The sequence below is a fragment of the Equus caballus genome, chromosome 1, assembly GCF_041296265.1.
Source record: "Equus caballus isolate H_3958 breed thoroughbred chromosome 1, TB-T2T, whole genome shotgun sequence".
Classification (NCBI taxonomy): domain Eukaryota; kingdom Metazoa; phylum Chordata; class Mammalia; order Perissodactyla; family Equidae; genus Equus; species Equus caballus.
The window spans coordinates 168,678,268-168,750,356 of NC_091684.1; the positions used below are offsets into that span (position 1 = coordinate 168,678,268).

The following is a 72,089-nucleotide window of genomic DNA, read 5'->3' on the forward strand; positions in this document are numbered from 1 at the left end:
TTCCCCAGGTTTGGGAAGTTCTCCACTATTACTTCTTTGAACAAGCTTTCTGCTCCATTCTCCTTCTCTTCTGCCTCTTGAATACCTATAATTCTTATGTTGCATTTCCTAATTGAGTCAGATATTTCTCAAAGACGTTCTTCATTTCTTTTTAGGCTTAGTTCTCTCTCCTCCTCTATCTGGAGCATTTCACTATGTCTATCCTTGATTATGCTGATTCACTGCTCTACGATGTCCACTCAAGCGTTCTGGGAATCCATGTTTTGTTTTATCTCATTCATTGTGTCTTTCCTCTCCAATATTTCTGATTGATTCTTTATAGTTTCAGTATCTTTTATGAAGTAGCTCCTGAACTCATTGAATTGTTTCTCTACATTCTCTTTTAACATGTTGAGTTTTTTGATGGTAGCTATTTTGAACTTCTGCCATTTAAATTATATATTTCTGTGTATTCAGGATTGATTTCTGGATACTTGTCATTTTCCTTCTGGTATGGAGATTTAATATAATTTTTGATACTGCTGGAAGTCATGGCTTTGTTCTTTCACATTATAGTATCATCGATCACCATTACCACCTATCACTACTGGGTGAAGTTCAGGTGCTGCATATTCTGCCCTCTGCATTCTACCAGGATCTCAGGTGCTGAAGCCAGGCTCTAGGTGGGTGGGGGGAGGGACCCTTTCTTCTCCTGTGTGCATTCAGGGGCTTCTCGCTCTTCTCTCAGTATCTGCTATCCTGGGGTGTTGGCTTAATGAAGTCACCCCACGATAGCTAGTCACCTCAGTAGAGGGCTTTCTTCGAGACTGCAAGGGACCTTGAGGATCTATGATTTTCCCATGAACGAGTGCCCCCTTTCCCCTTCCTTCCCACTGAGAGGCCACAAGCAATCCCCGAATAGCAGTCTTTTGGGGAGGGAACTAACCTTTCTTTTACCCCACTCCACTTCCTCTGAGAAGGGCTCCAGCATCTCCACTTTCTGACATATGGCTGCATGGGTCTCCTCAGATATCTTTTGTGTTGTGTGGATGTCCTCTGTTGGGATATGAATGTCCTTTTCCTTATATCATTTAGGGGAGAGTTCACCAGGGGAGCTCACACTCCCATGATGCTTAAGTGTTTTTTTTTTTTTTAATAATAAATGCCATTGGAAATGTAATACAGATTGCATTAACCTATAAATGGATTTGAGTAGTATGGACAATTTAACAATATTAATTCACGCAATTTATGATCATGGATATCTTTCCATTTATTTGTGTCTTTTTCAATTTCTTTCAACAATGACTTATAGTTTTCAGTGTACAGAGCTTTCATCTCCTTGGATAAATATTTTTTAAAACTTTGTCCAACTTTGCTAGTTGTATCAATGAGAGGGATTTTTTTCTTCTAAAAACAGTAACACACTTTTGACCAGAACTTGTATCTATTATATTTTAATTCTTTCTCATCAACTTTGTTTTTGAGGTATAACTCAATTTTGTGCTAACATGGAATCTACTTGACTAAATAAGACATCATATGTTACATGCTTTTCAAGTGATGATTTACCATTTACATATCTCCTGTTGACTATAATCGACACTTTCAAAACTGATGAAGATAAACCATTTCTTTTCACCCTAACTCATGAATAGTTTATTAATAATTGGCATGTCTATACATATTCAATGCTGTCTCATTTGTCACTCTATTGTATCAAATGAGCTTAAGGATATTCCTGAAGTCTACTCCATATGGAGAACACAACATCCAAACTAAAATACATTGATATGACCCATAAAAGAATACCACATATGTTTTATGAACTCTGATTGCCTACAATATATAGCATAATTATTCTTCTTTTTAATTTCACAGATATTGACTACATGTTACACATCTTTTTTAACTGTTACATTATAAGAGATAAATTAGAGAGAAAAATAAAGACTCATATCTTTGAGGATCTACCTGGGGGAAACACAAATTACTCATTATACATTGATATAATAAATAAGTACATTCTTGTGTTAGAGCTAATCAGTACAGTGGAAAAAAATCAATAGTATGGAAAAGTAAGATCACGGTGAGTATGTAGGTTCAAGAAGTTTGCAGTATTAAATTGAATGGCCAGCATAAGGAAGCTATCATTGAGAAGGTAATATTTAAACAAAGACTTTAAGGAACTGGAGGAATTACACATAAGGAAAACTAGGAGTACTATCTCCCAGATAGAACGACAACTACTGCAAAGGCCATCAGGTGCAAGCGTGACTGCCATGTTCTAGGAATAGCAAGGAAAGTAAGGCGGATAGAGTGACATAAATAAGAAATAGAGTAGTAGTCATCAATGTGCTTTTTAAAGATAGTACCAGCGGGACTATGTCAGGGAATATGTGCGTATACACACACATTATTAATAATACATATATTATTGCCTCATAATAAATAAATACAGTGACATTTTCAAAATGGGAACTTTTCCCTAAAAATATTGAAGTTTCAATATGTTTAGCCTCAGTAGGAATATTTTACCTTAAAATTAGAAGATATAATAGGATCATTTCCATTTTAAAACATGAAAGGGGGAGACGCTATGGAAGACATTTTATTCTGCATAATTCCAGATTACAAAATGAGGGCTATAATATCAAATATAGAGAAACAAACTCCATCTCAATATAAAAATGAAAATTCAACAAATAAAGCTTTCCAGAAGGCATTGTATTGTGTTGTGCGGTTGTGAGCTCCCTGTAAGTCTAAAAGCTCAAGCTTCATTCTTGAACAGAGAGGTGTTCAGTGCTGTGTTGGATCCATTGTTGGAAAGGATTACATCTGAGTTCTTTAATTTAACAATTTTTCAATATCCATCTAGTACTACTCTCTTTGGCTGTATGATACTATCTAATTAATATCATTTTACTGTCAGTACATAATTAAAGAAAACAGTTAAAATCAGACTTGAAGGAGACATAATTTTGCCCTCTTAGTGACCACATGCTAAAATGTCAGTCAAAATATTAATAGCTGTTTAACTATTTACTTGTCTACTTTATTGTTTTCTGCACATATAAATATTAGACAATATTTAATCTACGATTTAATTTATGAAATAGAATAAATATCTTTCAAAAATTGTATTCATGTAACTGAGTACACATATTAGCACAGGTAATAAAGTTATAGAAGGAAAAGAAGCAACAGCACACTTGAATCAACTTAGAAACAAGCCTGCTTTGCTTGCCAAAAATAACTGTTATAAGCACCAATCATTGTCTTTATATGAGAATATGTTCAACCCAGTGACAGATGAAAATATCAGTGTATACCAGAACCTCTGCAAATACATCACTGTGGCTGGAAACATAAAACTTTTCAAGATTCTATGGTCTAGTAAAAATAAGCCATACAACAAGTGTATTATCAGTATTTTAAAATCTTAAAATATTTTACATAGCCTTAGATAAATAATTAAATACATAATGACATTATTGACCATTAACATGGAATGAATGATCCAAGCTTTTCTGAGATGCTGAACTAAAGAGAATAAATCGTCTCAAGATAGTATAACATTCAACATCTGAGTATGCAATAGTACTTACAGAAGGCACTAATTGTGCTCTCATGAGTTATTTAGGAGATCTTCCTCAGACTCAATAGTTGACTATTCAGTCTCCTCATCGCCATCTTCATGTCTTTGCTCCTCAATGTGTAAATGGCGGGATTCAGAATGGGTGTAATCATAAAGTCCAAAATGGCAAGGAACTTATCCACTGACACTGCTGGAAATGGCCACACATAAACAAAGATGCATGGTCCAAAGAACAAAATCACCACAGTGATGTGAGCTGATAGAGTAGAAAGGTCCTTAGAAAAACAACCTGAAGAGCATTTCTGTAGGGTTACCAGAAGGAAGATATAGGAGACAAACAGTAAGAAGAAGGTACCCATGGAAATGAACCCACTGTTGGCAGTAACCATGAATTCCATTCTGTAAGTATCTGTGCAGGCAAGTTTGATAAACCATGGAAGGTCACAGTAAAAGCTATCTATCTCATTAGGACCACAAAAAGGTAAATGGACAACAAAAGCTAACTGAGTAACTGAGTGAATGAGGCCTATAGCCCAGGCACTAGACAGAAGTAAAATGCACATCCATGGGCTCATGACAGTCAGATAGTGCAGGGGTTTATATAAGGCCACATTTTGGTCCAGGGCCATGGCAATGAGAAGCACCATCTCAGGTCCACCCAAGACGTGAAGGACAAATATCTGGATGATACACCCCTGGAAGGATATGGTTCTGTGTCCGGAGTACAGGTCACAGATCATCTTAGGAACAGTTAAGGTAGAAAGGCACAAATCAATAAATGAGAGGTTGCTAAAAGGAAATACATGGGGGAATGCAAATGGTGGTCAAAGGTCACTGCAAACACAACAAGAAGATTTCCTAGAACAATTGCTGTATATAACACTGCAGAGAAGGCAAGGAGGAGATGCTGCACTGGTCTAGAGGTAGAAAGTCCCAGGAACACAAATTCAGGCAACAGAGAGTAATTTGCTTCATACATTGGCTTTGTCTGATGATACCTAAAACCGAAAACAAAATAATAACTAAAGAATTTATCAAAAATTAATATTTAAAGAAACAGATATAAGCTTTTATCAATTCTGGTTTCAAGAAGAAGAAATTTTCACTACCAGCCATAATGTGTTTTGATAAACATATGCATTAATTATGCAATCAGCTAATATACTTAAGGAGAATAACTAATACTCCTAATGAATATCTACCAAATACCTGGAACTATGTCAAGTACTGAGCTAAACCACTGATCTTGACTTTAGGAAGTTACAGGCTAATGATGTATTTAGACATTAAATACTTTTAAATACAGATACAACCCTGATAATTGGTTTGAAGGAAAAGTACAGACTGCTAGGAGAATAATGTGACTCATCACAGTGGTGATTTTCAGATTCTACTAAATAGAGAGTTACCACGGAAGAATAAATAGGGTGGTCCAGACTTTGGAAAAGACAAGTGCGAAGACTCTGAGAAGGGAAGGCCCATGGGGCAAGAGGATGAATGATGGAGATCAGGCTGGAGTAACAGGCCAGACAGGATGGAATCAGGGGCCCATGATAAGAGCTTGGCCTTATGTCCTAAGAGCAATAGACACTTATTGGGGATTTTATGCAGTAGCTTGATCATATTTGTGCTTTCAAACAGTCTCAAAAGCTTCAACATAAAGAATGGAATGAAAAGGCTGTAGTAAACTTAGATTGACCTCTCAGGAAACCACCGGGGTCGTATCACATCAGTGTAGACAGGGTGAACTATTCAACCAATGGTGTTGGCACAACACGTACAACTTGGAAAATGCAGATCTTTGCTTCTCAACGCAAACTCAGAAAAGTTTCAAATAGACAGAGAAACATTAAAAGGAGAAACAAACCAAAGGAAAGTATAGGAATATTTAAAGAAAAAAAAGATGGAAAATTCATTCTAAGCCTATCCCCTATTAACAAATCAGGGAGGAAATAATTGACAGTATCCAAAATATTAAAATCAAAACATATTATACATAAAATTATAAAAATAGTGTATATATACATATGTGCATTGATATCTTTATAAGGAAATATAAACACCGTAAACTTAAAAGTAAAAACACACTGTGGAAAATGTTTGTAAAATATCACAAAGATGATTATCATTTTTACCGAAATTAGTTCTTCCAAATACATAAAGAAAAAAGTGTGGTATACCAATTTTAAAATGAGCAAAACATGTATACACTATTTTCTTGAAACAAGAAGAAATTCTGACAGTCAATAATCATATGAAAAGTAAAACGCTCTTTAGTAATCCAAGAAGTGTAAATAAGTTTGCCTTGGGGTGCTATTTTCACCAACAAATTTCAAAGTTTTTAAAAAATTGATTATCATAGATAAGGCTGTGAGGAAATAGACACTCTCATACACTGATAATCGTAGTGAAAACTGATACATCTGTCTAGAAGGTACATTCAAAACTGATGCGAAAAGTTTAAAATTTTCCTTAACTTATGACCAAGAATTCCATCTTAAGAATATTTGCTTAGTGTAGTAACAATAGATGAACTAAAAATTAGGGTATAGAGCTACCTATTACAACAATGTTTATAAAAAGAAATATTAGAAATAACCTAAATGTTCACGATAGAGAATTAAATTATTCATTTTAATTCCAACTGGGAATGGCACTATTCTTCATATATAGAAACAAATATCAGTGCCTTGGAAATATGTGAATAATGTACATTTGAATAAAAAAGATATGGTTACAAGAAAAAAATTTATAGTAAACTCATTTTAAGACATATATCTAGGAAAAAAAATAGAAAGAATGCTTTTCTTTACTGCTTATTAATAAATTGTTTATCTCTGTATTTCTATCTAATAACTACTTTGAAGCACATGAAACAATTCTTTCTGTAGATCCAAAGAAGTTTAAGCTCCAATATTTTAGATTTCAATCTAATATATTAAATTATTTCTTTCTTATCTAATTTTCTAAACTAGTTTATCTTTAAACAATCAAACCAAATTGTGGAGGCTTATTTCACACCTGAATTGAATACCCTGGGTTTCCCACTTGCACTTCCACCACCAAGCTTTCCTCCAAGCCCACATCACTATCAATCATTCTTTCTCATGCCATCCCTCCTCCCTTTACTACCCCACATCGTGCCCGAGCTCTTGAATGGGCACAGTTCTGCTCCTCAGCAACAAAGCAGCATAAGTAGGTGGGAGAACCATCCTCTCATTATAGCCAAGAATAGACTTGTGGAAAGTTGGACCAGGCAGGGATGGAAATCTTGAGGGTTATGGATGTCGAGTGAGTATTGTAGCCAGAAGGAAACACTACAGGAATGATTCTAGGAGGGCCTCCCACAAAGGCACCGGATGGAGAATTTCACAGCCAATAACTGGTAAAAAAATACAGCAGGATGAAGCAAGGGAGAATGGGACTTAAGGGAGGTAAATGGCAGTGGATGTGACATCTAAAAGGGCCTATAATCAACTCTTTCCAAAGATTTTGAGTGTGCCATATCTTGGATTAGAAATGCGGACATGCTAGAATAAAAAAAAATGTACATTCCTTATGTTCTCATCTGTAAAAAATGAATGAAAATACTTTAAAAACAAATACAAAAGTCAGTTTAAAAAAGTACTGAAATCTTTTTTCTTAGTACTAGGAAATTTGGTTTTTTTTCTGTTTTCATTATTTCTTTATTTTCCATATGTTAAAAATTCTTTATTAATACAAAATATCTTACTGTGATACAGTTCAATACAAAGGGAACAAAACTGTTATCAAACAGAATATTATATTTGATAGAAAGGTCAATATATTAACTCCACAAGGAAGAGATTTAACTTTAAAAAGTAGAAAGGCATGCACAGGTAACTCACAACAGGAACAGCATCAACTCATACAAATGGCAAATAAACGTATTTATTGATGTCCAGTCTCATCATCATCAATGATCAGGACTTTCATTGTATTTTGTTTTACCAATAAACATAGAAGAGGCAGATAAGAGAAAGACAATTCTCAGTGTGATCAAGATTTCAATAAAAAACGTACTCATATATGCTGAAGTGATTATGAACCAACAATACTCATTAGAATGTACAAATCTAGTTGTAGACTACTATCACAAGAGCAAATAGTATGTATGTGTAGCAGATGTATTTACATACATATATATTTACAAATAGATACACATATAAGCATATAATACAATGTTGACACACGTCAATCAATGGTGAAGGTATTAATCACATTTTAGTACATATTTACAAGGAAATACTGTAAAGCTCTTAAAATCAACTGAATAGTTCTACACATACAGATCTGGAAAGATTTCAATTTTAACTGAATAACAAGAAAGTGTACACAATTAATATTATGAAATTTTGTGTTTGAATAAAAAATTCTGTAAGAATGAACACCAAATATTATAAATAGTCCTGAAAAGTAAAATTATGTGTGACTTTCATGTAACTTCCTCACTTCTATATTTCTGTACTGTTTAAATTGTCTAAAACAACCTTATAATGCTTTTGACTTAGTATGATTTTTTAAGTGCAAAATAGATTCTGAATGCACAGCCCTTCAAATTCAGATTGTGGGGATGTCAAGACCATTCAAATCAGCATTTAAAAATTGAAATAAAGTTTTATAAATGCATGAACAACTGTTTAGTCATAAACTATCACAATGGTCGCTTAGAAAATGTTCTCAGAGATTCATTGCCATGCTAAAAATCTCATTTTTCTTTGCAGTCTATTGCTAGTTTCTAAAAATATATCTGTTTAATTGATTGATACCAGAAAGATAGGGGATAGGAAAAGAAAGGAGAAGGGAGGAGGGAAGGGACAGAAACAAGGAGAGGAAAAAATTGAAAAGAAAACTAGAAGCCAGAAGGACTATCATAAAGGTTGTAAAGGAGACATCTAGGATCCTATACCAAGAGAGTATTTCTTGAGCCTTCTCTTACCTACTAACTGCTCAAAATTCCTCAGTAACTTTTCCTACCTTCCCAGCGACTCAGCATGGTGTATAAGGCTCTTGAGATCTGTCCACACCCCATCTCCCCAACCTCTCATCTTGCCTCTCTACCTCACAAACCTCATGAACCATGAGGGTGCTGCTTGTTCTTTAACGAATGCTCAGGTTTACCCATACTATTTATTCTGCACTAAAGGTATCCCAAATCTTTTTCATTTCGTTGATTCCTTCTCATTTCAAAAATTCCATCTATGAAACATCTACTCAAGGACATCTCCCTCTCTCCTCCTGTCTGGATTAGCTATTCTTCCTCTGTGTTCTCACATCATACCTGCAAACCTCTCGTAATACTTTTGTAATGGCAGTATAATTTATATTTGAGTCTCTCTGTTTCCCCTGCTAGGTCTATAAGTTTTTTGAGAACAGGGACTGTGTCTTAGTCATAAACCCAGGCCTGCATAAGAGTTGAAAGGTTGGGAGAGAAGGCGAGTGGTTAGATAGATGTGGGCATGCGTATGTACATAAATGCATGGATAATTGATGATAATACTTTCTTGGCAAAGACTTTTATTTTACATCTTATTCCTATTAAAAACTAATTCCAATACAATTTTAAACCAATTGCTACCGTAGAAACTGCCATGAACATATGGCATGTCTAAAGCTATTCATATTTAGCCAATTTCCAAGGTCCTTTCTTGTCCCTGGTGAAATATAATCTAGACCCAGAAATTTCCCTGTAAATCAAAGCACACTCCAGGCACATGCAGCAATTCATGCACCTGAAATGAAAATTCGCACTTCCCCGTGGAAAGACTGGCAGCAGTAGTGTTCAATAAGTGCTTGTTGAATTGGAAAATAGAAATGGAGATAAGAAAAAAGGAAGGAGAGAAAGAGAGATTGATTTTTAATGTTGTGCAATAGGTAGTATGCATTACCTTTATAACGAAAATAGCTGATAATTTTAGCAGGTTATTCACTTAAATTATAACATCCCCACTTACCTGACCAAAAAGAAGCACCCCATAAATCAGAATTTTCACTATTACTGGACCTTTTAAGATGTATTTCCCTCTTCAATCTATATGGTTAGAGCTTCTCACAACTGTTCCAGCTCTAACAACAACTTAACAACAGCTTTTGGTGACCACTTGATGGCTCCATGACCTGAGTCCCCAGGGCATTCATCATGGGAGCTCCACTTTTAATTCCCGTGGCATTAAGAGAAGAAAAAAATATTAGAAGTTTGGATAAAAAAGTAAATGGAAAGCAAAGGAAACTATGTCTAATAAAATATGACAGCAAAATATCTTCAAGGAAAATCAGCATCTCCAAACATTTAATGCCTATTTTAAATGAATTATCATTTAGACCAATATCCATGAAAAAGGAATAGTTATTAACAAACTCATTAGTAATCGTTATTCAAAATTCTCTTGGGAGCATATTCATGGAATATCCTTCAAAGCACTGTACCTGCTTTTTACCTCATTTTTACAATTGCAATCCTCATTCTAGGGATACTAATATTAAATACACGGAAATTAAATATGTTGGCAAAGGTCACTCTGCTAGAGTCAGATCCAATGTTCAAACACAATTACAATCTGGTTTCAGAGTCCATAGATTTAATCCCTGCTCTCTACTGCCTCCTTTATATCGTTGCTATAACATACCAATGAGAGTTCACAAGTCTATTTGGCTTTTAACTTTTTTGAGTGTTTTTACATATATTATCTCACTTATTCTTTCTAACAAAACGATGAGATGGAAATGCAATATTCTTCCCTATCAGGTGTAGGAATAAGGTTGTCACTTACATCCAGTTAATAGCATAAAACGGACTAGAATCTGTGTTCCTTCAGATTCACTTCAGTGATCTTTTTGTTCCTTAACTGAATCCAGACATACTGGTGTCTGTAATGCTGTAATGTTGCTCAGAGAAGCAATGCACACCCACAGAACACCAAATATCACACATCCTTACATCATGTAATACTATTATAAGAGCTCCATTTCACCATATTGTTCTAACAAGCTTGATTTTTGTTCATTATATTGTTATTAACTATTCTCATTTTATAAAATTTCAGACGAAGTTCTACATAACATCTAACCTGGAGAGTTTAAAATGAGCAAAAACTTAGTGTGTGAATTGTAGCATACTCTTTTACATCCAAAGTACTTGCACCTAAGGACAACTAGGATAATTATGTCCCAGTTAGAAGCACAACTAGTGCAAAGGTCATCAGGTGGAAGCATGACTAGCATGTTCTAGGAACAGCAAGAAATCCAATGTGAATAGAACAGAGTCAGTGAAGCACAGGTTAGTAGGAAATTGGTCAAAGGACTAAAGAAGGGCCAGGTCATATAGGGCCTTGTAGACATCCATGAGGACTTTGACTTTGATTGCATCTGTTATAGGTATCCTCACTCAGAATTTTTCAATTTTCACTGTACTCAGCACTTCATTGCATATGATACACAAACACACACACACACACCTTTTGTCCTTGCTATCCATTGAATGAGCAGAACAAAGACCATTAAGGCAATCATCAACGGCTCTCCTAGTACGTTTCCACATAATATTCTTTGATCCTCTGGTCTCCTCTATCATTTTTTCTCCAGTCTTCACAGTATAGTGTCTAGGAGCACAGATTCTCTGAGTCAGGCTGCCTGGGTTTGAATTCCAAGTTTACCACTTAACAGCTTTGTGATCTTGGGCAAATTATTTACACTCAGCTAAAAATAAAATAAGTTTATATGATAAAGCACATGTGAATACAAAAATACTATGGATGTTAGTTACTAGCACTCTAAAATAACTCCTGATTTCCATCTGTATGTACTTAAGGAATAGCATAGATCTTACTTGTTATGAACACTTTTCTGAGTTCCAAATCCAAATTATTCCCTCTTTTACTCTCTCACAGCACTATGTACTTCTCCGCCACAGAAGTTATCTACAGCTTTCAATTATTCATTTATTTATGTAAGAATGTGTTTGATATATAGTTCCCCCTCAGAACTCTAAGGTCGACTTAGTATTTCTAGTGCTATGACCATTGCTCTGCACATGTGAGCACATGACATAAACATTTGCTCTCCTTAGTAGCCTCAAAAATGTACATTTGGGGACCAGCCCTGTGGTCAAGTGGTTAAATTTCCTCATGCTCACCTTTGGATTCCTGGGTTCACAAGTTCGGAGCCTGGGTACAGACTTCCTTCACAGACATGCTGTGGAGGTATCCCACATATAATGTAGAGGAAGTTTGGCACAGATGTTAGCTCAGGACTAATCATCCTCAAGCAAAAAGGAAAGAGGAGGATTTGCAATGGGTGTTAACTCAGGGTGAATCTTCTTCACACACACACAAATTACATTTATATTGGCTTTTCTTCCTTCCCTGTCTCATCCCCTTTGCTCCCTCACTCCTACCTGCAGAGATCCCCTTCTCACATAAATACCTACACACAAGTTATTATTTCAAGCTCCTCTCGGGAGAATGAAACTTAAACCAGGACAGGAGCCAAGAGGTGGGAACTCCAAAGTGAAGTGTTAGTAGGAGACAATATAATGTCTTATCATGCCAGAGAGAGACACGACGGACCTATAGAAGCAACCACATTGGGCCCTTGGTTGTGTAGAATAGGCAAAGGCAGTCATTGTTATGAATACTCCAGCAAGCGATAGGCAAGAGTGCATATCTGATGTGATGTATAAACTAAATCTGGTGCACTATTATCACCATTTACAGATTATGCATTCCTTTGTTTACCCAAGCTACTTTGGTTGGATACTGTAGCTGCCCCTGACACAGGAAGGGTTAAAAATCACAGGAAAAAGCTTGCCAACAAACTGTGACCCAGAGGTGAGAAGGCCGGTTAGCCAATGACGGGTAAGACCTCCGGGGGTGGGGGGGGTGCAACCTAAGACAGGCGGCGGCCGCCCGAGGGCACAGATGGAGAAACGATATCGATATCGGAAGCAGGAGGGACCGTTGCCTAAGAGACCTTGCCTGCTCCGAGATAAAAACATACGAGCACAGCAATAACATGATAATATCAAAACTGACGCAGAGGGAGGGATCCTTGAGAAATCACTAAGAATTCTTGGCATTCACTAATTACTTCATCCAGAACACCTGTGTATGTTTAACAGATGTAAGCTATGTATATATTGAAACCCTGGTTATAATAAACTCAGAGTGGCCATCAGCCCTCTCCGCATCTATCCTGATGTGTACATTGGATTGCAACACGAACAGATACTGTCCAGAAATACACAAAAATAAATAAATAAATCAACACTAAGTAAATATAAGTAATCCCATTTTAGATACAAAAATATATGCGGCTCAGAATTTGTAACTTGACTGAGTTCCCATAGTTCACAAATGATACAGCTAAGTTTCAGACTACAGCTGCCTGTCTTCAAAGCCTGGGCTTTTTGGTCTATCCTATTCACTATCGTCTTTCATGCACCAGGCTAATAAGGTTCCCATTATTTGAAATCACATTCCTTTCCTCCTCCATCTTTGCAGAGTCTACCCATCATTCAGTCAAATTTGATGTTTTCCATGGCACTTTCACCAATCTATCCTGCCCATATCAATCCTTTACTGCTCTCAATTTTGGAGCCCTTAATTGTATACTAACTTCTGCCATTCAAAGTTTTATTTATTAGTTTTGACTTACCAACCTAATAATACATTCTTTAAGTCAAGGAATCTGTGTTATGCGTATTTATATGTAGCCATTCTTCTAAGACAGAGTCCTAGTTCAGTCTCTTCCTTGTGTAGACTGCCAGAAGATGATGCGATAGAAAATGATGAGCACCAAGCAAGTGGGATTTCACCAAAAAACTTTGCTTTGAAAACAGCAGGTTGAAGAAATCATAACCTTTTACATCCCAGGGTTCCATAACTGGCTGGAAAGAAGTTGAAGTTTGGGGTAAAACAATGCATAGCAACGCAGAAGTTCTTATCTCTTAAGGGTCTAAGAAGAAATGATTAAAACAGTACTATTAAAAATGCGGAAAGTGGAACCCATCCATTACTTCACCACTTAATTCTTCCCTGTTCATTACCCTTGTACAAAAATTTTTAGCTTGTAGATGTCTTGATCTTATTTAGAATTATATTAATCAAGCTGAGGTTTTCTATATTTCTTTCTCATTATAATTGGTTAGGAACCCCATTGCCTAGAAGCTGCAGGAGTATATATGTACAGTTTTAAAGCCATTGAGATTTTTAAGCTAGTTGGCCACATGAACTAGTCAAGACCAAAAAATAAAAATAAACAAAAAAGACAATGTTTTTCAAATATTGGTAAGGGAACAGATTCAGTTTAAGTTGCCTTAATAATTTCTGGTTTTATTTGAAACAAGCAGTTTATGTAAAAGAAAATAAAACCAAATAAAACAATGGAGTTTTAAATTTCCTTCCTATTACTTTATGGAGGCCCATCTAATGTTAGGTGGTCAGCACAGCAGAGAATTATGAGCAGTCTGATGACCAGGAACCTCAGTGCCACTAGCCTATTACTTTTCACACCATCAGTCAGGGAGAAGATCCAGACCAACATTCAAGAAATCTACCTACTGCTATATAAGGAAATTTCCTTTTGTGCAATAATTACTTGACTCCAAATTATAATTCTTATTGAGTCAGTGGTCTTAGAGTAGCTCTAACATAATCCAGCATCCTGGTTTGAGATATGAATGTTTACCTCTCTTTCCCAATAAATTACTAACAACCCCTATGATATATATATATATATATATATATATATATATATATAAATATATGTAAGCCTTCTTAAGTTGGCAACAACTCGTTTGCATACATAATTATTTAAACTTCACCTCCTTCTTCCACCTTGAACATTAATGAATAATATAAATCTCAACAGGAATCGTTCAAGTTTTGAGTCTTATTGGATTGTGCACATGTGTTTTATACCTTGGCTTATGCTGTTGTAGTTACATTGCTTGCTCCTAGCAGGAAGTTATTCCAGTTTAATCATCACCCTTATGCAATGTGGCTGGTCTACTGGCCAGGAAGCGTTCCAGTACCTCCACAGTCAGCTGTGCATGTTGCCACAAGTCTCAGAAGGATAATGTCTAATTACAATATTGTCTCAGGAGTAGCATCCTCATGTCCCGGATGAGCAGAATGATCCTTCAGTCCCACTAAGAATGAATCTTTTGAGTCAACATCAGGTGGTGGTTGATGAGTGATTAAAATCTCTGTTAAGTGAGTTTATCAATATGACCAAAAATTATTGCTCTCAACTTCTATCATGATTCCATGCTATCCTGTCCTTTGAAATCACTTCCATTTGCCTGATTGGACCCACTTCAGGCAGATGATATATGCAGTGGCATTTGCTACATAAATGCTCATCTTCCTGGGTGAGTGTCTCTGGGACTTTCAACTCTTTCAGTTTTACCTAGGGATAGGTGAAGAAGATCTAATGAGGTAACTTCTCCCTTCTCCTTCTTAAAGAATAAAACATTAACACCTGCCTCAATAGAACAGATTGACTCCTTCCTCTACTGTTGTCTCTCCTTAGTTGGTGAAGCTGAAACGCAAGATGCATTTACTCTTAGAATACATACATAGACTGTTCCAAATAGAAGGACAGTGACTATGAAGTTTAGGTAAATGCTTGGAACATGTCAGGAGTCCCTCATCACTCAAGACTAGTAAAATGTTTTTAGCAAAATTTCTCTAACAATTAGAAGAGAAGAGGAATTTGTGTGCAGTTGAGGTGAAGGTGTGTGACCATGCCCTTCTCCATATTCAGAGTTATTTTAGTGTAGTTGCCAGATTTAAATATACTTGCATTCCCCATATTGTCTAGAACATTCACACAATTCAACTTGAATAATCTATTTACTGGTTTACCCATGGATTCCATTATTTAAACATAATCAACTAAATTTTAATATAGAGATGTCTATGCTATGTCTCAAGACACAGACCGTCCTTGGCCTGACCTTCAGCCAAGTAGACCAGTGCATTCACATTACTGACCCCAATCACATGGTTAATGTCACTCCCAATAATCCTACCCTTGTACCTCATTGTCTTTCCACATTTGTTTTCTAAACTCCAAGTACCCATTCCTCAAGCGTGAAGACAACACTTTAAAAATGTCTCTTTGCTTTTGAACAAAAAAGAAGTTCTATTTTAAATAAATGTTCCCTTAATTTTTCTAAAAGCAACCATTACCATTGAACAAAAGATATTTAACCTTTAACTGATTTTAAATACATTGAAATTTAAAGTACCCTTCCATATCCTAAATATTCAAAAATAAACAAGACTTTTCCAAATATGTGGACATACGCCCATATAAGTGTATAAATGCATGGGAAGGAAACTGAAAATGTGAACTTTTTTTTCTGGTGAAGAAAGTAATAGGAAAGGGAAGAGAGAGACAGACTATCATATTTCATTCTCAAACCTCTGAAGTGTTGGAATCTTGATCAATAAATATTGAATTTGCATAATAAAATAAATGTAAATAAAATGAATATGAAAATGATATTATTTTAAATGAAATTTAAATGTAAACAAAATGAAAATAAAAGCAGTCTTCCACTATTGTTGTATTATTTAGAAATATACCATTAATGCTCAATTTTACTCAGTGTTAAACCTAGAAAATTGCTCACATAACTGCAGAAATTTTTGAGACTTTCAGATATTTCTCTACTCTCCATTAAAACCCCACAAAACCAGCAGTTAAAGTCTGGCTGTTCTGTCATAGGCACAGTTGGCATACATGAGTGACTAGCTCATCTCTTTCTGCTGCTTGTAACCTGCCCACCCACCCAAGTCATCTCACTTCTGCTGGGACTGTAAATGGCAACTTTAGTCCTGAAATAATGTTTTTTATTAAAAAATGAAAGTTAACCAAAGAAATGTTTTAAAACTTTGATTAACTTCCATAATTGGCGCTTAATAACTGTATTCACCAGGTCCATCTTTAATCTTGACAAAAGACACACTTTCAGATGATACTCTCAATTCAAAGAAACTCAGAAATTAAGAAGTCCCAAAGGAAAGTAGCATAGGTAGCTTGAAAGTTTCCTACCCCAGAGGCTACTCTCTACAGTGAATATATGCCTCATACTCTCCCATAAACACTGGTCACAAAGAAATGGATTATTTCTCTTGATGCAATATGATTTTATTTCAGTTTCTAGTTAGAATATGGGCAATGGTTTACCCATGGAAAAATATATGGTCAAATCTGGTTTCTCTCCAGTAAGAAGGTATAGTCTATACTCTGTAAATTTTTTAACTTCTCCCTTTAATTCTCTTTCTCTACCATATTTAAGACAACTTCATAATGTTTTGATTCCATTTGTCCATACATACTACTTGGGATGGTTTGGAATTGCTGCATAGCTTCCAGAAATAGCAAGAGTTTCTTCTTCCAGCTACATTTTGGACTTCTGGACTTCCTACACCTTCAAAAAGAATGCCTTCTCTTCTGTCTCACAGCTCCCTAAATGCCCTGGTTGAGGAAGTATTCATGTTCTCACAGCGCCACAACCATCAGGGTCTATAGTTAAGGGACTGTTCCAGGCACAGATGTGTAACTGTAAATAACAGAAATTTCCAAATATGGAGAAAATGGATTGTTAATGTTTTAGTTCAGGAAGAAACAACATACGGAGCGAAATCTCTCAAAAGGTATAACAGTCAATAGTTACCATGGAAACAGAATTATGCTCTTGGAAGTGAACAGAGACACAGGATGATACCACATGAGGAGAAGGACTGGAGTCAGAGACATTAGCACTCAAGTCATGCTATTTCTCAGCACTGAGACTTCTAACAGTTTAAACTGAGAGTTAAGCTCAGAATAATAAGACCTGTTTCATGGGGTTATTGTGAAGATTAAGTTAGTGTGAGTGAAAGTTTCTAACACATGGAGGTATTCAGAGAGAGACCGGAGACGCAGAGAGAGACAGAGAGAAGTAGCTTTCAAATGACCCTGAAATTAGCAGCTCAAAAAAAAAATGGAATTGTTTCATTTTCTTTTTTAAAAATTTTCCTGGGGTGGGCCCAGTGGCACAGCAGTCCAGTTCTCATGTTCTGCTTTGAGACCTGGGGTTTGCCGGTTCAGATCCTGGGTGTGGACCTATGCACCCCTTGTTGGGCCATGTTGTAGTAAGCATCCCACATAAAAACAGGAAGGTGGGCCTGGATGTTGGCTCAGGGCATGTCTTCCTCAGCTAAAAGAGGAGAATTGGAGGCAAATGTTAGCTCAGGGCTAATCTTCCTCAAAAACAAAACTATTTTTCCTAAGTTTTCATTCTCTTTGGTGAGTTCTGCATTCAGCCATTTGATTTTACAATTCCATTCTTGGAATCTGGAGACTTACTCTCCTTTCTAGACATGCTTGAAAATTCATTATAACAGTATTATTAATATGGCTATTGACATTATTTCAGTAGTAATGTTTTGTAGTTTGTAATTCAGCTAAAACAATATTAATAACTTGTAAAGCAAGTATTAGGTGAGAAAGCAGGCATAGCCTTTTCCTTCTTTGGTGTAACCTGCGGCATCTAGAGTCTATTTCCTTTTCATCTGAAGCACCCAAAAGGGATTAGAATATGCAGAAGAAAGTATTCAATAAATTCTCGTTGACCATACTAGAAAAAATTAAAAGGCTGTCCTACATTTAGTATTTTCTAATTCTGTTCTTATTTCCACCCCTGGTATCTGATAACTCCAGTGGATTTAAACAACAACATCAACAACAACTTTAATTATAGACAACAGTGAGGGTAAACCCAGACTAAATTAGAGGAAAACCTGAAACAATTAGTGCCAAGAGCAATAATAGAATTACTGTAGATACAGAGAATATTTTTCGTACATGTGTTGGCCATTTACATTTCTTTTTAAGTCAATTACCTTCTCATAGGACATGTATTCTTAGGAAGAGTTTTATTTATTTTTCTTGATTCATAGAAAGGAAATTTCTTCTCAACCAAATTAAATTCTTCTCTACACCAACATTCTTCTCAGAAGCCAATTCTAATAGAGCCTCTATTAATTGTGTTACTTCAGCAGTAAAATTAGTATGGCTGTTATCATGTGTATGAAACAGTGATTGAAAGTGTTTAGCGTAGCTCTGAGTTACATAGAAAACGAAAATAACTATATAGCTGGTTCCTGGCTTTGAACGAAGCCATGAAGGCTATGAACACCAGTCATCAAGAATTAGTAGTGGCTATTGGAGATAATTGATCCTTAATGGCAAAGCTCTCGAGATCCAGAAATTTTTAAGAAGAAGGAAGAGGAAGGAGTGGAAGAAGTGGAGAGGACGAGGAGAAAAAGAAAGCAAAAAGAAAGAGAAGGAGAAGCAAAACTTGGAGGAGAGAGAAAAATGGGTGAAAAAATTTTGTCATTTAGTAAAGATTAGTGTTAATATCTCTTTTCTTAAACTGACTATTGATTCATTTATTTATTCTTTAACAGAAAATACTAACCTTCGGTATCCGCCCGGCGGCCCAGTGGTTAAGTTCGCACGTTCCGCTTGTCGGGGGCCCGGGTTTTGCCAGTTCGGATCCCGGGTGTGGACATGGCACCGCATGGCACACCATGATACGGTAGGCGTCCCACATATAAAGTGGAGGAAGATGCGCATGGATGTTAGCTCAGGGCCAGACTGCCTCAGCAAAAAGAGGAGGACCGGCAGTAGTTAGCTCAGGGCTAATCTTCCTCAAAGAAAAAAAAAAAAAACTACCCTTCAAGAATGTGCTAAATATTGTTTCAGTTTTTCAAATTTATATATAGAAAGTATTGTTCTATCCTACAGCCCCTAAACAATAAAATGTCATTTAAAAAAGATCTTATTTTACCTTAGGACTACAGTATTGAATTGATCGTAATTTCTGATTCATAGCATACTCTCACCATGTTTCCATGTTCATTTTGTGTTTTTGTTTGTTTATTTTATAATAAAATTGTACTTATGAGAACATGATCTAATTCAGGTTCTAAACAATTGATAATAACATACAACAGCTTATGTTCTCATCCTCGTGCTGACACTTGGCCGCCCACCACTTGAGCTTACTCACATTTTACTTCTTCTCTTTTTCTACATAGTTTTATCATCCGTACAAGTTCCTGCCAAGTATTCTGTCATTTTTCTATTGATGTTCATCTTATAAAAATTATGCTGAGTGGATCCCTTTCGGACTTTTTTTCTCATCATTATTATATCCTACTAAGATACGTCTTTATCTTTTTATACAGTCACACTTTATTTTTTATGGTTCTGAATAATGTTCCATTGTCCTTTTTATGGGCATTATTGTAAATTTCTTTGTATATACATATGCAAGAACTTACCTTGTGTATGTAAATGAGGGGGAAATTACTGGGTCATAGAATGTGCGAATGTTGAACTTACAAGGTAAAGCCAAACTCTTCCCCAAGGTGATTATATTAGTATACACATCCGATAGGAATGTATAAGAAATCCTCTGATTTACACACTGTTTATTCAGAAAATCTAATTTCATGTCTTTTCTTCAGATGAACTTAGAACAAACTGGACTAAATGGAAGCAGTAAACCAGTCTATGGTGTCTGAATTTACTATTCTTGGGCTTTGCAATTCATGGGAGCTCCAGGCCTTCCTCCTGGTGATGTTTACTTTTCTTTATTTGATCACCATTTTAGGCAACATCTTCATTGTGCTCCTAATTGTCACTGACCTTCGTCTCCACTACCCTATGTACTTCCTGTTAGCTAATCTTTCTTTCATTGACTTCTTCCTTTCTTCAGTCACTACCCCTAAAATGATCACAGACTTTCTTAAGGAAAACAAGACCATCTCTTTTGGAGGCTGCATGTGTCAGATTTTCTTTGGACACTTCCTTGGAGGAGGTGAGATGGTATTGCTTGTTTCAATGGCCTACGACCGTTATGTGGCCATCTGCAAACCACTCCATTACACCAGCATCATGAACAGACAAATGTGCATTGGGTTAGTGATGACATCATGGATCATTGGCTTTGTGCACTCAATAAGCCAACTAGCTATGATTATAAAGCTGCCCTTCTGTGGACCCAGGGAATTGGATAGCTTTTTCTGTGATATTCCATTGGTGATCAAACTAGCCTGCACGGACACCTATATTCAAGAAATGTTGATAAATGCTGATAGTGGGGTACTGGCAACCATCTGCTTCATTCTGTTGCTGGTGTCTTACTCCTTCATTCTGTTTACTGTCTGCCTTCACTCTAAGGATGGGGCGTCCAAGGCCCTTTCCACCTGTACTGCCCATACCACAGTGGTGGTGTTATTCTTTGGGCCTTGCATCTTCATCTATCTGTGGCCACTAAGCATCACCTGGGTGGACAAGTTTCTTGCTGTATTTTATGCAGTCATCACACCTCTCCTAAATCCAGCCATTTACACCCTGAGAAACAAAGAGATTAAAAATGCCATTAAGAGACTACAATGTTAGCATATGCATTTCTGTGGGTATTTCAAGAGCTCATATTATCAGAATGTCCAAGGATACTGCCTAAGTTAGCCACACCTGTCCTGTTACTTGGGACTAGAAAGCATTCCCCAATTGACATATGGAAATCATGTGTATCTTCAGATATAAGCTTTGTGTAAATTCTTTTATATTCTACAATCACTTATTGATCATTGAATGCAAAAAGATTTCCAGCCTGGGAAATTTGGCCAGTCTTTATGACTAGGATTTTGATCGTGCTGAAGGATGACTTGAAATTAATACAAATGTGAACATGACTTATCCAGTGTTGCTACTTCAGTACCAAACACCACATTCTGAAATTTTCTGTTAAGCTAAGCATTTCTTTGAGCAAAGCATTTCATATAGATCTTCTCTAGTTTTTGTCAATAATTCAGTGCTTTGAATATTTCTATCTTTACTTTTACAAATGAACGAATTAATCTATCAATTAGCTAACACTCTAGCTACCTTATCTGGAGAAACAGCTATAAAGGTAATCATTAAGTATTCCCTATCATAGTCAGAAAAAAAATTGAATTATAGTTATAATCTAGAGAGAGGACTGTTCCCTCAGCGTCAAGTTTTAGCCATTTGTGAAACAGTGTAATTGTCTTTAGAAGATCCATGCTCAATACAAAGAAGGATGTACTAACAACTTTTGGAGATTTTGCTCCTTCTCTTTCTATTTATAAATGGATTGGGGGTTCATTATCTATACCAGATAAAAGCAGGGGTAAAGTGGTATGAAGGTAGGTCAGAAAGTCCAATTTTAGAATAAGCTATCCACCTAATTCACTGTGGTGTTCAGATGGCCTTCAAACAATTAGATTATGTACAAAGTTGGTGAATTGTTTCTGAATACATGTGACAAAATTTACTTAAAAATTCTTCCTACTCTATGCCTCAAAAAGGTATGCAAGCTTACAGCCTTCTATCTGAGATCCAGGGAGCCAGCTATACCTCAAATTATACATTGCTTTTCAAAAATAACACAGTTCTGCATACTTTGCAACATTCCCAATAGAGTCTGAGGCCTAAACCCTCAAAAACAATAATTCCTGCTTATCCATGTGTATGTCTACATGTATGTATGCAGACATATATAGATATGAAAATAATATATCTGTATATGCTCTAATTGTTTTACCTTTTATATCTCTGTACATCAATTAGGCTAATATCTATTGAGTTGTGTTTGAATTCACAGATATCTTCTTCTGCTGTGTCCAGTCTGTTTGTAAGCCTACTTAAATTCATAATTTCATATGTTTCTTTTTCAGTTCTAAGATATCATCTGATCCTTTCTTAGATATTCCATTTATCTGTTGATATTCTTCATTGTTTTTTCCAGTTTTTCAACTTTTTAATGACTTTTTAAAACTTATGAGTTATTTTACACTCTTCACTAATTCAATAACTGAGCTGTCTGTGTTCTGCTTGTATTAACTATTTTGTTCCTAATCATGAGTTACATGTCCCCACTTCTTTGCATGTTCCGTAATTATTTTATATATTTTACGCATTGTGTTTTAAAAGACCATATAGCTCTGACTTGGTGTGTTCCTCTAGAGACTATTTACCTTCTACTCTATGAGGCATAAATGTTCAAGTGCGTTCACCTCAATACAATCAAGCACTGAGCCTGTTTGAATCTGGACTATAGCTTCTATAAGTCTCAGTACACTCTGGTATGTGTCTGTTCTTTTTATATATCCCTTACAGGTTTTGGTTATGATTCTAATGCATCTCTTTCTGCTTAGCCTGAAATATTTCAGGTGATTGAGTTTTGCCCTCAGAATGTTTGAGATTAGAACTTAAGTCGTCTTTTCCTTTCTCCTGCTAGCTTCAAAAGTATAATAAATTCCTGAAGCAAAAATGTGGCTTTATGTTTGTCCTTTTTAATTTAATGTTCATGAGGAGAATCCATTACAAACACAAATGTTAAGCAACAAAATAATCTTGCGCAGGAAAAATATAAAATATTACTGATTGTATAATAGAGAGAATTTTGGATTACTGATAGTCAGGACATAGAGTCCTTTCATAATTTAACATGAATTTGGCTCAATCTCTTAGTTATCAAAACAAAATATAAATAAATTAGTTTCAGAATTTCTACAGATACACTCACACACACACACACTTGGGCCCCTTGTCTCGAGCAAGAGAAGAGTTATGCAAGACTAGTTACTAGAGAAAAATTGTCAGCAAACAATTTGGACAGAGTAATTGTTGCATGATAATAATACCAGCCATGATATCTAGTTAATATTTAAAGAAAATTGATTGATTGATTAAGTCATAAACATTAAGCTACAATTTCAAAAATTGGATAGCAACATATTATATATATATATATATATATATATATATATATATATAAAACATATATATAAATTTCCCTGCCCTGGCCAACTGGATAGGGCTTGAGTCCAATGGAATGGAGCCAAGCAAGGGTGAGAGTAGTAACTACAGGCCAAATATATGAAACATACTATCTCTGAGGTTCTCTCTCTTGTTTTCCCCCCTACCATATGGCAATCTCCCCTTATAACACTACCTTATCCATTTGTTGTCTACTCCACTTCTCCCACTGTGTTCTTTTTTCTTCCAGGTTTTAAATCCTCTCTCACACATATTTTTGCCTTTCATAAAATATATAAAAATATAGTTCTTTCAAAAGTTTGAGTATATAGCCTTAATATATTTAATAAATTCAATTAATTGAATTCAATTGATAAATTGAATATAGACAGTCTGGTGTCTGAGACCACGTTTTCAGCAATTCTAAGTCTGTAATCTATGCTTTTCTTCAACTTCCCATAAACATTTCCTGGAACTTTAGTTCAGTTGCCAAACAAATTTGTTAGAGAATTAAGTTAATAATTTAATATAACGTTGTAATAAATTATATATTCTGAATATTATAAGATGGTTACTTCAGAAACAACAGTCCAAAATTTTGTATAATTATTTAAGCATTAGTGTTTCTTGAAGTTGGTTGAAATGCACAAAGTAATTTGTGGTCTTGTGAGTTATTTAGGAGATCTTCCTCAAACTCAGGAGTTGAATACTCAGTCTCCTCATTGCCATCTTCATGTCCTTGTTCCTCAGTGTATAGATGATAGGATTGAGGATGGGTGTAATCATAAAGTCCAAAATGGCAAGAAATTTATCCACTGGCACTGTGGGAAATGGCCACACGTAAACGAAGATGCATGGTCCAAAGAACAAAACCACCACAGTGATATGAGCTGACAGAGTAGAAAGGGCCTTGGATAAACCCCCTGAAGAGTGATTCCATACAGTGACCAGGATAAAGATATAGGAGACAATCAATAAGAAGAAGGTGCCCGTGGAAATGAATCCGCTATTGGCAGTAACCATGAATTCCATTCTGTGAGTGTCTGTGCAGGCAAGTTTGATAAACCAAGGAAGGTCACAGTAAAAGCTATCTATCTCATTAGGACCACAAAAAGACAAATGGACAACAGAAGCTAACTGGGCCACGGAGTGAATGAGGCGAATAGCCCAGGCTCCAGAAAGAAGTAAAATGCACATCCGTGGGCTCATGACAGTCAGGTAGTGGAGGGGTTTACATATGGCCACATATCGATCCAGGGCCATAGCAACGAGCAGCACCATCTCAGACCCACCCAAGACATGAAGGACAAATATCTGGATAACACACCCCTGGAAGGATATGGTTTTGTGCCCAGAGTACAGGTCACAAATCATCTTAGGAACTGTTAGGGTAGAAAAACTCAAATCAATAAATGAGAGGTTGGCTAAAAGGAAATACATGGGGGAATGTAAATGAGGGTCAAAGATCACCATAAACACAATAAAGAGATTTCCCAGAACAATTGTGATATAAAACGCCATAGAGAAGGCAAGGAGGAGATGCTGCACTGGTCTAGAGGTAGAAAGTCCCAGGAACACAAATTCAGTCACGGGAGAGTAATTTGTTTTATTCATTGACCTTGTGTTACCTGAAAGGAACAAATCAAAATAACTATAAGGTAATACAACACAGCTATTGAGAGAAGCAGACATCATCAGTTTTCAAATTCTGATATTAAAGAAAAATCTTCACCCTCGGTCACAAAAATCCCTTGAAAATGTCATACAATAGTTCATTTATTTAAGAAATGTTCGTTGAGCAGCTGCTGCGAAGACCTTCTGTGTACTTGGCACTGTTCCACATTCTGGAATGAAACACATACCCTGTCTTTATGTAGTTTGTAGTATAGTTGTCAAGCTAGACACTAAATGATTAATCACATAACTGGATGATTATAATGGTATTAAGTTCTTTGAAGAATAAAACAAAGTGTTATGAGAATTATAAGAGCTCAATGTAGCGCCATCCACCCTGGTCTGGAAGAAGATGTTTGCGCTAAGATAGAAATGATGATTAGGAGTTAAATAAGTGAAGAAGAACAGAAAGAGTGATATACCCAGAGGAAAGTCATGGGGAACCCTCTGAAGCATAAAGAAACAGAACACATTGTAATAAACAAAGGAAGACCAGGAAGGGTCTGATCAGAGCAGAATTCTCTAGGGTGTGTAAAGAATTTAGTCTCTATCTTAGAAATGATAGAAAACCATTGAGGCAGAACAGGGAACTATCGTATTAGTGCTTTAAAAAGTTTATAATAACTGTGAAGTGAAGAATGTAATAGAGGGATTGAGAGGGGAGAAAGAGAGACAAATTAAGAGTCTATCTCAGGACCATATCAAATCAGTGTAGAAAGGGCGAATTTGTCAACAAATAGTATTGACACAACTTAACCAAACTTGGCAAAAATAATAGAATCCCTTAACTTAAAACAGTAACTAAATTGAGCTTTTTTATTTTATTTTATTTTTATTTATTTATTTATTTTTAATTTGTTCGTGAAGAAGATTAGCCCTGAGCTAACATCTGTGCCCATCTTCCTCCACTTTAGATATGGCACGCATGTCACAGCATGGCCTGATAAGAGGTGCATGGCTCTGCATCTGGCATCCAAGCCTGGGAACTCTGGGCCACCAAAGCGGAGTGCATGAACTTACCCACTATGCAACCAGAATGGTCCCTACAATGAGTTTTTAATGGCTATTTAAATAAAAATAAAAGAAACAAAATATAAAAGTAAATATGGGATTATTTTTAGATAATCCTTATGTGTGAAAAAAAATCTTTCTAAGCTATCCCCACATGTGCAAATCATGCAGAAAAAAAAATGACACTCAGATGCAAAAATTTAAATTTTTGAAATGAAAATATTTTTATATTCATTTGAAAATAGATTTTTAAGCCAAAAAAAAAATGTGGGAAAACAGTTGTTAAATATAACGATAAACCAAATTTAAAATGAAAAAGACATAAACACTTGACAAAATAAGAAATCAAAATAGTCAACATATGAAGAACAGCAAATGCACTAGTAATTACGGTAATGTAAATGAAACAATATGGAGTTGCTATTATGTTTGTAGAAAAATATCAGAGTTAAAAATATATGGATAAATTGAGTGAGGCTGTGAGGAAACAGACTCTCTCATACTCTGCAATTCAGAGTATAAATTCATACACCTTCCCCATAACCACAATTTCAAAATACATATCAAATATTTAAAAATTGCCCTATTACTAAGATTCCCATGACAAAATTTTTTTAAAGTAATAACAGCAGATAAGCTGAAATATTTAGGTATTGGGACAAGTCCTGTACAATTATTTATAAAAAGAAAAAAATGGGAAATAACCTAAATCCAAAGAATGAGGTATTTAATCATAATACAATAGTGCTGTAAATTACAGTATAATACTACATCAAACTGGGAAAGGCATTCAACCTTATATGTAGAAAAATATGAAAATGTACTGAACCTTTAATTAAAAAGAGCAGCTTACAAAAGAAAATGTTAGAAAACACATTTAAAAAACATTAAGCCTAGAAAATAGAAATAAAGAATAAGCAACAGATTGTTGATCTTTGGACATACATGTTTTATTAGGTTGAACCATATGAAATTGGTATTTCAATACATCAAAAATAGTCAGGTATCACTTTCACAGAATTCAACTAATACATTAATTTATGTTTTCTTGTAAGTTTTTCTGAACTATTTTCCCTTTTCATAACCAAAGGTTGTTCACGCTTATTCCATACCTGAATTGAATACCATGGATCCCCTACTTGTACTGCCACCACCAAGCTTTCCTCAACTTTTCCCCACACCACTGCCAATCATTCTTTCTCATGTCATCACTTCTCCCTATGCCACTCTACATCATGCCCAGGCTCCAGCTTGGGTACAACCCTGCACCATATAAGCAAGTAGGAGCACTATAGATCCACTATAGCCAAGAATAGTCTTGAGGGCTGCTGTCTAGGCAGTAATTGGCATCCTGAGGATTACGGATGTGGAGCAGGTACGGTAGCCAACACGAAACATTACAGGGGTGACGCTAGGGAGACCTGACAGAAGGGCACTGGATGGAGAATTTTATAGCTAACAGCTGGGAAAAATAGAGCATAATTGAATCAGAGAGGATGATGGGACAATCACAGCGGTGAATGACAATGGATGTCACTTACAAAGAGCTACCAGTTGTTTTTACATTTTGACCATGTAATTTGTGGATTTTAAAAGATGTCTATTCTGAAATGTAGAACATATATTCAGTATGATCACAATTTAGAAGATGAGGAAATAATTGTTTTATTTCTTTATATTTATATTTTTATTTATATTTTTTATTTATTTATATAAAGACTCAGATAATACAGTAAAAAGGAAATTACCAATACTTTTCTCTCAGTAATGAAAATAAATGGTTGATCTTGTTGCTTTTCCTTATTTTTCTTATTTTCTTTATTTTCTAAAATTCAGTATTTTAAAACTAAATATCAGTTGACTTCAACTAATACAGTACAATGGGAGAAAAAGAGGCAATAGCGTCATTAGGTAAGAATGTAAGCAATTTATGCTAAAATATGTTAGTGCACTGACTGCATAATGGGGAGTTCAAACTAAAAAGGAAAAGAAAAATACAAAAACAAGTAACCCACAGTTGAAAAACTATAAATGATTACTAAACTCCTTTAAAGATATTCAACCAATGATTAAGAAAATGCAATTTTAAAAGAAGAACTTTGTTTTGCCTTATTGTTTTCTCCTAATAGACTGGTAAAGACAAAAGAAAAGGAAAGAGGTAGAGATTAACCCCAGTGTGTTCAAAGGTGTCCTTATAATAGGAATTCTTATGCATGATTGGTGAGAGTGGGGGTTAGCAATATTTGTTAGAATTTAAATTGTCCAAATATAGACAATAACAACGGTACTTGAGGCCCCAAACCCTAAACAGAGGGTTAAATTCATGGAGGAACTATCATAACCAAAAGGAAATCCCACAGCTTACTTGCACATTGTTGATATATATATGCATATATATATTCATATATTCAGTGCACTATTATACAGTAGCAATAGCAAAGAATAACCAAAATATAAATTAATACAGGAAATTTTAATCAAGTTATAATGCAGCTATATCGTGAAATACTATGAAGCTATTAAAAACAATGGTACAGCTGTACATAACAGAGACTCAAAGTGAAAACGTCTTGCATAATAGAATCAAAAATAAGATTCTGTACGTTTGCACATAAAAACATCGTAAAGAACAAATGCCTCCCTTTTAGGAATTATTAATGTAGTAAAATATGATTGATTATACTTGACTTTAACTTCCTAAAAACTTTTTTTCTGCATTTTTGGATGACTTACGAAGAATTAACATTTATTACTAAAAAAAAAATGCTTTCTTCAAAATGCGAAAGTGAAAATTCAAGAGTCACAGCATGTTAAATGAAGAAATACAGCACAAATATTGGAAAAAATAAAACAAAACTTTACTAGTAGGTGATCAACTCTTTTCTGATCAAAAATCAAAACTATCAGTATAACAAAAATTCTCAGCAAGGATTCCATCTTGAGGTGCAACCTTTATATTTTTATGTTTTCAATACCGTCTTCTTCTGGAAAGTCTGTGTATGTTGGTGTTAATTGGTGCATTTCTTGATTGATTAAGGATGGAAATGATTTTAAACAAGAGAGGAAAAGGGAAGGAAGTGACAGAGATAGAATAAAAAACAGGAGAAAAGAGAACTAGAAGTAAGCAATTAAGAGAGGAAGAGAAAAGAGAAAAGGCAGTCTCTGTGAGAGTCATCTGATTACATCCTGCCTAAACTTCAAGGACGTTTACTCCTTCACCAAAGTTTAGACTCCTTCATATGAGCAATCTCTTCTCTATCTATCCCCAGTATCACATCTTGATTCTCCCCTACCCCAAAAATGTACTCTCCAATTTTCTCAAACTACTTGGATAACCCAATTTTTGTTTGTTAATGTTAGTTTGTCTGCTTGCTTGCTTGCTTGCTTCTCGTGACTGAACTGATAACATGCGCTCTCTGAGTTCTGCTGTTTCTCACCTGTAAGTACAATTCATACAACACTGCCTCAAAGACAGCCTCCTCTTTCTTCCAGCTGCAATTGACAGCTTATTTCTTTATACGCTCATGTCATGTTGTGCAAGCATAATTTTATGATACTACTTTATAATTGACATTTGACTATTGCGTATGTCACTTCTACCATATCAATGAGTTCCCTAAGGAGAGATAGCATCTTATTAATGAATTCTGGCCCATAGTAAGTGTTCAATAAATGTTTATCAGTGCATGGGTGGATAGATGGATAGTCTGATGATAAGAGTACCTTGGTATGTAATATTTTGTCCAACGTTTTTGATCCTATCCATAGAAGGGTTAATTACGTTGTCAATCAAAAAAGGTTTTAAGCATCTGACAGGGTGAATTAATCCCTCTCAACTTTCCTGTTACTTTATCATAAGCCTTCAACAAGTCTAAGGGAGGTTCATTCAAAGGATAATGTGAATTCAAATTGAATTTTGAAACACATATGTGTATCTTATTTTAATTAATATTACTAAAAAAGAATTGATAGAGAGTTCAGCTAGCACCATTCCCATAGAAGAATATGGAAAAGCAAGCTAGAAAAGATAGAGACCTAACAAATAGGCAGCCCTGTTGAAACACTAGCTGTGTTAAGGAGGCTAACCTCAGGGTCACTGCCTAAATCCCTGTCTTTGAGAGGTTGGGATGCACAAGCAATGGGGCTGGCTCCTGAAATTTGGTGCTGACATTCCCTCCAGGCACCCGACTACCCGGGTGAGTTTTGCTTTATTATTTATTGGCTAAATATTTGGCTAACTAAATATTTATGCCCTATTTTATTTTCTTATGAAGCATACTTCATTATGTTTCAGATTCCTCCACAGCAACTTTAATTCTTATTTGCCCATTCATCTCTGAATGCTCAGTTCAGTGAACTTCCCAGACCTCCCATGCTAAAGCATTTCTCACTGCAGCTCAGAGCTACATTACTTCCTTCCAATGAATCCTTAGATTCTCATTAAATGAAGCAGGAGCTAGAAATGGCAGCAGCGATAGAAGCTATGTGCTGTTGGCAGTGTACAAGCAATGGCGTGGTGATACCCCTCACTCATCATCGACATACTAAGTGTGTTCCTTCATCTTTTAAACTCTCTCTAACCTGAACTATGGATTCACCTTCCATGTCCTTCTTTTGATACCTACAAATATCTCAACGCATGCTTGTTTTGTAAATTATTTATATCATTGGCTATTTCTACATGAGAAAATTGCCTTTCCCTATTAAAACATGAAATAGTCAAAAGTAGATAGCAAATTGTCAATATTCAGCTGTTTTACACTATTCATCACTTTTTTTCTACTTATCTTGCTTAGTTCAAAATGATCAAAATGTTTGCAAAGATATTCACAAACTCCTGTCTTTCTCTAATTCCTTGGGTGAGTCTTCCCTTTGTTATTACTCCTTTATCTTTTTAGTACCGGTTAGCAATAATTGAAACAAATATGATATTTTTCAACTCTTTACTCCCCACAAAATTTGTAACACTAACTTTGGGATGCTTGTATTAATTGGTATTGATGACATCTGACCAAATGAAACAATCTCTTGGAATACTATTTTTTAATGATGTTTTACTTATTTGCTGTCTCCCTTTCCAAAACCTTTAACTTATTGTAGAATATATTCTTAGGGATTTTTATCTGATGACTTTATTTGTATATTTGTGGAAGCATTTGTAAAGAAACTCATTTTTAAATATACCTTATCACTAAAAAGTCTGTGATCTACCCAATAAAATCCAAATATATTGCTCACACACTTGAAGAAATAGTACACGTAAGCAATAAATATTTATCATCTCTATTGTCTGTCCACTGCAAAAATAATCAAACTCTGAAAATTCTGTAGTGAATTTGCACGTTGAGTTTATGTTTTTAACCAGAGGAACCAAAGTTCCTGTTCATTCCTCCAACTAATTCTGTGAGAACAAGAAGGAATAAAGCACAATATTACAAAGGAGCACGGTGTAATCCTGGCAGTGAGGAAGCCGAATCACTGAAAGCCTCTCTCATTTCTGTTTTCTCCACCTTCACTGGTTGACTCCACTCTCCCTGCCCCGACTTGTGTCCAACAAGATTCAGTGACCCATCAGAAAATTTTTGATGCCTTCTACAAACCAACCCTTCTGTTAAAGTATGCATATTTCCCTAACAATTTTTAATTCACTACTTTGTGAACGTCAAAGGACTTTCTCTACATGTGAATAATGAAACTTCTAAGACACTGAAGTAGAATGAAGTCATCTAAAAAGTTTATTTTTGGGGCTGGCCCAGTGGCACAGCAGTTAGGTTCCCATGCTCTGCTTTAGCGACCTAGGGTTTGCCAGTTCAGAGCCTGGACATGGACATCTGCATCCTTTATCAAACCATGCTGTGGCAGGCATCCCACATATAAAGTAGAGGAAGATGGGAGCAGATGTTAGATCAGGGCCAACCTTCCTCTGCAAAAAGAGGAGAGTTGGCGGTGGATATTAGCTCAGGGCTAATCTTCCTCAAAAAAATAATAAATAAATAAATAAAAAGTATATTTCTATCAAGCGAGACTCACCGCCCATGACACATTTTTATTTCCAGAAGAGTGTTCACCAAACCTGACATGACTGGTAGAATATTATCGCTCTTCACTCCTTCCCCATTCTTACACCTGCTCATCCACAAGCATGAAACCTAGAATACCTCTAGCGTCACGTAGATTTTCCTGTAGTTTCAAGGACAATATAATACCAAGTCTGGGGTAGAAAATCCAATACAAAGTGAAACATCCTTGAATAAATACAGACAACCAGCAGAATTCACCTGAGCCAAAAGTACGAGATGTGGAAGGAAATAAAACAGGTGTAGTCTTGAGTTTTCAAAGACTTTCAAGGCACACTGCAAAGCAGTCCACCTAATAATCAACTGTCCAAGTTGTTCTAATTCCTTCTGGAAAATGCTATGATCCAGACCCAAAAAAATCTTCCCATAAATCAGGGTATAATCCGGACATATAGAACAACCCATGTAACCTGAAACAAAAATTTTAATTTTACCCTACTAGAAGTTATCACTCAGGAGGTAGTCAATAAACATTGAATTGTAAAAGAGAGAGAAAAACCTTGTAATTCTGAAATTTCAGCAAACTATCAACTTTAATTTTATCTTGTGCACCTACCTGAAGAAAAAAATGAAGAAAAAACAGATCTCAGAAAGCAATCTTCAGATAATGCCTGTATTGTTTTAAAATCTCTCCATTTTGATGCTCTGTGGTTATTAGTGGGACATAGCTATGGTAAGTTAGAGCTGCTCCAGCACAAACATCAGCTCTCAGTGACTACTTGATACTTTCGTGACCTAATAGTCTTCGGTCCATTTATCTCGGGAATTCTGCCTTGGAATCCCTCTGGCCTGAAGAAAAACAGAATATTAGAAGTTTGGTACACAGTAAAGTTAAATTAAAGGAAAACGAAGAAAGATTTATGCAACCAACTACACCTGAGGGATTCTGTAAAGGAGAATCAATATTTCTAGGCAGTAAAGTTACCTCCTAAACGAATATTGGTGAACAGGGAAGAGCTATTACCACATTAAATAAGCCTAGCTTAAAATCCTGTTGTGAAGCATATTCTCAATAAAAAAACTTCAGTGAGAAACTCTGCACCTGCGTTCCCATTTTAATGAAGTTAAGTCTCAGGTAAAATAAATAACTCGACCAATGTCGCCCTACTGATTGTGGAGCCAAGACTCAAATCCAGATCTGTCTGATAGCAGAGACAACGTAATTAACCACTATAGTGTACTGTCTGTCTTTTATGTCATTGTTGTAGCACATTAACAGAGGTTCACAGGTTTATGTAGCTTTTAAATTTAATAATCAATATGACAGATATCTCATGCCACATTTACAGCAAGGTTGTGAGATAAACAAGCAATATTCTTTTGACTTAATAGATGAAAAATGAGAGCTCACAGATATGATTCACTTAAGGTTGGTAGCAGGACAGAGGCGAGAACTCATATAATCCTGGGATTCTGTCCAAATGTCAGACATACTAAATGCTTGGAGTGCTGCTCAGAAAAGAAAACCAAAGAAATACAAAATTCAGTCTCACACACCTTAATCACAGACATTCCAAGCTATGATAAAAATTCCTTTTAAACACATGGTTTCATTTGAAATAAATATGCAAACTTAATTGTTGTTAATGAAATTACCATCAATCATTTCCTGTTTACTAAATATTATGCCCGGTTCTTCATGAAGCCTAATCTGGGGAGCTTAAATGTAGCTGGGAAATTTTGTGAGCTAGTTGCTTAAAAATCTCAGGGTACAAAGAGGATATAAAGTTGTATGATTTTTAAATCATGCTTATCCAAAGTAAAGGGCCATTAGTTAATTAATCAATTAATAATAGAAATTAGTCCCTCAAAGATGAGTGTGATCTGTCTAAAAAAATTAATCGTAATTAAATTGTGGTGAGTGAAAGAACAGAGCGCGCATATATCAGCTTTCAAGAAACTGTTATGGTTAGAGAGTGAGCTTTCTATCTCTGGAAGAATGAAAGCAAACTCAATAATCTTCTAAGAGAACTGCCAGAGCGTATGTTTATGTTCGATAATTTCTTAAGTATTTTCATACAGAATAGTTTATGAGTCATTACTATAACTTCTTTGGAGGTAATTTGGACTACACATTAAATGGTAAAACAGCAGTTGGAAAGTAAAATAATTTATTCATTATCCATTATTATTGAGCTAAAAAACACATTTCAACAGTCACTGATTTAAATATACTTTAATTGCCAGATTAAATGAACTAGAACATATTTCTAATTCACCCATTCAATCTCACGAGCAAAAGAAGTGGAAAATCTAGTCAATAAACTGATTATTTGATTTCCATGATATTAAACAGATATTTTGACTGAGTGAATCAGTTGGTATTGGATTGTGGAAGCAGCCCTAAACATGGGACTCCATGCAGGCCTGTGCCTTTCAGAGCGAGAAATGTCACAGGGATGATTAATACCAAGCGTGATCAATGTGGGAGTGGGCAACACGTGCTCATTCTTTTACTCATTAATGTTTATTGAATACTTTCTGCTTGTCAACTAGAACAAAATGTTTTTGAATCTTAAGATCTCATATGTGACTTCAGGAGACTATCGTCCATGGAGGCAAAACCTGTGCTTTTAGGAGTTGAGGCCCTGACAATTTTGGCTGCTCAAAAATCTATTGCATATTGAACTGAAAAGATGACTGAAATTTTTATTATAAAAGTGGCTTCTTTACATTAAGATGTGCAGAATCCCAAGTTAAGATGTAAATAGGTTACTTTAAAATATTTTATATATCTATCTAGTTTGTTCAATATTAACACATATATGGTAAAAGAATTTCAAGTATGAAAGAGGGTTAAATTCCTCTTTCCTTTCTCAGCTTCCCAAAAGTAATCGCTGTTAAATATTTTCTTTTGCATGTTTTGAAAAGTCTTCTGTGCATATATAGTATATCCTTCTTTAAGTACAAAAGGAATCACACTATATATACTGTGGAATTTATTTCCAGAAAATTTTCTAAGAGCTAAATCTTGCCAATTTGGGAACCAGGGAAGTGAAACATTGATCTCTAAAATTCCTACAAAATGTGATGTGAAATACTGAGTCTTTGAATGGGCCTCCAAGTTAGAGTGGATCTGTGCTAAAGGTATAAACAATTTTTAAATGTAAACACTACAGAGGAAAGATTAAAACTCAAGCAAACTGCATTCTAAGTAGCTATGCAGAAATAGAGGTAGAAGGCGTAAGTGCTAGATTGCTAATAATCTAGCTGCAAACTTTGAAAGACAGGAACATGAATTATCAAGGAAGATAAAAATAAAGTTACACATATCTTCCTACAAGGACTTCAAGTATTTTTCTGTCCCCAGATCAAAGAACCACTGCTTCACTTGGATGGGTGGTTCATACACTTCGGGACTGTCTTGAATTGGCAGAGGAGCTGTGCTTATTTGAGAATTGGCTTGTTAATATTTTTTTTTTATTGGCTAATTGGTCTGTTTAATTCTTTTTTTTTTTCCCTGTGAGAGAGATTTGCTCTGCTCTAACATCTGTTGTCAATATTCCTCTTTTTTTGCTTTAGGAAGATTAGCCCTGAGCTAACATCTATGCCCATCTTCCTCTATTTTTGTATGTGGATCACTGCCACAGCATGGCTGACACGTGGTGTATGTCCAGGGCTGGGATATGAACCCATCAACCCGGACTGCCATGGCGGAGTGCTCTAGACTTACTCACTATACTATGGAGCTGGTCCTCTCAGTTTAATTTTTTAAAAATAATTTCTAGAGTAAATTTTGGTAATATTTTCATTAAAACTGATCAATTTTATTTTGTATTTGAAGTTCACTTTTGAAAACAAATATAAAATTCTTTTTTTTTAAATTGAGGTTATGATAGTTTTCAACATTGTGAAATTTCGGTTGTACATTATTATTTGTCAGTCACCATACAGATGCACCCCTTAACCCTTTCTGCCCACCCCGTACCCCCTTCCCCTGGTAACCACTAAGCAGTTCTCTTTCTCCATTTATTTAGCTTCCACATATGAGTGAAAGCATATGATGTTTGTCTTTCTCTGTCTGGCTTATTTTGCTTAACGTAATACCCTCAAGGCCAATCCATGTTGTTGTGAATGGGATAATTTTGTCTTTTTATGGCTGAGTAGTATTCCATTGTATGTATATATATATATATATATATATATACATATATATACCATGACTTCTTTATCAGATCATGAACCTCTGTGCTTGTGGTGATTTGTTCATCCTCAATTAAAATACAGTGAAATTGTGATTTCTTTACTTAAAAATATTAGCTGGCATTTTAAAAATATTAGCTAAATATTTCACTTACCATACTTGCCTCAAAGAAATTATCTTGGAATTATTTGATTCTAATACAAATCTGATTTCTAATTACTTAATATTTCCTTTCTGTATACTATTTTCTGCCACTTTGATTGGATTTACTATATTATTCATCATGTAAATTCTAAAGTTAAAAACAATTATAATAATTTGTTCATTCTTATTTGGTTATGTTAAAAGTTTATAAGAGGTATAAAATTTTGTCTGAGCAATGTTTTAGTTACAATCTAAAGGTTCTGGTGACTATTATTATCATTATTATCATATCCAGATTACTTAAAATTTTAAATTATATTTTACTTGACTAAAAGTTGTAGAGAATATTTTCTTTTTGGTATTGATCTTATTTTATCTCTTCACTTATCATATCGATTACACTTCTTGAAAGGTTTTTAGTAGTTTCCTTAGAGTTAAAAATATACATTTTTAATTAATCTAAATTCAATTTCAAATAACACTGTACTGCTTCACATGCAGTACAGGTACCTTATAACAGAGAATTCTCAATTCCTCCCTTCTGTCCCTTTGTGACATTATTATCATTCGTTTATCGATATGTTTAACCATCCAATACATTATTACTATTAGTGCTTTAAACAGGGAGTTACCTTTTAAATCAATGAAGAATAATGAAAAACATTTTATTCTATCATTTATTTCTTCTCCAGCACCCTTCATTTCTTTACGTAGATCCAAATTTCTGCCTTATCTTATTTTCTTGCTGCCTGATGATTTTTTTTTTTTTTTTTTAACATTTATTGCAGGGTAGCTTTGCTGGCTATGGATTCCTCCATTATATGTCTGTGAACTTGTTATTTCTCCTTCACCTTTGGAGAAAGATTTCACTACATATAGAATTCTAGATCAATTCTTTTTTCCTTTCAATCCATTCCATATTTTATTCCACTCCTCTTGCTTGCATGGTCTCTAACAAGAAGCCCACTGTAATTTTTATCAAGTTCCTCTATTGTTAAGATATTCTCCCCTCACCATTGGTTTCTTTCAAGATTTTCCTTTTGTCTTTTGATTTCCTCATTGTTTGGGGGGTTTTTTTGAAAAAGATTAGCTCTGAGCTAATATCTGCTGCCAATCCTTCTCTCTCTTTTTGCTGAGGAAGATTGGCCCTGAGCTAACATCCATGCCCATCTTCCTCTACTCTATATGTGGAATGCCTGCCACAGTATGGCTTGATAAGTGATGCATAGGTTCAAGACTGGGATCTGAATTGGTGAACCTCAGGCCGCCGAAGTGGAGTATGCAAACTTAACCACTTGGCTGGCCCCTTTGCTGGTTGTATTTCATATGCCTACCTGTAGGGTTTTGTTTTGTATGTATCATTCTTGGTCTTCTCTGGGCTCCCTGGATATGGGTTCTTTCATTATTTTTTGACAATTCTCAGTCATTATTATTGCAAATATTTCTTCTGCTCTGTTCTCCTTTTCTTCTCCCTGTAGTATCTCACATACACATATACAGTACACAATGAGGAAAGGACAATCCCCTCAACAAATGGTGTTAGGAAACCTGGACCACCACATACAAAAAAATAAAAGTGGACTATTATCTTACATCATACATGAAAATTAACTCAAAATGGACTAAAGGCTTGAATGTAAGAACTGAAACCATAAAACTGCTAAGAGAAAACATAGGCAGCAAGCTCCTCGACATCACTTTTGGTGAGGAATTTTAAGATCTGACTCCAACGGCTGGACAATAAAAGCAAAAGTAAACAAATGAGACTACATGAAACTAAAAGTCTTCTGCACAGTGAGGGAAACCATCAACAAAATTAAAAGACAATCTACTGACTAATGAAGATATCAGAAAATCATATATCTGATAAGGGGTTAATATCCAAAACATATGAAGAACTCATACAACTCAAAACAAAACAACAAGCAACCTGATTAAAAAATGAACAGAGGATCCAAACAGAGATTTTTCCAAAGACATATACATGGCCAACAAGCACATGAAAAGATGCTCAACATCACTAGTCATCAGGGAAACGCAGATCAAAACTACGATGAGATATCACCTCACACTTTCAGAATGGCTATTATCAAAAAGACAAGGAATTACAGGTACTGGCAAGGATATGAAGAAAAGGGCACCTTTGAGCACTGTTTGTGTGAATCAAAATAGATGCAGCCACTATAGAAAACAGTACGGAGTTTACTCAAAACATTAAAAATAGAACTACCATATGATCCAGTAAGCCACTTTTGGGTAATTATGCAAAGAAATTAAAAAATACTAATTCAACAAGATATACGCACTTCTATGTTCTTGCAGCATTATTTACAATGGCTAAGATGTAGAAATAGTCTAAGTGTCCATTGACAGATGAATGGATAAAGATGTAGTATCTGTATGCAATGAAATATTACTCAGCAATAAAAAAGAATGGAATCTTGCCATTTGAAATGACATGGATGGACCTTGAGGATGTTATCCCAACTGAAATAAGTGAGACAGAGAAAGATGAATACTGAATGATTTCACCTATATGTGGAATCTAAAAAACAAAACAAATGAACAAAGAAAAAGAATTCATAAATACGAAGAAAAGATTTGTGGTTTCCAGAGGGGAGAGAGGACAACGAGTGGGAGAAATTGGTGAAGGGGATAAAGAGGTACAAACTTCATGGGGATGTAATGTAAAGCATGGTGAATATAGTCAATAACATTGTATTGCACATTAGAAAATTGCCAAGAGAATAAATCTTAAAAAGTTTTCATCACAAGAAAAAAACTTTGAACTCTGGATGGTGACAGCTGGTAACTAGATTTATTGTGGCGAATATTTTTCAGTGTATACAACTATCAAATTATTATGTTGTACACCTGAAACTCATATAAAGTTATATGTAAATTATATGTCAATAAAATAAATAAATACAAAAAATTTAAAAAGAAAGATAAGGAAAGAAATAAAAATTTCTACATGTTGATAGGTACAGTTTCCACTAGTAATAGGAATAGCAATGGAAGGATATACTACAGGATTGACAGTTGCTACCTCTAAGAGTGGATAACATTAGCAGAGGACAGATGAAGGAGGCCTTCAATATTTTCTCCAAACACAGTTAATGAATTGCTTGAATTTTATTAAATTCGACTCTATCCAAATAATATTTCTTTTATAAAGTAGGAAATTAAATAGAACCCTTCCATTATCTCCTGTCACGAAGAGAAATGCTTATAATACTGTTTATATTCAAACTACTAATTTTCAGGGCCCTGCTCAAGGAAGCACTGAACATATCGAGACCTAATTCCTCTGAAATCCCAGGAAACAGAGTTTCAAATAGATCCTTCAGTCATGAGCACAGTTGCAACATGCCAATGATAAGCTGGCTGTCACAGGCCCATCTACATAACGCATTTAACTTCTGCTGGGACTAGAACTGACTTCTTAGTTCACTTTATGACAAGGTGGATACAGAGCAAAAGGATGAAAGTTACATCCCCCTACCAAGCAGAATGTACACGTGTTATAAACGTCATTTTCTTACATATAATAACCTTTTTAGTTGTATTTAACTGACGTTACTTAGAAACGGGTGCATGATGCACTCAATTCAGGAAAAGGAGAAAGCTAAGGATCCCCAAGGAGCATGGCAGGGAAAGTCTTTCCAAACACTTGGCTCTATTTAAAACACAGAGATGGAAAGTTTCCAAGCCCAGAGGCTACTCCTTACAGTATATATTTACCACACTGAGGAGAATGCACTCCCTCCAGTGCTGGTCATGGCAGAAAATTTATTGGACTTCATTTCAGACTTCGGTAGAATGGAGAGTAAGCCCTCTCAGTCAATGAAGAAGGATCCGCTTTCAGAGGTGATCTCTATAGAGTAAATATATCCCAGATAACTGATTTTTGAGCTTTCGCCTTCAATGCCTTCTCCCTACTTTAAGATGGAAATATTTGCTTTTTCCTGCAGCTTTTTTTTAATATCACTTTTGGAGCTTAGAGTTCTCAATGTGTTATTTAGTTAATGTGCTTATGAGAAGTTTACGGGTTTTCTCCTAACTAATCCTGGGATTTCTGATTCCTAACAGCAGTTTCACATACTAACAAAAAAGCACTGCCTTTCTACAGTTTTAGACTTTTCCAGATGTCTAGGTTGGGGAAGATTGGTTTTCAGAGACTGTTCAAATTAACCTGATATTTTCTAATTGTTTTTGGGTTTTACTTGTTCTACCATTTGATCAAAATAGTAAATGCAGAAAACTTCAGTCATTAACATTAACAGGCCTATGTGCAAACCAATGAAGACAAGCAATGAAGTTAAAATGATTTTAATATAAATATGAACATCTTTTCCTATGTTATTGGCTTTATATTTGCTCGTGTCTGAATTACCTCTTCATGGAACAAAATGTCTATTTTAGAAATCTTTTTTATTTTCTTAGTCTTGTCAAAATCAGAAGCGATCTGTAGTAGGGAAGTATATTGGAGGCTTGAGAGTCAGACAGACTTCAGTTTATATTCTAGTTCTGTTACTTTCCATCTTATGACTTGGAAAAATCAAGCTTTTGCGTGTATAAAATGGCAATAAGCGTTGTGATTATTGAACTAGATAGCATCCGTAAAGTACTTAGCACAGCAATTGTTATGTAATAAGTGCTAGTTAGGCAACTTTTTAATCATCCAGTTTCTAGCCTGAAAAAGGTAAAGGAAAATAGAGACATGGAAAGATTAAGAGAAACTGAGGAGGAAAGCATGAGAGAAAGGAGGAAGAAAAGTAGGGAGGAAGGGAGGCCTTAACTTTCTGGCTTTTAGCGAAAAAAAATTATTTCTACAGAAATCAATATAAATAATATAGATGAATGGTTTGAGAACAAGTGAACTTAGAGTTTACATTTTCTCTCATCAAGGGCAGTCAGGAGTCAAAGGTGTTTCATTTGTCTGTCATATAAGACAGTCTCAAAAAAGAAATACTTCTTGCCCATGACAGGCAAAGTCCAGTGACTGTTTGGAGCAGATATTGGTCATTAATTCCCAGCCCTACTGATTGGTTTCATCCCTAACGGTAAGAACTATTTATAACTATTTGTCTTGAGCAATGATGATGAATCTAATAAGGAGTTAATCTCTGGGTTTCTCAATCCCTTGAAGCTGCAGAGGGTGAAATCTGAGCCTGTGCAAGAAGGTGGACCCACTCTTCAATCCTCCAGCTTCTGTTTTCTTACTATCTCCCTTATTTTGCTCCCTACGATTTATTTCTCTTTCTGTCTCCCTTTTTCCTTTAACTTGCTTTATCTGAGTGATTCACTCATGTTGCTTATATCATTCTGGTTTTATTATCATAATTAAAATTGTGTTACAAGATAAATATAAAATATTCTTCAGAATTCTAGTATTTTTGTTAAAGCACTATGTGACGTGTCTTGAATTTTTCAACCCCATTTTTTTGTGAACATTACGATCACAAAAACAAGAAGTAATGTCTATGTCTTGGCCATTCTATTCCTACTGACACAATATGAAAAGCATGTTAGCTTTATTTTTGCCAGAAGAATTCAAACACTGTTCCTGTGGTTTCCTGAAAACCATCAAAATTATTTAGCATGTACTGTATGCTATAACAGATAACACTTATTTAGCACTTATTGTATGTCCCAGAATTTTATGATGTTTTCTTGATTCAATTCATTTAGTCCTCAAAACAATCATATGAGGTATAACTCTTATAATCTGTCTTGAACAAATGAAACTGAATTACCGGGCAGTTCAGTAACTCACCTAGAACATACAGCCAGTAAACGGAGGGTATAGGGATGCAAACAGGTTGACCCCTGTGTCTGTGCCCTTAAAGACAGCATCACCCTGTGTATTGGAAATGACTCTTACATAGTATTTCTATTCCATGAATTAATTTTGATATATTTTTTAAATTAGAAAATCATTAAATATTATGTTTATGTAAATAAATATCCTTCATAACTGTAATGTCATTTTTATCATATATTAAATTCTCTAATTTTATCCCATTTTTAATGAGTTTTTGTTACAGTTATCTGTTCAACTTTACTGAAATTGATCAGTTTAATTAGAATAGGTTTACAATATATTCTTTTATAGAAAAAATATCTTTTATAGACAGCATTCTTTTTTGTCCCATAATTCCCATTTTATTTCTTTTCAAAATTTCCCTGGGCCTTGAAATGGACTTTTAGATCACTTTGTAATGTTCCAAAAGATTTCCACTGGACTTTTAATGAGCACTGCAGTTATTGCTCAAAATAGTAAAGTAAGAATTAATGTTTTTATAACTATGAATCTTCTGTTTTTCGCTCATCATCATTTCATCTTCCCTTTCAATCGGAGTTTCAAATATTTCAGGAAAGTTTGTTTTTTCAATCGAATGCATATATTGCACATTTGTTTCATTTATACATGCCATCCCTTTTTAACATATTTTAACAGGTTTATTACTAATTTCACCATACTTATTAAAATAATCTTACTAGATTTAATATTTTCCACTTAATTGTCTTAAGTTTTGGAGATGTAAATTGTATGATTTGTGAATTATTGTAGTTTTGATACCTTCCTTTCAATAGTATTACTTGATTTAACTCCTTGCCTACAGTACATGATGGAAATATAGTCTTGCAGGCTTCTTTCTTTATGTTTTTGGCTTTGATATTTCATCTATAATCAGATGTTGACTTTTGGTTCTAAAATTCCATTGCATTATCATATTAAAATATTTCTTATTTCTTCTTATTTTACTAAGAGTTTTTATAAGGGGTCAATTTTTAAATTTATTCAGTGACTATTTAGTATATGTGTTCCCTAAAATTTTTATGGAAATAACATCTGAGTCAGATATTGCTCATCTCTTCTCAGGTTTTTATGTGATATGCTGTGGGATCAAGAATTTTCTCTTGGTAGACGCGTCAAAAGCTTTAGATAGGAAAGTCACATGATCATATTTGATCTCTATATAGATAGATCTGAAGACAGACTATAGAACAGACTACACTTGGGAAGAATGGTACAGAGAGATATTCAGTATCCTTTTCAGTGGTCAAGATGGGAAAATATATAGACTTAAAGCAAATGACAAAATTATAATGAAATTGAGGAAGGAACTGAATGGAAAAATATTTGAATAAAAATTATGCAACTGGAGATGGAAGTTAAAGGACAGAGAAGAAAGTCACACAGGTGTCTACATCGGGCACCTAGAAGAATGCTAATGATGTTTATTAAGGCATTGGAGTAGATTAAAATATTATGAATTCAGCTTTGACATGTGAACTTGAAGGTGAGGGTGGGACATCCATTTGTGTACACCACATACAGCTTTGGATATATTACTCTGGAGTCCAGGGACAAAGCTACATATTCAGAATTTAACATATAGGTACTAGCAAAAATGAGTAACTTGAACAAAAAACAAATACTTAGTGCAGAACTTTAAGTCACACCAAAAATTAAGGATGAACAGAGGAAAAATGATCATTGTGTTACTGAAAGGTACAGAGAAATCAGAAACGTGGAATAATTAACAGAGGCCTATCATAGAAATGGTCTGACTGCATTCAACCAATTACAGAAAACCTGGTTTATAATGGATCAACCAAGTTAGAGTTTATTTTTCTCACATTAAAGAATAAATCTGAATGGAGTCTGTTGCTCACTTTGGCTAAGTAACTCAACTGCATTGTATTATAGGGCCTTTAGATTTTTGTGGTTGCTGCACATTTAGGCATATCTTTAGCATTAAATGCAGGAAAAAGTGCACCATTAAAAGAACCTTCGCTACATGAAGCTTCGACTTTTCATTCGGGAAAGAAAACCCTCCAGACACAACATTGGTTTATATCTCGTTGAACAGTTCTAGGTCATATGTTCCATCTTAGACTAATTCATGGCCAAGGAGAATGGGACTATAGTAGCTGGTTTAGAAAAATCATGTATCATGCTCTCAGTTTGGGATAGGGCTACTCTCTTCTAAAATTTAGAGCTTTCATCCCACGACTGAACAAATGGAATTTCTGTTGGCAAGAAGTAGAAAGAATATTAGCTTTATAAAAGCCAAGAAGCCAAGGGCAGAGGAAGTTACAGAAACAAAGGCATGGTAAAGAGTAGCATACACTGGGGCTGGCCCCGTGGCCGAGTGGTTAAGTTCGCGCGCTCCGCTGCAGGCGGCCCAGTGTTTCGTTGGTTCGAATCCTGGGCGTGGACATGGCACTGCTCATCAAACCACGCTGAGGCAGCGTCCCACATGCCACAACTAGAAGGACCCACAACGAAGAATACGCAACTATGTACCGGAGGGCTTTGGGGAGAAAAAGGAAAAAATAAAATCTTTAAAAAAAAAAAAAAAAAAAAAAGAGTAGCATACACTGCAGGGTGATCAAGGTAAATGATGACTGAAAATTAATTCTTGCACGAAATAGTTAGAATCCAGGTTTTCTTTCTATGCACTTGGTATCTTGGAAACTCAATTGTTTTGGCTTATTGCTGAACAAAAACTGAGGATTGCCAATGAAGAGTTAGGGAGAGAAAGGAAAATTAGAAGGGGACACGATTCAGAGATTTGTTTTTTTTTTAAAGAAGTTAACTATGGTAATAAGTAAAAAGAAGCAAAAAAATTGAAGAAAATTTAATTGATGGACTGTTGGGGAAGATCCAGGGTGTACTTGAAGGTGCTGGTCTTGAAGAGCATAGCGCCATGATTAGGAGCATGGATTATGGTGTCCTATAGCTCTGGATAAAAGTCCTGGCTCTGACACTTCATCACTCAAGGACTCAGTTTCTTCATTAGTAAAATGAGTCTAATAAAATAGTATTCCTATATGGAATTCTGTGAGGCTTAAATGAGATAATGTGCTTGATAGAAAGTTTTGAATGGAAGATGCATCAATAAATATCATCTGTTAACATGATATATTTATTATATTGTTATATTAATATTATAATTGCTTAATATATTTTACTTACTAACAGTCTTGTATCCCAAATTTTTATTGAATATAGAGGTCTATATGTGCACTATGATAATGTGTCATGAGTCAAACCTTATGAAATATCAGAATCTGAGCACCTGACTTCCATGGTAAATCGTACGAACAAAACAAAAGCAAAACACACATATAAGGTGAAATGCATTTAATGACTTTGGGTTGAAGATCTCTATTTGATCAGTGAAATAAGAAATTCAGCTAAGGAGAATTTGTAAGTTAGTGTCAGAACATAACTGTGAAAGTGACAGAAATGGCTTAGAGTAGTCAGATTTGAGAACACTTAGGTAAGTGGTCAGGAAAAACATGTATAAATCCTTGAAAGGGCAAAACAAAACAAAAAGGTCTAAAAATAGAATAAGAAGAAAAGTAATCCCATTTACCTTCATCTAAAATATTCCTGATGTTTTTCTCTTTTTAGGTAATCATTTTCCTGATGATCATAATGTTTCCATATTCTTTATTTTTGTTCTTAAACAATTAAATGATTTCTAATACAAAGATGTGTAACTGAAAGAACAAGCTAGAAGGATAAATAGGAAATCTACTTTCTTACCACTGATTCTAACTTTTCACCATTTTCCTTCCTCAGGTGATTTGAAAATCAGCTTTTCTGCTCAAGACTATGGATGGAATAAATGATTCCGTGGTTTCTGAGTTTGTGTTGCTGGGACTCTCTAGTTCTTGGGAAACTAAAGTTTTTCTCATGTTGCTATTCTCTTTGATCTATCTGGGGATTATCCTAGGAAATGTCTTCATTTCATTTTTGGTAATTTTTGATTCTCACTTACATTCTCCTATGTACTTTCTGCTGGCCAACCTGTCCTTCATTGATGTGGGAGTTGCTTCTACCACAGTCCCCAAGATGATTACAGACCTTCTAAATGAATACAAGATCATTTCTTTCCAAGGTTGTATGACACAGATATGCTTTATTCACATCATGGGAGGAGTGGAGATGGTGTTACTCATAGCCATGGCATTTGACAGGTACACGGCAATCTGTAAGCCTCTTCACTACTTGAACATCATGAACCGTAAAATATGTGCTTCACTTGTTATCAGTGGCTGGGTAACTGGAGTGATCCATGCTATGTCTCAGTTTGCTTTCATTATAAATTTGCCATTTTGTGGACCTAATAAAGTAGACAGCTTTTATTGTGACTTTCCTAGGATCATAAAACTTGCATGCACAGATGGAGCAAAGTTTGAGTTTATTGTTGCTGCCAACAGTGGCTTTATGAGCATGGGCACTTTCTTCCTTCTAATCCTTTCCTATATCTTCATTTTGGTCACTGTCTGGAAACGTTCTTCAGGAGACTTATCCAAGGCATTTGTCACTTTGTCAGCTCACATCACAGTGGTGGTTCTTTTTTTTGGTCCGTGCATGTTTCTCTACGTATGGCCTTTCCCCACATCATCAATTGATAAATACCTGTTCATTGCTGACTTTGCTATCACCCCTGTTTTAAATCCCATAATCTATACATTAAGGAACAAAGACATAAAGATAGCCATCAAACGATTGAGTAAACGAGGACATTATGTCAGATTTTGCTGACTCCATCTGAATTCCGAACTCTAAATGTACATTCGTCATTGTTTTGAACATCTCCACCTAGGCATTTAACACTTAGATTGAACTGGATGTATCATCTACCTCATTGAACAAAATTCTACTGCTTCTTTAGAGCATTTACTCATTACCTTTGCTACCATGGGAAAGGTGAATATACCATGTAAGCTTATTATTTTATTTATGATTTTAGCAGACAGAAGCAATATCTACTAAATAAAATTTCATGATAGAAATTGTGACATTTTGACAATAAGACAGGTTAATAAAATCACTTTTGCTTCTCCTAACCTTTGCAAATAAACTGCAAACTTACTTTGGTGAATGTGAGGAATCATCACATCAAATGGTACATATGTAGAACTAGTATCTCTACGTAATTACTTATATTCCATTCCCTCAGAAGACCCGAAGACAAAATTTGATTGCACATAGTTTATTTGGAAACATTTTTGGAAGCATCAGTAAGGGAATGAGAAGTAATACTGAGAAGGAAAGGGTGCTTATGTTTGTAAACATAACTGGAGCACAAGCCTCCTGTGGTCCTCTGGGAGACTCTATAGATTCTGTGACTTAGAATCGTTTCAACAGGAAGACAAGTGTTTGGAGTATTCCTTCATTTTTGAAGGATGCTTTAACTCCTTGGCATGCAGCCTTTCCCACAGCAAATATTGTGCATCCTTGTTTGGAAGTCAGTGATAAACAGTGAGACAGACTTTCTGGTGCTGACAATAAAGAACTATCTCCAAGAAAATTAAACTTAAAAACAGTCTCCAATATTTCTTTGTTACCTAGAGAAGCGCTAACTAAACTTTTTACTCCAATGGACACAATGATTGATAAGCGAACACAGAGAATTCTGTGGTATAAAATATTTCTCTGCTTTCAACAAGTCCCATAAACCCAGCAGTTCAAGGTGGGCCGTTCAGCAATGGGCATTGTTCTGCAAGTCAGTGAACAGCCAATGGGATCAATTTCCACAGCTGACCATCATCTGCCACTGACACAACTCATCTGACTTCCTCTGGGACAGAACTGACATCTTAATTCCAGTTAAAAAAAACCCCACAAAACTATAGCTATCGGACAAAATAAAGTAAGGAATTTCTTACACCTACAAAAAACCCTCAAGTGAATCAAAAGACATTCTAAAATTCTACTTTACTTCCATCTCTAGAGCTGTTTTAATTGAATTCACTTTGTCTCTTTGGCTTTATTTTAAGAATAGGCAAACCCTCAGACGATGCACTCAATTTGGGGAAATTCAGAAACTAAGAAGTCCCAAGGAACACAGCATCGATTATCTTGCTCTACCCACAATATGGAGCTCTAAAATTTCCCTCCCCAGAAGCTACACTCCATAGTAAATACATTCCACGCTGAGGATAACACTATCCCATAAACACCTGTCCAAACAGACAGTGTATTCTTTGATTGCATTTTAACTGTATTTCAGGTTCCAGTTAGAATTTGGAACCAGTTTTATCCACAACGAAGAATCTGATCACTGATGATGATATTTCTAAAATGTGACATATCTTATACTCTGTAATAGTTCATAGCTTCTCGCTTAATCCTCTTCCCCCTCACATTTAAACCAAAATTCTTGGTATTTCAGTATCAACTTTCCATATAACCAACTGAGATTTTCTGGAAGTTTTGAAAAGTTACAAAAACATCTAGGATTTCTTCTCAGCTAATCTTGAAACCTCTGGATTCTCTAGAGCAAAGGACCTTCCTACCCCAAAAGGAAGGATTTTTCTACAGTGTTCCAGCTCCCTTGAAATTGAGATTCGGGAAGGACTGTTCTCACTTCATGATCCACAATTCTCTGATAGCATGAGATGGTCCTGAGCAGAGATATATAATATTAATAGCAGAAATTTCTAAACAGAGAATTGGTTGCTAATGACATTGCTTTCTAACAGTTTATGTCAGGAAGAAATTGAATGAACCATATGGACAGCTCCTCCAGAATGCTGTAAAAATCAGTTATTTTCCATTGAAATAGAATTAATCATTTTCAACCTCATAGGATCAGAATGGTACCATAGATTAGACGTCAGATGACCTCGGTTGTGCACCGCAGTCATGCTGCTTCCCAGCTCTGTGACTTCTTGCAACATACACTGAGATAAAACTTCTCAACATAAGATCTGTTTAATGGAGTTGTTTATGAAGATTAGGTCAGACAATGTGAATGGAAGCTCCTGGCATGTGAAATATATACAGGAATATTCTCCTTCCCTGATTTTTCTTTTTGATATCCACACATTTTTACCCAGTCTCTAAAGAGAGTTCTGTCTTCAATATTTGAAGATAAAAATATAAACTCTTGCAATCTAAAGATCTATTTCTCTAGACGTAAATATTTTGTGCTTTTTTAAAATTAACTACAAAAATATTCCTTATCTGACTATTAATATGAATTAATTTTATAGTATTAATGCTCACTCACTTGTAAATCAACATAAAATATTAGTGACACTTTTATAGTCACTCTTTTTACAGAAAGAGGAGAAAGCAGCCCTGGGCTTTGGTATCATCCATAGCACTCAGGATATCTTTCATCTGAGGTGTCCAGTATTGAATAGGCTATGCTTTATGAAAATGTTCAATTGGTTCTTTTGACTTCACTAGAGGACATCAGGCAGTTACAATTTCTGATATTTTCTAACTCCCATCACATTTTTCCAAAATTGCCACCTGCCAGCACTGTTGAAAGCAGAAAACTTTTGCACGCTATAAGAGTGAGTGCAGACTAAATTATGGAAAACTTTTAATCAACTTGTACCCTCACTAATGATAAATATCACTATAAAACATCTTTTCATGAGGATATTTGCCATTCATTCTTCTTTTTGAAAAGAATTATTAAGATGACCTATATTATTAAATGTATAATTAATCTTATGATCCAAAAATCCCACTCTTAGATATCTACAAAAGTGAAATGAAAAAGTTAACACATTACCTCGCACACGAATGTTCATATAGATTTACTCTTAATCCCTAAAAATCAGAAACAACCCTAATGTCTAAACTGGGGAGTAGGTAAATAATCTGTAGTGCATCCATACAATGGAATGCTATTTACCAATAAAAGGGAAAAACTAACATATGCAGCAAAATGGATGAATCTCCAGTGCAGCGTGAAAAAAGCCAGACGCAAAAAGTAACATCCTGTATGAAATCATTTTCCTCATATCTTGGAAAAAGGAGAAGTACATGGACAGGAAAGAGATCGGTGATTTCCTAAAAGAGGGTTATTCCTAAAACTGCAATTGACTCTAAGTATTACAATAGAATTTGATGTGAAGTGAGACTGTAGTGTATCTTGGTGTGATGGTTACCTGAATGTATATATATAACTACAGACTGAACACTTAGCTTTTATTACTATGTGTAAATTATATCAATAAAAATGAACAAATAAATTATAAATTGTGAAAACATTAGTACAATGAAAGTAATATTTTATTGTATTATAAAGGTTTTTATTTTTTTTTTCCTTTCCTGTAGCATTTTTTCCATACCCACCTGTGGAGCTTAAAGTGCTGAATGTGTTATTTAGTTAATGTCCTTACCAGAAAGATTACGGGTTTTTTCTCCCAAATTATCCCTCGGAATTCTGGATTCCTATTAGTTTCACATATTCACAAAACGCACTGCCTTGCTACAATCTTAGAAGTTGATAGTTGCCCAGGTTGAGAAAGATTTGGTCTCATAGACCCTCCAACTTATCCTGATATTTTCTAATTCCTTTTGGATTTTACTTGTCCTACCAGTTGATAAAAGCAGCAAAAGGAGAAAAAGGCTCAGTCAAAAATTAATAGGGCAAAGTACCATACGATTTGAAGAAAAACAACGAAACTGAATTAATTTTAATGTAAACCTGAGCATCACTTCCCATTGATATTGACTATTTACATTTGTTTGTATCTGGGTTACTTCTTCATCGAACAAAATATCTTATTTCAGAAATCCTATTTTTTTTAATCTTGTCAAAGTCAACCAAATGGCTACCAGAAGCAGTTTCTATGAGGGAAGTTATATTGGAGTCTGTGGATTCAGACAGAACTCATTTTATATTCCAGTTCTGTTACTTTATAGCTTATGATTTCAGAAAATCAAGCTTTTTCATCTGCAAAATAGCGATAAGCGTGATTATTAAAATAGATAATGTATATGTGTCTACATAGGTTATGAAGTTCATGTTAAGCGTTTTCACCAAAATAATAAGAAAGTAAAATAATTAGAATTCCTGTGAGACAATTGTTACATGGACGTAATCCATAGGTTTGTTTTCATTAAAAAATATAATAAAATTTTACACTTTCTGAGCAAAATACTGAGAATGAAAAAGAGCAAAACCCAGTAGAAAACAATGTACAAAAAAGGGGAAAGCAGGCAGTTTAAAAAAAAAAAGGCAAATAATCCTTAAAATATGGTGGAAAATGCTGAATTTCACAATAAAAATCTAAAACTACATTCAGATGCCATTTCTCATCATCTGTTGAAAAATCATCGTATTAACAATTCTGTGGAAAATCAGGCAATTTTGCACCTTGCTGGTGGAAATGCAAAATGTTTTAAGCCCCATAGAAGGAATATCTAACAAAATAGATAGATGTTTTTAAAGCGCTGGACATCAACTTGGTACATAATAAGTGCCAGTTAGTCATATTTATAATCTCTCCGTTTCCAGCCTGAAAAAAGTAACAAAATAACAGAGAGATAAAGATATGAAGAAAGACTAAAGAAAGAATGGAAGAAAAGAAGGAAGGAAGGAAGTTCGGACAGAAGGAAGGAAGGATGGATGGAAGAAGGAAAAATGGACTTGGCTTTCTGGCTTACAGAAAATGGAGGCTGGAGGCATGGTGGTGAAGTTGGCACACTCCACTCCCACAGCCAGGGTTTGCAAGTTCCCATCCTGGGCATGGACCCAGCATGGCTTGTTGGGCTGTGCTGCAGTGGCATCCCCCATTAAACTGAGGAAGATTGGTACAGGTGTTAGCTCAGTGACAATCTTGCTCAAGCAAAAAGGGGAAGATTGGCAACAGATGTTAGCTCAGGGTCAATCTTCCTCACACACATGCAAAAATATATTATCCAGTTTCAAAATTTGTTAATTATTCAAAATATACAGGCAGCTGCAAGGCAGATGTCAAGCATGGAGAATTCCGAGACCACTAACATGAGTCCTAAGTTTTTAAAACTATTGTAGGATGCACCCTGAACAAATAAAGACTCAATTCTAATAATGCATTTATAGCATCATTTAGAGAATGGGAGCTTATTTTGGTCAGGAAACACCTTCCAGTTTTACTCTGATAATTACATAACTCACGGACACTTTCCAGCTGATTCCAACCAACAAATCCATAACTTACAGGCTGATTTACCATTGGCAACCTAGACATATTGAGTGTTTCCTGCTAAAAGATATATCTTCTATAGATGAAGACTCCGAAAGGTCATGTCCCTTTCAAGCATATTAACTGGACTTCTCTTTCTCCTAAATGTCCACAAAGTGAGGAGAATGGGTTTCACACCAGACGTTAACTCTTCGAATTCATTTATAAAGCCAGCGTAAATTTGACATGAAAACAAGATAAAGACAGTAGAAAACAATATAGGTCATTCACTCTCATGAACATTGATGCAAAAATCCAAAGCAAAATAACAGCAATGAAACTGGAACAATATACAATAAGAATAATATATTGCAACAAATTAATTTTATACCTGAAGTGCAAGATTGATTTAACAATTGGAAATCAATGACCAACTTAAGAAAAGGAGAAAAATTATACAATCATGTCAATAGATATAGAAAGAGCATCTGATAAAGTCCAATATACTTTCATGATAAAACTCAGAAATGTAAGCTTAGAATGAAAATTACTCAATCTGATAAAAGATATTAACAAAATATCTCTAGCACAAGTTACATTTAATGATGAAATATTGGAAGCTTCCTCCTCCCCACAAGATTGGAAATGAGAAAAACATGCTTCCTCTCAAAACTAATGTTTGGCATTTTATTGGAAGCCTGGCAGTTAAGGCAAGACAACTAAATAAAATTAATAAAAAGATAGAAGTAAATTGTTATTCTTCATATCAATATTTTTCCTTAAAAGTTACATATCTCTTCTATAGACTCCTCAAGTCTGGGATAGTCTATTCACAGTAATATTTAATACACAATATTGCCTGTTTCATTTGTTTTCCTCCATAGATGGTAAACCTGATGAGATTAAGAATCAGAGTATAAAGAGGAATATAAAGGTAGATTTAATAGGGTTTAGAAGCAAATGGGTATTAGCAAAGAAGTGGATTTCTTTCAAAACAAAACCCAAAGTACCAGGCCAATGAAAAATCAAGTAAAGGCTTCAGGTGGTGTGAAGTCTATTAAATAATAGGAAGGGAATATCTAACACTGCCCTTAGCCATTGGAGTGCACCACTCATCAGTTCCTTCAGGAGAATTTGCTTCAAGGAACGTACTTAGTTGACAGCTTGCAGCTGTTGCAATTTCAGCTTCCACCGCAGCCTTCAGAGAGGCCGCACTCTCCTCAGGTTGTTCCCAGCCAGTGATTGACAACAGTGGGTGAACCAGAGCCAGGACATTCCTGCCCAATGTGAAATTCCTCTAATGGACAGTCTTTGCTCTGGAGCTCCCCATCAATCCAGTTGAGAATTTCTCAGAGCTTCACTGCAGCCTGAGGCTACTCCATCCAATCCTCCCTCATTCCCGCTCTTCTTTCACAAGAGCCACACTGGCACTTTGTTACGAAGGCTTTCCTACCTACTACTGCTCCCACTCCCTTTCATAGATATTTCCCCAAGAAATATCTTACAATTTTGCCATGGTCCGTGTTTCACAGAGTACCAGAACTGACACTAACACATGATTTTGAGTACTAAAGTATCTCTGATAAAAATAATAAGGAAAGCACCAGAATTTAAGTGTTACCACCAAAAACTAACTGCTCAAATTTGCCTTAAACACCAAATCATCCCTGCAGACTCCATTATAATGAGATGATGGCAGAACATATTGTATGTATGGGTCATTTATCGTCCTGGGAAAGTTGGTACTAGAAAATTAGGAACAAAGGTACATTGGGGTTTTCTGTTTAGTATTAAAATATGACTCCAAATGTTTATGTTTCTAAACTATTGGCCACAGAAAACTGATCAATTCTCCTTCTGACTTTGGTCAGGTAAGTTAATAAATCATATAAACACACATTCTCATTTCTTCACCTTTCCTTGTAGTGTCTTTATTTCTAATATGAGAAAGAGAAGAAGTAGTCAATAGAGACCAGACCCTTAATTATTTAAGATTGAACCCATTGCCTGCCTACTCTATAATTAAGCCTGGCTAGAAACAATACATGTTTATGGATTCAATTTTGCACAGAAAAGATCCCCAGGCTCCTGTAAGTTGTTTCTGCACTGTTTTATTGTCTTGATTTTTCCTCTTCTACACAATTCATACTTTATACATGGCACATTTTCATTATTCTCTGACTGATTTTATCCTCATTATTTTGTAATCCACCATTTTTCTAGCTATATGTATAGGGACTAGGCCAAAATATTTGCTATAAAAAGCTGTGTCACTTTGGCCAGAAGGACTAATACCCTGGAGCTAATGCCTCCAGAAAATAGATTCACCTTAGTTACATAGCTTTTCTGTCACTTAGACAGGGTTTGAATCATTTCTTCACAAAAAGGATCTTAAGCAACAGCTGTGCAGACAGAAAGCAAAGTAATCCTGCAAGGAAATCCTACAAAGGATACTGCGTTTCTTTAATAAGTGGTTTGTGAAGACTGTGAAAAACCTGTTAAGTATATTTAACCCATGAACATATGCTGCCTTTTTTCCAAAATTCCCTAGAATTCCCTATAGGGAATAGTCTCCAGAATTCCCTATAGAATAATTTTAGATATTAAAACTCCAAGTGAAATTTTTAAGCCTATATTCACATCCCTTGAAGCTCCCATATTTTTCAAGTACCATTTCATTATTTCTCAAAATTCAAAGTGACATTAGCAATTAAGAGTGTGTAACAATATTTGGTCTTTAACATGAAATTGATGCAAAACAGATATAATCAGTGATTCTGATAACTTCCAATAATTTGATAAACAACTATAATATCAAATTTGAAAAAGTCAGTTGGAACAACATAATTACTGCTCATCATACCAAATTGTACAATTTCCCTCTTACTCCGTTCTGCATCCTATGTTACTTGACCCGTGGGAAAAGCCAGTGTTCATTAAAGACCTAATTTCAATAGAAAGGCAATAACGCAATAGATATTAATCATTAATACCCACTCCTGCTAATCGGTTTTATTCCTAATGGTAAGAACTATTTGTAACTATGTATCTTAAACAGTAGTTGTGAATCTAAAATGGAGTTAATCTCTTCGCGTTTCTCAGTCTCTTGAAGCTACCGAGAGTGAAATTGGAGCCTGTGCAGGTAGGTGGAAACTCACTCTTTAATTCTCCAGCATCCAAACCATGGTTCCCTAATTATTACCCTCTTTTTTTCCGACTCCTCACAATTTCTTTCTTTTTATGTCACCCTTTTCCTTCGTCAACTCACTTTATTTGGGTGAGTTTTACTCATGTTGTCTTATATCCTCTGGTCTTATCCTCATAGTTAAAATTGTATCACAAGATGATCAAAATATTCTTCAAAGCTGAGGTATCTGTTAAAATCATATATGGAGTATATTGGATCTTGCATCACCCTTTTTTCTCAACATTAGGATCATAAAAATAAAACGCAATGTCTGTGTCCGTGCTCTTTCATTCCTATTGACACAACATGAAAAAAATTGCTAGCTTTCTTTCTGCCAGAGGAATTCAACCACTATCACCAATTTGAAAAACTTTAGGACTGTTTCCTGAAAATCACCAAAATTATCATAATAGATAACAGTTATTCAGCACTTACTATATGATGCAGCATTTGCTAATGTTTTCTTGATTTGATTCATTTATCCTGAAAATAATCATATAAGATAGTGACTCTTGGTATCTGTCCCTAACAGATGAAGTAACTGACTCGCTGGGTAGTTGAGTAACTCACCCAGAACACACAGCTGGTGAAGGGAGGGTCCGGGGAGGCCCACAGGTCGGCCCCAGTGTCTGTGCTCTTAAACACAACATCACACTACATATTGGAAATTACTCCCATATAATGTTCCTATCCCCCCAACTAAGTTTGATACAATAGTTTTTAAATTAGAAGAACAATAAATATTATCTCTACAAATATATCAAACAGAGGTGGAGATAAGGAAATAGACAAAAAATTATTTAAATCCCATCACCTGTAAAACTTTGGAATAAATTCTAAACTTTACTCTTGCAAAATGTCATTTGTCACCCTCCCTCATAAAAAAAATATTTTTTCTTTATAAATGTTTCCTTAACTTGTTCATAACTTCTCATGGAGGTTAATGTAGATTTAGTAATCATTTTTAAATCTACTTCATATGAATTTATCTACTTACTTAAGCAGTCCCTTATTCTATATACTTAATATGTTTCCAACTAGTTTGTGTTACATGAAACGCTGATAAGTAAAATAACATTACAAATATAGTTTGTTCATTTGTCTATTTCTTTCCTTTCAAAGTAATTCCAATAAGATTTCTGTGTTACAGTTAAGAGATTTTTTTACTTCTATTACTCAATTGCCCCCTGGAATAAGTGTACCACTTCACATTCCCCTCAGCTGAGAATGAGAAGCACTACCTCTCCATTCCCACGGCAACAACAGGTTTGCTCATTCTGTTGAGAAAAAAATATGAAAATGGAATCTAGTTTCTGAATTTGGAGTAGTTGTAGAAAGACCTCCTCGACCATGTTTTAAAAATTAATTAATACATATTTTCTTTAAATTTTATGATTTACTTTTAAATTTAAGCTTCTAATCATCTAGAACTTATTTTTCTGTAAGAATATTGGTAAGATACAATTTTATATTTCAATGTTGAGCTACATGTTTAACAACTATTAAATACTCTGAATTTATTGAATAACTCTGCATTTTCCTACATGATTGCAATGTCTTTTTATCACATGCTAAATTCTCTAATTTGTGTCTAATTCTTAACACTGTTTTGTTACATTTATCTGTTCAACTTTAGTTAAACTAATCAGTCTAGTTAGTATAGGTTTATGATATATTTTAATATCTTTAATAGAAACTATTTTCTCTTCTACCACAACTGCCATTCTGGCCTATTCAAAATTTCTCTGGACTTTGAAAGGGACTTTTAGGTCACTTTGCAATGTCCCAAAATATTTCTATTGGGCTTTTAATGAGTGCTACAGCTGTTGCACAGATTGTTTCAGTGAGAACTGATATTTTTACAACCTGCAGTCTTCTTTTCTCTACTAGCACGGTACATCTCCATTTCTTTCATACTTTCAAATATTTCACGAAAGTTTGTTTTTTTTTCAGTAGAATGTATATATTGCACATTTGTTTCATTTATAAATGAAGTCTCTCTTACTATATTTTAACAAGTGATTATTGATACTATATTTGTTAAAATGATCTTATTAGATATAATATTTTCTTAGTGTTTGTCATGTTTTTGAGGTACACAGTTGTGTGTTTTGCAAATGCATATAATTTTGCTGCCTTCTTTTCAATAGTATTACTTGATTTAATCTTATCTATAGCACGTGACTGAAACATAGTGCTGCAGGCATCCTTCTTTGTGCTCTTGATTTTAATGTTTCATCTATAATCAAATGTTTATTATTGGTTTAAAAATTATATTAAAAGCTTTATGTTTAAAGCATTTCTTCACCCTTCCTATTTTACTACGATTTTTTTTTATCAGGAATTCATTTTGAAATTTGTTCAGTAATTGGTATATTCATTCCCTAAAATTTTCATGGAAATACCCTTTGAAATAAAATATTGCTCATCTCCTCTGAGGTTCTTATGTGATATGCTGTGGGATTTCAAGATCTTTCTCTTGGTAGATCCACTGAAGGCTTTAAGTAGGAAAGCCATCATATTTGACTTTTTATAGAAATATCTGGAATTAGACTATAGAATGAGTTGGACTTGGGGAAGAATGGAGCAGAGAGATCATTCAGGAGCCTTTTCAATTGTCAAGATGGGAAAATATACAGACTAGAAGCGAAAATAAGGACAATAGAAATGAAAGGGGAAGTCAAGTGAGAAATATTTGAGACTACAAAAAGTGAAGTACAGACAAGAGTGTTGTACAGGTGTCAATATCGGGCATCTGGGAAATGGTAATCATATTTATTAAGGCATTGGAATGGATTATAATATTATCAGTTCAGTTTTGACATGTTAACTTGAAGGTGGAGGTGGGACTTCCATTTGTGTATATCACATACAGCTTTAGATATATTACTTTGGATTCCAGTGATAAATCTACAGATATAGAAGTGAACATGTAGGAACTAGAAGGCACAGGAAGTAAGACCTTTCTTGGCTTTGACTAAGTGACTCAAATGCATTTTGTGTCCTAGATATTTTCCAACTTTTCACTACTATTTTTAGTATATCACCTTAGAATTTTATGGTTGTTTCACCTTTAGACATAACCTTTAGGCAGCAAAAGCAGGAAAAATAAACCAGGAAAACTGATCTCCACAGGAATATTTGTCCTTTTATTTGAGAAAGAAAGCCTTCCACAGACGACATTGGTAAATCTTATTGAACAATCCTGGGCTACATGCCCCATCTTACACCAATTCATGGCCAAAGAAAATGAGATTGTAGTAACTAGTTTAGAAAAATCACATAGCATGCTCTCTAGCTGGAATAGGGCCACTCTCTTCAAAGGTGAGAGATTTCAGTCCATCACCTGAACAAATAGAATTTATATTGGCAAGAAGTGGAAGGGGGAAAGGCTTTACAGAAGGCAAGAAGCAAGGAGAGAGAGAGTCCAGACACAAGGGCATGATAAAAAGTATCAAATCCTCCTGGGAGATCAGATAAATGATGATTGAAAAATAATTATTATTATATGACATATTCAGCATTCAGAGTTTATTTCTGTAAACCGCGAATCTGTAGACACCAGTTTTAGCTCATGAATGAACAAAAAGTGAAGATAAGCTCGCCAATTAAGATTTGGAAAGAGAAAAGAGTAATTAAAAGGGGACACAAGATTCGGAGATTTGATTGTTTTCAGAAAATAAGTAATTCTACTGATAGCTCAAGGAAAATAAAAAAAAATTGAAGAAAGTTAATTGATTAATCCTTGAGGAAGATTCAGAGTATGCTTGAGAAGCATGGTGCCATGGTTTAGGGCATGGATTACATGTCCTACAGCTATAGAATCAACTTCTGGCTCAGATTTTTAATCTCTCTGATGCTCAGTTTCTCCATTGGTAAAATAAATCTAATAAAATAGTGTCTATCATGTGGAATTTTGTAAAGTTAAAATGAGATTGTGTGCTTAGTACAGTGCCTTCCATGGAGGGAATCACTTAGTAAATATTGTCTATTAATAGTATCTTTGTTTCATAAAAGTTTTCTTTCTAACTAGTCTTTTTTTCTCTTGTATTCAATGGTTTTTTTTTTATATAGAGGTCCATGCATGCACTATGATAATAATGTGTCTTGGGGAAAACATTATGAATAACCTCAATCTGAGCACCTGACTGCCATGGTAAATTGTGCAAACAAAAACTAAACGCACTTGCAAGGTGAAGCAAGGTAAAACATGTTAAACACTTTTGGCCTAAAGATCCCTATTTGACCTGTGAAATAAGAATTTCTGCTAAGGAGAATTTCCAAGTTAGTATGAGAACTTAATGTGAAGATGATGGAAATGGCTCGGGTTACTTGGTTGGGAGAACACCTAGGTAAGTGGTCAGAGAAAATGTTTAGAAATCCTTGAGAGGAAAACGAAATAATCATCTGATAAAGGAATAAGAAGAGAAGTAATCCTATTGGAGGGAAGCACCTCCATCTAAAATATTCAGGTTATTTCTCTTTTTATGTAATCACTCTCCTGATCATTGTAATTCTACTTTTTTAAATTTTTTAATCTAGTTAAATGATTTCTAACTCTAGGTTATAATCCTTTAGAACAAATTAGCAGGAATAATAGGAAATCATTTTGTATCCTTAGGTGATTTGAAAATCAGCTCTTCTTCCCAAGTCAATGGATGAACTAAACAATTCTGTTGTTTCTGAGTTTGTGTTGCTGGGACTCTCTAGTTCTTGGGAAACTAAAGTTTTTCTCATGTTGATATTTTCCTTGATCTATTTAGGGATCATCCTAGGGAATCTCTTCATTTTGTTTTTGGTAATGTTTGATTCTCACTTACATTCTCCTATGTACTTCCTGCTTGCCAACTTGTCCCTCATTGATGTGGGCCTTTCGTCTACCACGGTCCCCAAGATGATTGCAGACCTTCCAAAGGAATACAAGATCATTTCTTTTCAAGGTTGTATGACACAGATATCCTTTATACACATCATAGGAGGAGTGGAGATGGTGTTACTCATAGCGATGGCGTTTGACAGGTACATGGCAATCTGTAAGCCTCTTCACTACTTGAATATCATGAACCCTAAAATATGTGTTTTGTTTGTAATCACTAGTTGGGTAACTGGAGTGATCCATGCTATGTCTCAGTTTGCTTTCATTGTAAACTTGCCTTTTTGTGGTCCTAATAAAGTAGACAGCTTTTATTGTGACTTTCCCAGGGTCATAAAACTTGCATGTACTGATGGAGCCAAGTTTGAGTTTATTGTTGCTGCCAATAGTGGCTTCATGACTATGGGTACCTTCTTCCTGCTAATCCTTTCCTATATCTTCATTTTGGTCACTGTCTGGAAACGTTCTTCAGGAGACTTATCCAAGGCCTCTGTCACTCTTTCAGCTCACGTCACTGTGGTGGTTCTTTTTTTCACTCCATGCATGTTTCTCTATGTATGGCCTTTTCCCACATCATCAATTGATAAATACCTATTCATTGTTGACTTTGCTATCACCCCTGTCTTGAATCCTGCCATTTATACATTAAGGAACCACGACATAAAGATAGCCATCAAACGATTGAGCAAACGGGGACATTATGTCAGATTTTGCTGATTAGATTTGACTTTGGAGTTCTAAAATTATACATTCATCATCCTTTGAAACCTCTGCACTCAGGCATCTGGAATTTGACATGGCCGGATCTAGACATATCATCTACCTCATTGAACAATTTTCTATTACTTCTGTAGAGAATTTGTTCGTTACCTTTACTCCCATGAGAAAGGAAAATTCACCATGATATGTTATTTTAGAAAACAACATCACTATCTACTAAATAATATTTATGATTGAAATTCTGTTCATCTTGAAAATAGAAAGAATATAGTTACATCTCTTCTGTTTCCCATAAAGTTCACAAATGAACTGAAAGCTTGCTTTACCAAATGTCGGGAATTATCACATCGGATGTATGTACGACTAGTAGTTCCCCTTAGTTACTCAGGTTACGTCCTCTCAGAAGAAGATCCAAAGACAAAATTGGATTGCAGATATTTATTTGGAAGCTGATATTTGGAAACATCATTAAGTGAGTGGGAAAGTGAAACAGAGAAGAGAACGATGCTTACGTTGATAAACATAACTGGGGTATAACCGTACTATGACCCTATGGAGAACTCTACAAATTCTGTGGTTTGAGATTGTCTAAACTGAAGGGAAAGGAAGCTGGAGTACTTTTCTCATTTTTAGAGAGTGAAAGCCAGAGACAAGCCATCAAGTAGACTTTCAGGTAAGAGCAGTGGAGGACCAGCTCATTTGGAAACAATAAATGTCAACGTATATTCCACCTTTTAAATACGCTTCATCCCTACAGCACTTCATTTTGTCACAGATTCTTTAAAGTGGTGACTGCTTTCAATTTCACTAAAGAAAAACTTAAAACAGGAGGGACAAGCTACAGCAGGTTCGTTGCTTCTAATTGATAATCTTATTCTCTTCTATTACCCATTTTAAATCCCCCTCATCCTCAGGCAGCTCTTCTGCTGATCTATGTTGCTTGCCCAGTGAGGTGGCTGAGTTCATTTACTAGGACTTTGAGCTACTGGCTAAAATGTTCTTGCCAGTCTATTATTGTGATACTTCCCCTTTTACTGTTATCATCAATCAAGGAGCCACTAAGCCGTGCCTCAGTGGATCCCTAGTTTTAGACAAATTCTTCACTCATTAGGAAGCAGCAGCACTAACTTTATACAATATGGGATAAAAATGAAGGTAACTCATTCTTCTGAATGCTCGTCTTCTAATATGAGGAACCTCAAATGAGAGAAAAGTAGCTAAAATTTTTAGGTTATTAGAATGCATACTATGTCTCCCAAAAGAAGCATTCCTCCCATTCCAGCAGATCCTAAAGTTTCATGGACATAAAGAAGAAACTGCACAAGAAGTTCAATGAGGTTAATGATAAAAGATACTATTGTTTTCTCTATCTCTTTGGTTTGCAGAAACACATATTTTATCTATGGGGACATAGCACCATCTCAAGGCTATTGGTTCAGAGCATATATCTTGAAGCATAGACCCCAACTCTCAAGGTGTCATCGTCAAGCTGCTGCCCCAGTTGCAACTTTAACAGACTATTCCAATATTCTAGCAGATCAAAAGCTCTCAGTTGTGCTATATATGATAGGATCAATGGGTTCCTCAGTTATACGTGCTTTCTTTCTATAAAGTGGGTACTCTTGGCCCTTGGACTAAAGAAATATTCTGCAATGTTTAATGTTGGAAATTAGACACTGCAAACACTTGGATAGTGGTATTGGCCAAAGCAATGAAAGTAAGAATGTTAATCCATACTCAGAAGATGTGTTAATCCTAGTAAGGACAAATCTCTGTCTCCTCCAATTTTGAAGGGGTTCAATGCCAGTAACCACCCTCAAGTGCTTGATTTCAGTCCTCAGAAGGTGGTACCATTTTGAGGATCTACCTGTGCTGCTTACAGGTCAAATATTCCACAGTGGCATTAGGAAGAAAAAGCCTGTGTAAGAACAAGCCCATTCTGTAGACCCTATATATAGCCTTCTTTCTACCATCATATAGTACTTCATTTTCATGGGCCTATTGTGCAAACATAAGGTTGGCTGAGGAGAGGTAACAACCATTTATCCTTTCAATTATCTAGTTAAACACTTTATACCTAGTTAATAATTCTTTCAGTTAAATTCTCATTGTTCAAATAAGTGGTATGATTTCTCTTTCCTGGCTGAAACCTGACTTACACATTCCACTCCAATAAAAAAGAAAAAGAAATACTTAAATGGTTCCACAAGTGAATTCTTCAAACACTTAAGGAGAAAAGGAATTACTAAACTCCTTTAGAAATATATAAAAAAGAAGAAACAGTTTATATTGCTGAGATAAAGTAAAAGGTCTGCATGTGAAATCCAACACACAAGAATCAGAGTTCTTACTCAGTTTCAGACTTTTCTAATAATTTAAAGGGTACAGGTAACTGCAAGACACAAGTGAGGCAGGAGTCTGAGACTGCCAACATAATTCCCCAGGTTCTTTCTTGTTGGACTAGGATACTATCTGATCCAGATATGGATTATGAGGTCTCCAAAGAGGCATGAATGATATCACTCACAAAAAGGGAGCTATTTTGGTCATGAAATATCTCTCCTTGATATTTCAGTAATTACAGAGTAATGTTAATTTTTTCTCTGGGTGGTACTCATAGAGCATAAACTCCAGGTTCACTTATCATGAGCAAGCTAGGACAAGGTACATTGGCTAACAACATTACATTATCTATCTTCTAACAAATACCACTAGGAGGAGATCCAATGAATATGTTTTCATTGACATTTGACCAGGTCATTTCTTGCTGTTATTCCCATGCAATCTCTTCTCCCCTCCCCCACTCCATTCTCTCTCTCTCTCTCTCTCTAGCTCCCTCTTTCCTTCCTTCCCTCCCTCCAACTTTCCTACTTTTCCTTTTTCTTTCTCCTTCTCTTGACTACATGAAACAGAGAATGGGTTACAGACCATTTACTAATCTTTTCCTTCCAATAACCAGAATATTTTTAAAGGAAAATAACATTATAAAAAAGGAATATTATAAAACAATTTATATATCCCTTCAACACAGATACACAAACTTAAAAAGTAATAACAAACTAAAACCAGTGATACATGAGTAGGATGAAACATCAGCGTAAGTTAGCTTTATTCCAAGAATTTAAGCTTGCTTTAACATTTGGAAATCAATCAAAAGAATGCACCATGTTAAGTATAAGAGGGAGAAAAATTATACAAACATCTTGATAGATACAGAAAAAGAATTTGATAAAATCCAATACCCATTCTCAATAAATTTCATAGCAAAAGCTTTAGCAAAGTAGGCATAGAAGATGTATTGGGTTGAATAGTGTCCCCCAAAAATTCATGTCCACCAAAACCTCAAAATATGACCATATTTGGAAATAGAGTCTTTGTAGATGTAACTAAGGTAAGAATAGGAGGAGATTATACTGAACTAGAGTGGACCTGAAATCCAAAGCATGTCCTTATAGGAGACAGAAAAGGATGGACAGAGACTCAAGAAAGGAGATTATGTGAAGACAGATAGAGATTGGAATTGCACTGCCACAAGTCAAGGAATGCCCGAAGCCACCAGGAGCTGGAAGAAGCAAAGAAAAATTCTCTGCTAGAATCTTCAGAGGGAACATGGCCCTGTCAATAGTTTGATTTTGGATATCTGGCTTCCGGAACTTTGAAAGAATAAATTCCAGGGTTTTTTTAAGCCACGAAGTTTGTGGCAATTTATTATAGCAGCCCTAGAAAACTAACATAGAAGGAAACTAATTCTGATAAACGGTATTTACACAACTATAGCATACATTGCAGTTAATGTGAAATTTTGAGAGTTTTCCCCCTGAGATCAGAAATATGTCTACATTCTTCCTATAATTACTTCTATTTTGCATTTTAATGAGGGGTATCCTCTGTAAAATAAGGCAAAAGTACCAAGCAAAATGTATAAATATTGAAAGTTATAAATAAAATTGATGTTCTTCATAGACAACATCATCATGTACAAGTTAGTTATCTTTCCCACGGTTTCTATAACATATTCTGCCTCTTCATAATACTACTTGGTATGCTATTGCCTCTTTCATTTCTGTTTCTTTCAATAGATGGTAAAATACCTGAGTGCAGGAATTGTTGGGGTGTACAACAAAATATAAATGCAGTTTCCATAATATTTTAAAAGCAAAGAGATATAAGCAAACTTAGCTTCTATCAAAGCAGCACCAAAGCCATAAGATTTTCAAAAAAACAGACTAAAAGTCTTGAAATCAACTGAAAACTGCTATGTAACAAAAAGGCAATATATAGCACTCACATGGTTTTGAATGGAAAAGTATTATGTGATTTGCAAAACACTAGAAAGGGAACCAACTGGTATAAGGAAAGATACATCTGTCTCAGCACCATTAACATTTGGGCAGTCTAAGTTTCTGTTGTGGACAGTTTTTCTGTACTTTGTGGAATTTTTAGCAGTATGCCTGGCCTATCTCTAATAGATGCCGGTAGCAGAAAAGCTGACCCCCTGCATCATGACAACCAAAAATATTTCCAGATGTCCCTTGAGGGACAAAATCATGCTGGGTTGAAAATTACTGTTTTAAAACTCATTATGGATTTTCACTCAGTTCATGCTAATGGAACTCAGGTCACATGTTAGCTTTTTATTAACGGTGAGGGGGAAATAGAGAGTTGCTTTTCAATTGACATAAAGTTTCATTTACACAAGATGAATGAGTTCTAGAGCTCTGCTACACAACATTCTAGCTGTGGTTAACAATATTGGATTGTAAATTTAAAAATCTGTTAGGAGAGTAGGTCTCAAGGTAAGTGTTCTTGCCACAACTTAAAAAACAAAAATCTGCATCTTTGATGTCCTTGATGATAGTACTAACCTCTACAATTTCTCCTGAAATTCATATTACCTTGGTTTATTATTTTGGTTGGTTAGTTAGGTCCTATTTGCTTCCACTGGGCCTTTCATACCATAATAGATTTTACTTCATGGCTCAGATACCAACCTGGAAATTCTGCCAATTTGTTAGTATATCTACACCAATTTTGTGTCTTAAACTATGGACATAACCAAAGAATGGATTTAGAGAACCATAGAGCCCACTGTGAGATAAACACGGACAAAATTTCACTGGCCACCTGACCTCCTTGAACCCGTTTCTGATTGATGGTCCACAGCAGTATTTTAGTTCTTCAGAAATTAGTAATCAGTGTCTAATAACTCTCCTAAATTCTGGTTATTTTAGAGTCTCTTTGGAGAAGGTTAGAAAGAATATTTATAGGATAAATAGTGGCTGTGTAAAAGGGTCCTTCCTCAAGAGGATTCAGCCTTCCCTTCACTCAAAGAGCTTTAGGTTGGTAAACTAGATCAACTGTAAGAATTCTTTGTGGGACCACAACTCTATTATAGTGATTCAAGTAAGAATTCTGTTCACCACACACAGAGCATTTCTGCTTATACAAATCAGGTGAAACTTTAGTAATATGCTCATCTTTCAGTCCTAGAAACACTGTGATTATGTAACTAATGCCCAGATCTCAGACCACTCTAATTACTGCTTAGGCTCTGGTGCTCACTTAGTAACCATACCTATCTTGTCTTTGCAATTAAGTGCTACCATTTGGCTCTTGCCACCCAGAAATCCTTTTAGATTCAAAGAACTCAATGCAATGGCAGCAGTCCCCACTGTCTTTCTGGCCTAAAGGGAATAGCCTTCATACATCATATCAATAGCCTGAGATGATTCAAGGATATCAGGACTTCTTCAAGAATCTATTTCTCAAAATCCTGATGAAGAGAATGTTCCCTGGCCTGACCCCCAGGGTGATTGAATAGGTCTTAAATGACAAACGATAAAAGTCTTGTATGGTAAATCCGTTCTAGCTTCCAATCTTTATAACATTTCAATACCTTCCTCAACGGTATAGTAAGGAAATTCTAAAATGTCAACTTAATTTTGTGTAGTCTGCCTTTGGGAACAAGTTTCAGTAAATCAATCAGGTATATCATTGTAGCTGATCCCAGCCCCTTGAGCTAACACATTGATTCAAGAATCTCTGCCTAACGATGTAAAATTTTTGACTTCTTGTAACTTTATACTCCCTCCATCCTCAACCAACAACCTTATAATTCAATCTCACACATGTTCCCCAAATTCCTGTGAAGATTTATTGGCAAAAAAGGAAGAAAAATGCAATTATTTTGGTGTTATTGCACCTCCTTAAGGCTCATACTCTGTATTTCACCCTGTGTAGTGTCTTTGTACTTGAATCTGGTTATTGGTCTAGAACAATGAGCAGTGATGGAAGTGGGTTTTGAGGATGATCACCAATCCTCTTTGTAAGGCAACTACTTCAAGGGATGCCATTACATGTTCTTCAGGCAAGAGACTAATTTTTTCAGACAGAGATGGAGGGGCTATTTCTCCTGGCAAAGAAGGCTCAGTGCCTGTTATATAGTTGTGCTTAATAGATATGTGCTCAATGAATGACTAAAACATATTAAGTATTCTCTCTCTACCCACGTTTAATCTGCCATGGACAATATATATTTATAGATTTGATTTTTCAAAGACAGTCTCACTAATTCCTTATATTTTTTCCACACTATTTTCTTCAATAAATTATGCTCTCCTGTGCAATGTATATATCATATACTGCATTGTATTTTAATCTTTTTTCTCATATTCATAAACCATTATAGAGAATTGGTCAATATATTTACCATTTAAAAACCCAGGACTAAGCTGGAAGCTAATACTTAATTATGCTAATATTTAATAAAGTAGTTTCTCTTTCTCTCAAAGAGAAATGAGTGGTTTCTTTATACTAGCAAGTTGAAAAGCATTAGCTACACAGATGGAATTGAATGCAAACTTGCTCTAAAGGCCTAGATTCTTCACTCTGTTTTCTCACTGGTTTGCGGTGGCAGAAAAATACCATCTTAGTACTTTTAACTAATGAACAGACTCTAAATTAGAAAAAAATACTTCATCTATAACTAATTCAATATGAAACAATTTTGGTATTAAAATCCCAAGTGAGTCAGAACAGTCAGAAAGAAGCTCAGCAAATCTTCTCTGTTAAAAGCAATAGTAATGGTGGGCAATTTTACAAAACAATCATTTCAGGACTCTGAATATTCCCTAATGGTATACAGCAAATTGATAAGTTTCTATTCAAGAAAGACTACTGAACTTCAGGTAAAAATGGTAGGAGTCCGTGGGATTTTTGCCTGGGGCTTCTCTCATCACCCCCCAGCTCCATCCTAGAGGTAGTTCTATCAGGATAGGACAATTCATGAGAATCAGAAGTTTCACTGTGACTACCAGAGAGGGCTGTCTTGGAGCATGGGGAAAAAAAAATTTCTTTTGGTGTTATCAGAAATAATAGTAATCCCTGTGACAAACAAATGTAGAATGCCAACATCATACCTAGCCTGAGGCTGTTACCATGATAGGAGCAAAATCCAACTGTATTCTAGCCAGAAATTAACAAGGAGATTCAGAGAATGAGACATCCATAGTGACCACTGATGAATTCTAGTATATACCTGGTGTATTAGATTCTTACTGTTGCTGCAATGAATTACCATAAACTTAGTGTCCTAAAACAACACAAATTCATTATTTTACACTTTTGGAGATCATAAGTCAAAAATGGGCCAGCATGGCTGTGTTTCTTCCAGAAGCTCCAGGAGATAGTCCATTTCCTTGCCTTTTCCCACCACTGTAGGCTATCTATATACCTTAGCTTATGGCTCAATACCACTCTGACCTGTGTTTCGCTAGTCATTTCTCTTACTCTGACCTATCTACATCTTTCTCCTAATGATCCTTATGATTGCATTGGTTTTACCTAGATAACCTAGGGTAATCTCCTCACCTTAAAGTCCAGAAATTAAACACATCAGCAAAGTCCCTTTTCCTATTCTAGGTAACATGTTTGCAGGTCTCGTGGATAAGAACGTAGACATCTTTGGGGTCTTTATTCTGCCTACCACACCTGGTGAACTAAGAGCTCCACGTGTGCAAGGCTGTACAGCTGTACACATAATTAAGAGAGATGAGAGACAACCCCAGTTGTTTACATATTCCTTACTAAACCCAATGTCACACAAACACAAAGACAGAAGAAGGAACTCTGGAAAAAATAAAACCCAGGGCAGACTTGTAAACTGCCTGGACTCTAAATATGTTTCCCAATGGCATAAAGATCCATTGGCAAAGAGTGGAAGCCCTACTGGCTTGAGGAGTCAGAGTATAACCTCTGACCAATAATTAGTTGAACATTAAACCATGCTAAAAAAGGAGTGGTCCATAGGTGCTAGGCTTCAAAAAATAAGAGCAACAATTTAAAAAATAGTGAGTGGTGGCATATTGCAGAAGAGAGAGACTCTGCAGAATTAATCCTGACAAGGCACTAAACAAAAAATAGAATAAAATAAACCGCCCAAAAACAACCCGTGGTATGGGGAAGAATTGGAATCTTTAGTGACTACAACATATTATTTAAAATGTCTAGTTTTTCAACAAGTAGTTCATGAGATATACAAAGAAAGAGTAAATAAGATCCATACTCAGAAAACAGACAGTAGAAACTATCTCTGAAAGGGCCCGTATTTTAAACTTAGCAAACAAAAACATCAAATCAACAATTATTAATATGTACAGAGAACTAAAGTAAGCCACGTTTAAAAGATTACAAGAAAATATGAAAGCAACAATTCAATAGATTTAGGATATCAATACAGAGATAGAAATGATAAAAATAACTGAATTTAAGCTTGAAAATCAAAAAGTATGAGGACTACATTTTTTAACTCACTAGAAGGGCTGAAAAACAACTATGAAATGGCAGAATAAAAGATCAGCAATTTAAAGATAGTCTAAGAAATTATTGATCTGAACAACAGAAAGAAAAAATGAATATTAATATATAAATGAATAGTTTCAGAGACTTGTGCAACACCATCAAGCACACCAATATATGTAATGAAATTCCCAGGAGAGAGAAAAAGTGGCACAAAAAATTATTTGGAAAAATAATGTCCCAAAACTTCCCAAATTGGATGAAAAACATAAATCTACAGATCCAAAATTCAAGAAGCTCAATGAACTCCAAGATAAAAACAAATATGAACTTAGACTATTACTCAGTATAATTCACAGAAATCAGCACAAAATGTATCAAATATCTAAATATATGAGCTATAATTTGAAACTCTTTGAAGAAAACATGAGAGAAATGGTTTTTGACCATAAGTTACAGAGTTCTTAGATAAGACACCAAAAGCGCAACTCAAAAAAATAAATAAACTACTGACAAATGCTGAAATATAGGTCATTGCCAAAAAATAGTATAAGTGAAAGAAGCCAGTCACAAAAGACTACATATTGTATGATTCCATTTATACGATATATCCAGAAAAGGCAAATCTAGAGACACAAGAAACAAATTACTTGTTGGTTGTGTCTGGGAGTGCAAGTGGGGATTAACTACTGAATGATGATGTTAGTTACACAACTCTATAAACAAATTAAAAATGACTGAATTGTGCATTTAAATGGATAAATTTTACAGTATACATATCAAACCTCCATAAAGCTGTTAAAAAATACCAAGTGAAATTTCCCAGCATAATTTTGTACTACTTTTGAAAGTCCCCTGATTTGTTCAAATGTCATTTCATTATTTCTCAAAAATCCAAGTGAAACAATCTAAGGGTGTAAAGTGATGATTTTCTTAAACTTGACATTGATGCCAAACATATTGATGCCTCATATAACTAGCAATGACTCAACAAATGTCTAAAGTAAACCTAAAACTCTCTAATTTTGAAAAAAAAATACATTATCAGAACACAAAATCACCGATCATCATACTGCACTGCTCAACTTCCCTTCAACTCTTTTCTGCAAATTGCGAAAGTTTACCCTTGGGAAAACCAGTGTCTGCAGAACACCTGGTTTCCATTAGAATCAACTGTGGACCATATCCAGTCTTACTATCCAGTCCTACTAATTGATTTCCTTCCTAATGGTATGAACTCTTTATAACTCTCTGTCTCAAGAAATGCTGATGATTCAAAATGAGTGTTAACTCTGTGTGTTTCAATCTCTTGAAGCTGCTGCTGAGTGAAACCTGCGCCTGTACAGGTAACAGGTACATAGGACGCCCACTCTTCAATTCTCTAGCAACTGGTCATATTGCTCCCTCTCCCTTTTATTATTTTTGTTCCCAAACCTTCTTTCCTCTTTCTAACTCCAGTTTCCTTTTGATCACGTTATTTGTTTGAATGATTTTCACTTATATTGTTTTATATCCTTATGGTCTCATTTTCATAACTTAAATTGTGTTGTGAGGTTAATTTCCTTTCGAAGTGTCCTTATGTTTCCTAAATTGCTATGTAAAGAGACTTCAATTTTCTACCCCTTTTCTTTCTGAAATAAGATTCATGGAAATAAAAAGTTGTGTCTTCGCTATTTCATTCCAACTGAGCACAGTCTGGCAGGGCAAGCAATCTCTATGTTCAAGACTTGAATGGTGGAGTCTTAAAAAACACCTTAATTAAAAAAAATATATTGAGTACTTATTATGTGCCAGAGTATGCTCTAATGTTTCCATGTATCAAGTCATTTGAATACTCACAATAACACTATAAGATAAATACTATCAACACTATTTTACACATAAGGAAATTGAGGGACAGAGAAATGAAGCAACTCACCCAAGGTCACATAGCTCACAAATCAAGGAGATAGAGATTTGAACCGAGGTAGTCTGACCCCAGAATCCGTGCTCTTAGTTACTGCATTATACTCCTAGTTATGAAATTGCTTTTATATCATTTTTACCTAGCTCCTCCACTAATTTTGAATTTT

General features: G+C 35.2%; 5 protein-coding genes across 5 annotated transcripts; 3 read left to right on the forward strand and 2 right to left on the reverse strand.

The window, feature by feature from the left end:
* Positions 1-3,618: 3,618 nt before the first annotated feature.
* Positions 3,619-4,556, reverse strand: OR4F88 (olfactory receptor family 4 subfamily F member 88). Its single transcript, NM_001391563.1, is given in 2 exon segments — positions 3,619-4,365; positions 4,368-4,556. Coding segments are annotated over 2 exon segments (936 nt in total).
* A 15,593-nt stretch (positions 4,557-20,149) lies between these two features.
* Positions 20,150-21,061, forward strand: OR4K35 (olfactory receptor family 4 subfamily K member 35). Its single transcript, NM_001391565.1, has one exon. The coding sequence runs from the start codon at positions 20,150-20,152 to the stop codon at positions 21,059-21,061; it is 912 nt and encodes a 303-aa protein (NP_001378494.1).
* Positions 21,062-24,121: 3,060 nt separating this feature from the next.
* Positions 24,122-25,060, reverse strand: OR4F67 (olfactory receptor family 4 subfamily F member 67). The gene has a single exon (XM_023635445.1). The coding sequence runs from the start codon at positions 25,058-25,060 to the stop codon at positions 24,122-24,124; it is 939 nt and encodes a 312-aa protein (XP_023491213.1).
* A 21,073-nt stretch (positions 25,061-46,133) lies between these two features.
* Positions 46,134-47,069, forward strand: OR4G26 (olfactory receptor family 4 subfamily G member 26). The gene has a single exon (NM_001391567.1). It carries the CDS (start codon positions 46,134-46,136, stop codon positions 47,067-47,069), a length of 936 nt encoding a protein of 311 aa, NP_001378496.1.
* A 13,213-nt stretch (positions 47,070-60,282) lies between these two features.
* On the forward strand, positions 60,283-61,218 carry OR4F84 (olfactory receptor family 4 subfamily F member 84). Its single transcript, NM_001391569.1, has one exon. It carries the CDS (start codon positions 60,283-60,285, stop codon positions 61,216-61,218), a length of 936 nt encoding a protein of 311 aa, NP_001378498.1.
* The last annotated feature ends 10,871 nt before the right edge of the window (positions 61,219-72,089 follow it).

Excerpts from the sequence above, each read along its gene's own strand:
- OR4K35 (NM_001391565.1), top strand. The coding sequence starts at position 20,150 with ATGGAAGCAGTAAACCAGTCTATGGTGTCTGAATTTACTATTCTTGGG.
- OR4F67 (XM_023635445.1), bottom strand. The coding sequence starts at position 25,060 with ATGAATAAAACAAATTACTCTCCCGTGACTGAATTTGTGTTCCTGGGA.
- OR4G26 (NM_001391567.1), top strand. The coding sequence starts at position 46,134 with ATGGATGGAATAAATGATTCCGTGGTTTCTGAGTTTGTGTTGCTGGGA.
- OR4F84 (NM_001391569.1), top strand. The coding sequence starts at position 60,283 with ATGGATGAACTAAACAATTCTGTTGTTTCTGAGTTTGTGTTGCTGGGA.